Source organism: Rutidosis leptorrhynchoides, chromosome 2 (assembly GCF_046630445.1).
Source record: "Rutidosis leptorrhynchoides isolate AG116_Rl617_1_P2 chromosome 2, CSIRO_AGI_Rlap_v1, whole genome shotgun sequence".
NCBI lineage: Eukaryota > Viridiplantae > Streptophyta > Magnoliopsida > Asterales > Asteraceae > Rutidosis > Rutidosis leptorrhynchoides.
In genome coordinates, this window is record NC_092334.1 from 113,629,270 (window position 1) to 113,701,358 (window position 72,089).

The 72,089-nt window shown below is 33.8% G+C and overlaps 1 protein-coding gene and 1 pseudogene across 1 annotated transcript; both read left to right on the forward strand.

Moving 5' to 3' along the window:
• The first annotated feature begins 15,472 nt into the window (after positions 1–15,472).
• LOC139888186 (LRR receptor-like serine/threonine-protein kinase ER2) lies at positions 15,473–27,642 on the forward strand. The gene is made up of 3 exons (XM_071871215.1): positions 15,473–15,848; positions 25,628–27,229; positions 27,329–27,642. Exons 1-3 carry the CDS (start codon positions 15,473–15,475, stop codon positions 27,640–27,642), a joined length of 2,292 nt encoding a protein of 763 aa, XP_071727316.1.
• A 10,828-nt stretch (positions 27,643–38,470) lies between these two features.
• On the forward strand, positions 38,471–41,286 carry LOC139888187 (uncharacterized; annotated as a pseudogene).
• Positions 41,287–72,089: the final 30,803 nt, after the last annotated feature.

Here is a 72,089-nt window from a genome sequence, read left to right on the forward strand (position 1 = left end):
TGATTGTAGTTGGTGATTTCAGTACCAACAACCTTCAGGCTTCGTAATTCATCTTCCAACTTCCTAACCTCGTTCCTTGGACAATACTCGTTGATTAACATTGTTTTGAATTCTTTCCAAGGAGTATCATAAGCTACATCTCCTCCTACAGCCTTCACATAATTTTTCCACCACGTGAGTGCACTATCTTGTAAAGTGCACGATGCATACTTGGTCATGTCCTTTTCAACACAACCACTTATTTTAAACACAGTCTCCATCTTTTCTATCCACCGGGTTAAACCGATCGGTCCTTCTGTTCCACTGAATGATGAGGGCTTGCAAGCTTGAAAAGTTTTGTAAGTGCACCCCACACGAGGATTTGGGTTAACTGCAGCACCTCTTGCAGCCTCGACCCATAACATTCTGTCGTTCACTCGCTGATTGATGAGTTCCTGGATTTCTTGTTCCGTCATTCGGTTCAATCGCGCCATATTCTTCTATAAGAATGAAAAGAAAATAATTATTCACATGGAATATTATAGATGTAGTGTATATTTACAGTACATTATAGCTTATTAATAATATAAACCAGGTATTATTATAAAAGCCTTTTCTTCTTATTAGCGTTTTATAATTATATCTAGGGTAGTACCTACCCGTTAATGTCCATACTTAATAGCTTAGTACAGAATCAATTACTACCATCTAAATAATACTTAACCATGGAAAATTATTGCATTTCACACTTCACTATTTTACATATGCTTATCTTACATCGAACATTAAGCAAACCACACTAATAATATTATACAAAATATTATATGATCCCATGGTTTAATACGGAAGCGCATCGTTTGGTCTATTTTCTAAGACGTTTAGGTTCAATGAATCGCCTAACGCTTATCCTAGCTGTGTAACGACCCGGATTTTTCCGATCGTTTTACACTTATAAGATTAATATTTACATAAATTAAAACTTACCAACATGATAAGCAATCTAAATTGTTGAGATTTATGATTTTGAAAAGAGTTTTACATAACGTTTAACCGTCTAGTTTGACCGATGATATCACGAACTATACAATATATGTTAATTATATGTTTGTGTATGTATATGTATATATACATATTTAACATGATTTAAGGATGTTTAAATATCTCATTTTGTATTAATAACAATAAGTTATAAGTATATTTTGAAACTACTAACTTAAGCTTTCGAAACGATAACTATACGTAACGTTATTTGACATAAATACTTACGACCTATAATGTTTATACATATATCGTATATATAATGTATTTAATCACTTTTAAAGACTTAAATACATAAAACAATATAAGTATATTCACAAAAGATAGCTATATTTGAATCCTCATTCCATTTTTCACAAGATTTCTATACGTATATCTAGAGTATATGTACTCGTATCATACCTAGCTTCTATACGTATTTACTATTGGTATATACACATCAAATCACCACCAACCAGCCCTTGTTCATGCCTTATGTATAAGGTAACTACTTTTGTTATTTAGTATGACAATTTCACATGATTAAAAGATCTTTTCACAAAATTACAAATTTATACACCTTTTACACCACCATAAATACATGCATCCATTTTCAATTTTTGGAACATCATTTCTCTAGCTAAACACACACACTTACTAGCCTCATGTCTCTCTAAGAACTCCAGCAAAAATCCTCTCAAGAATCACCTTAAACACCACCATAAAAAGATCAACAAAAACACTACAAAAATACAACTTTCAATTCAAGTTTATGTCTTAAGTTGCTTCCAATCTTTCATCCAATTTCATCACTCTTTTGGTTCTAGGTTTTTACTCCTCTTTTACAGCAATCTTGTCCAAGTAACTTGAGGTAGTAACTTTGTTCATAACCTTATTCGATTCATATATATATAGCTATCTTATTGTATGGTATACAATTTTAACAACAAAAACATAGTTTGAATGATTTCAAACTTGTTTGCAAACTAAATAGATCCTTCTAACTTAACTTTTAAAATACTTCAAGACCTGTAATATAACTTAAATATATGCTAATTTAACAAGGTATAACTTGGTTTTTCAAAGAATACCTTAAAAAAACTGTTTTTATGACGTCGGAGTGCAACCGGGGGCTGTTTTGGGTTGGATAATTAAAAACCATCTTGAACTTTGAATTGGAGGTTTATATTCTGGAAAAATGATATTTCTTATGAATATGTTAACACATAAAAATTTCATGATTTAATTCATAGTATAAGTATTTTTAGAAAAATGGTCATTAAATGATGTTTTTGTAACAAAAATGATTAACTTCATAAGTTTCACCAAAATTTGACCTATGACCTATGATTTCGAATACAAACTAAGGTATTTATAGTTCATATTCTTAAAGAGGGACTCGATCCAAGGAAGTGGAAAGTTGAATCAACGAAAACGGAGTTGTAACGAAGAAATTATGACCAAAACAAAATCGGATATCCAAGACTAGTTTAGCCACGAAAATAATTGGAGAAAATTAAATAAATCACATCTTCCTAAAGTAACATGATATTTTATACATATGTACTCATAATTTAATTTTATATGGTTCAGGATCACCCGTAAACAATACGAGAAGATTAATCATAAGATCTCATGATTGTACGCAACACGTCATTTGACAACACCGGTACTTTATGTACGCAACACGTCATTTGACAACACCGGTACCATGGGTCAAGATTAATCTCGACCAATACATATATGATGGGGGTTTTATTAATTTCATTGGGGGTTTATTAAACAACTAAATATGAACCATTAAAATTGAATTACTAACATCGGACTGCTAACTACGGACTAAGGAATTATTAAAAGTATTAAAAGTATTATAAGTATATATATGTGACGATTGTTTAAAAAGAAAAGGTATTGATATATTATATATGGATAGGTTCGTGATATCAATCGGAGACCAAGTCGAAATTACATATCTTCAAGACAAAAGTGAGTATATAGTCCCACTTTTAAACTCTAAATATTTCGGGATGAGAATACATGTATTTTATGTTTTACGATATGGACACAAGTAACTGAAAAATATATTCTACGTTGAGTTGTACCACTGGCATACTTCCCTGTAGCTTGGTAACTGTTATTTACAGCGGTATTGTAAACGCGAATCCTGTTGATAGATCTATCGGGCCTGACAACCCCAACCGGACTGGACGACCAGTATTCAACGGTTGCACAGTACTTCGTTTCGTGACTACACCTTGGTACGGTGTAGTAAGATTTCATAATAAAGGGAATATGCGACGTGATTAAATGTTAAGTATGGTTACCAAGTGCTCAACCACTTAGAATATTTTTATTAAAATGTTTATATATGAAATCTTGTGTTCCATTGTTATAACGCTGCTAGCATCAAACCTATATATCTCACCAACTTTATGTTGACGTTTTAAAGCATGTTATTCTCAGGTATGAATTAAGTCTTCCGCTGTGCATTAGCTCATGTTAAGGATACTACTTGGGACCTTTTAAGTCATGATACAAAGACGTTGCATTCGAGTCATTGGAGTTCAATAGAGAATATAAATAAGTAAATGACAGATTAGGTCATTTGGATATTATGAAATGTTAGACGAAAATGTCAAATATTGATGTAATGATAGTTTGCCTTTTAAGAATAAATGCAACGTTTGTAAAATGTATCATATAGAGGTCAAGTACCTCGCAATGTTATCATATGTTATTGTATTCGTCCCTATGGATTGGGTCGGGTCGTCTCATGTGGTATCAGAGTGTTGGTCTTAGCGAACCAGGCCTTGCATTAGTGTGTCTAACTGGTAGTTGTTAGGATGCATTAGTGAGTCTGGACTTTGACCGTGTCTACATGTCAAAAGTTTTGCTTATCATATCTAGTCGAAAATCATCTGCTTATCATCCTTAAGAATTGCCTGCTTAGTATTCTTAAGTCTAGACACGTCTTACTGCATTTGGTGCATCGATAGTGTATAGACAAAATTCGTATCCTAGCGTATCTGTTGCTATAGACATTGCCTGACGAATTTCAAAGATTCTCCGTAATTCACGGGATTTTGAGTATTATAAATACATATGTAAATTATGTATTGAAGAATACCAAACCCAACTCCTATAATCTATTCCAAACCAAAAATTCATTTCCCCGACTGTACAAGATGAACTCCGCGTCCAGTTCGAATTCCTCCGACTCCGACAGCTACGCTGATATGGATTTCCATTCGGGCTCCGAAGGCAGCGTCACTGGAATGGATCAACCAATTTCTCATCATCTATTCTGGATGAATTGGGGATGGGTTCGTAGTATACTAAATTATTGGAGACAAGAAGAAGGTGATCCCTTTCACCCACCGAATTGCCCCATTGGCGACGAACCTGAAGCACTTACCGGCGAACCTGTTCGAGAAACCATTTTCTCTCTCATTTCTCGAGTATCTCGTCACGATTATATCCTATCCCATATTTCGGATCTTGTTCATTCGCTCACTCCAACCGTCAATCATCCTGGTGTACTAGCAGAAATTAACGAACTTCGCGCTCGTGTGACGGCTTTGGAGAACACGGTGCGAAGGTTACAAACACCAGCAGCAGCTCCAGCAGCATAACCAGTACCATTAACAACATCAACCTCGCAATCTTCAGTACCAGTAGCATCATCGACGTCAACGACATCATCAGCATCAACACCAACCGTATCATTACCACCACCAACAATCACATCCGCACCACGTACCTCAACATCATCATCTGAACTTCGAATATGATCTTTGTTCTACATATCATTCTACACCGATTACCTCTTCTTTACGTATCGTTCTTCGTTCGACATGACGATTATTTAATCTCTAATGTTTTGGAGATTATGTAATCTAGTAATAACGATAAATCAAATGAGTTGAATATTTTATTGACTCATTAAATTCATAGTTACCTCCGAAGAAAATATATATGCAAATATATTTTCATAAAGATTGTAATTAAAAATTTCATTCGTACAAACTGTTAATGATGAAAATATTTTAACGGGTGGGTAGTACCCAAGGAATATTTAGAATTCACATTAACAAGTTACACTGTACATTCTTCGAATCTGATTCAACGATCATTTATTATCCTACTTACAATTACCGATATACGTATCCGTTCACCCCAGATTAACCATTTCCATTTAAATTTCATATTTGGATTTTTACCTATCCGAATCCAACAAGTGGCATAATGAAGAAACATTGGCAAAATAAAAATTGTTAGAAACAGATGAATTAATTAATTGAAATTGTGATAGGATTACACGCTAACTGTTCCGGCTAACTGTTCCCAGCTAACTGATTAATATTTAATTTATCGCAATTTACATTCTTGCAATTTTAATTTCTGTACTTTACATACCGTCGGGACACATGTACAACAACACGTCGGATTAATTCTGAGACAACACGTTGTATAATGGGTCATGATATATATTTATTTATTTTACGCATTTTAAATAACGGGACACGTATACAAGGTTTCGACTTATCATATTGATCCATCTATATATATATTTCGGAACAACCATAGACACTCTATATGTGAAGGTGGGAGTTGGCTATACAGGGTCGGAGTTGATTCCAAAATATATATATACTTTGAGTTGTGATCGACACCGAGACCAGTACACGGGTCACGATACGTATTAAGTAATTCGAATATTATATATTTAGTTCATATATGAATTTATTGAACCATTGGACAATCGGACTATTGGACTGCTAACTTTGGACAATTAAAAATGAGTTAAAATGATGATTATTACATATGAAACTAAACAATCCTTCAAGTTTGCCACTTGATTCTATTTTAAACCTCATTTGTATCTTGACGATTACAATTCGCATTCACAACTTTTCATGATTCTTGAAAACATCTCGATCGAGAAGTTCAACCAGCCGCACCTCGTCTACGGAATAAAGATTTATGCATACAGTTATGCACCTAAAAATTTTTGAACTCGAAGTTATAGTTAAAACGTATCCGCATCGAATTCCTTATCATCCATTAGCAAAAACAATCACGCGATTCCTTTTCAATTAACTAATTTTGTCACAGCTCCACTTCGATATCTCAGTAAGACTACTCTTATTACAATCTCGATATATATATATACGTTGTTCTTTCGCCATCGTTACCGGAGAACCTTTTATATTCCATCATATTACCATCAGCGTTTAATCATCTAAAAATACAATTCTCCTTAAACCATCTTGGTTTGATAACCAATGACCCAGATCCGATAACTTTGAAAATACTGACGAAGCAGCATGTTGTAGAAGGTCTTAATGACCAAATGTTGATGATAAAAGAAGGAAGTGTTAGGAACGCTCGATAGAAAATTGGTACTGAAAACCGGATTGAACAAACCATGAAGGAGACTCTGAACAAGTTACAAGGACTAAACTTGTACATAAAGAATTATGACGATTCTGTAGCAAACACCTTGCTTCTGAATCTAAACCCTTACGGGTCAATCTTCATCATCATCCTTCGACATTAGAAATTCCAAGATATTATCATATCTTTCATTATAAATATCCTCAATATTTCTGAAGATATTTTCACCACTATCCTTATCTGAAATCATTTATCTCTCTGTAATATCTGCGTTACAATATAAAGGAAACTGTGTTAGTTTCTAAATCCTTCAAGTTTAAAATAGGAATGTTCTGAAGCAGTGTTGGGAACTGATGCATGAACTAGTATAATATAATGAAACTTGATCAACTTCATTATATTACAGTAAGTCATGTTAAGTTTCTAATGGAATATGATGATTCACAGTACCGTCATCATGTGCCATGTTACACGACTTTTACATTCTATCCAATTTCGAAACATATTAAGAACAAATCATCTTGATAGTTCTATTTTCCTGGATATTCTGGTAATTTGACAAATCAAAATCGTGCCATTACCATTCCTTTCTTAGAGCATTAGCTATGTTCATTCCGAATTTTATACCTACGAATTTCGAACTATTGATCGCTTGACTCAAGGACGGGAAGAAGAAACGAAGGGACAAAGTCCCAAAATAGAAATTGGGGTATAGATTACAGCAAATAGGAGAGAGTATTAACTATGGATGACAATGATTATGGAAAACAGAAGCAGGAGCATCGAAATATAAGGAAAGATATCAAACCCAATAACCACCCAGAAACTACAAACCGTGTGTATCAATACGTATGGCGACGTAAAGACACGGGAGAATTAGAAACATTATAATTCCAAGAAAATCATAAAAGTGAATAGATTCTTCTAGCGGTAGATGAAAGAGAAGAATGAAAGATATGAAAGTTAGAAGTATAACAAAAATCAGAACGGGATGAAGCATTTTAAAGGATACCTTAAGGTATGAATTAGAGGAGGAAGAGTAAGAGATGTGAGGTATGGAAGTAAGAAAGGGAAGGAGGTGGATTTATAGTGAAATATCCGACAAAGAAATCGAAACAGATTATCGCATTAAATCAAAGGAGATCCTGTTTTCTAAATCATCGAAGAACCAAATCTTATTACATAAGATTTTCTTTAAATCCCTTAAATTCTGGAAATCAATCCTAATCTCGACATCGGTTAAAACAATTCTATATTCACTCATTTCATTCTTTTGTGATAGCTTCACTCGTGCGCTTCACATGACCGAATCGTTTTATCCATATCTTCCAATAATGATAAAACTCTATTAATACCTCATATTCATCATGAAAACATTCCTATTGTTATTTATGACAACCTCTACCAAATTTCCGGACGAAATTTCTTTAACGGGTGGGTACTGTAACGACCCGGATTTTTCCGATCGTTTTACACTTATAAGATTAATATTTACATAAATTAAAACTTACCAACATGATAAGCAATCTAAATTGTTGAGATTTATGATTTTGAAAAGAGTTTTACATAACGTTTAACCGTCTAGTTTGACCGATGATATCACGAACTATACAATATATGTTAATTATACGTTTGTGTATATATATGTATATATACATATTTAACATGATTTAAGGATGTTTAAATATCTCATTTTGTATTAATAACAATAAGTTATAAGTATATTTTGAAACTACTAACTTAAGCTTTCGAAACGATAACTATACGTAACGTTATTTGACATAAATACTTACGACCTATAATGTTTATACATATATCGTATATATAATGTATTTAATCACTTTTAAAGACTTAAATACATAAAACAATATAAGTATATTCACAAAAGATAGCTATATTTGAATCCTCATTCCATTTTTCACAAGATTTCTATACGTATATCTAGAGTATATGTACTCGTATCATACCTAGCTTCTATACGTATTTACTATTGGTATATACACATCAAATCACCACCAACCAGCCCTTGTTCATGCCTTATGTATAAGGTAACTACTTTTGTTATTTAGTATGACAATTTCACATGATTAAAAGATCTTTTCACAAAATTACAAATTTATACACCTTTTACACCACCATAAATACATGCATCCATTTTCAATTTTTGGAACATCATTTCTCTAGCTAAACACACACACTTACTAGCCTCATGTCTCTCTAAGAACTCCAGCAAAAATCCTCTCAAGAATCACCTTAAACACCACCATAAAAAGATCAACAAAAATACTACAAAAATACAACTTTCAATTCAAGTTTATGTCTTAAGTTGCTTCCAATCTTTCATCCAATTTCATCACTCTTTTGGTTCTAGGTTTTTACTCCTCTTTTACAGCAATCTTGTCCAAGTAACTTGAGGTAGTAACTTTGTTCATAACCTTATTCGATTCATATATATATAGCTATCTTATTGTATGGTATACAATTTTAACAACAAAAACATAGTTTGAATGATTTCAAACTTGTTTGCAAACTAAATAGATCCTTCTAACTTAACTTTTAAAATACTTCAAGACCTGTAATATAACTTAAATATATGCTAATTTAACAAGGTATAACTTGGTTTTTCAAAGAATACCTTAAAAAAACTGTTTTTATGACGTCGGAGTGCAACCGGGGGCTGTTTTGGGTTGGATAATTAAAAACCATCTTGAACTTTGAATTGGAGGTTTATATTCTGGAAAAATGATATTTCTTATGAATATGTTAACACATAAAAATTTCATGATTTAATTCATAGTATAAGTATTTTTAGAAAAATGGTCATTAAATGATGTTTTTGTAACAAAAATGATTAACTTCATAAGTTTCACCAAAATTTGACCTATGACCTATGATTTCGAATACAAACTAAGGTATTTATAGTTCATATTCTTAAAGAGGGACTCGATCCAAGGAAGTGGAAAGTTGAATCAACGAAAACGGAGTTGTAACGAAGAAATTATGACCAAAACAAAATCGGATATCCAAGACTAGTTTAGCCACGAAAATAATTGGAGAAAATTAAATAAATCACATCTTCCTAAAGTAACATGATATTTTATACATATGTACTCATAATTTAATTTTATATGGTTCAGGATCACCCGTAAACAATACGAGAAGATTAATCATAAGATCTCATGATTGTACGCAACACGTCATTTGACAACACCGGTACTTTATGTACGCAACACGTCATTTGACAACACCGGTACCATGGGTCAAGATTAATCTAGACCAATACATATACGATGGGGGTTTTATTAATTTCATTGGGGGTTTATTAAACAACTAAATATGAACCATTAAAATTGAATTACTAACATCGGACTGCTAACTACGGACTAAGGAATTATTAAAAGTATTAAAAGTATTATAAGTATATATATGTGACGATTGTTTAAAAAGAAAAGGTATTGATATATTATATATGGATAGGTTCGTGATATCAATCGGAGACCAAGTCGAAATTACATATCTTCAAGACAAAAGTGAGTATATAGTCCCACTTTTAAACTCTAAATATTTCGGGATGAGAATACATGTATTTTATGTTTTACGATATGGACACAAGTAACTGAAAAATATATTCTACGTTGAGTTGTACCACTGGCATACTTCCCTGTAGCTTGGTAACTATTATTTACAGCGGTATTGTAAACGCGAATCCTGTTGATAGATCTATCGGGCCTGACAACCCCAACCGGACTGGACGACCAGTATTCAACGGTTGCACAGTACTTCGTTTCGTGACTACACCTTGGTACGGTGTAGTAAGATTTCATAATAAAGGGAATATGCGACGTGATTAAATGTTAAGTATGGTTACCAAGTGCTCAACCACTTAGAATATTTTTATTAAAATGTTTATATATGAAATCTTGTGTTCCATTGTTATAACGCTGCTAGCATCAAACCTATATATCTCACCAACTTTATGTTGATGTTTTAAAGCATGTTATTCTCAGGTATGAATTAAGTCTTCCGCTGTGCATTAGCTCATGTTAAGGATACTACTTGGGACCTTTTAAGTCATGATACAAAGACGTTGCATTCGAGTCATTGGAGTTCAATAGAGAATATAAATAAGTAAATGACAGATTAGGTCATTTGGATATTATGAAATGTTAGACGAAAATGTCAAATATTGATGTAATGATAGTTTGCCTTTTAAGAATAAATGCAACGTTTGTAAAATGTATCATATAGAGGTCAAGTACCTCGCAATGTTATCATATGTTATTGTATTCGTCCCTATGGATTGGGTCGGGTCGTCTCAAGCTGTCTGCCTATATTTTGGCTGTGGGACTGAAGAACTGGATGCCGGGATAGAACGAATAGGAATAGCGGGAATAGGGGTGGTAGTGTCTAGTGGAGTTGGTGCCACATCATCCTTACTAAACTCGGGATTTGAATTTTCTAATTCATTAGCCTTTCGTTTCTTTCCTAGTTCGAACTTGTCTTTTGTAATTTCCTGTATTTCTTCCTCGGATTCACTTTCCTCCTCGGGTTCACTTTCCTCCTCGGGTTCACTTTCCGGGTTCTCTATAGTCGGTTCATCCGGAATTTGTGAGTCTTCCCCAAAGATATTATCTTCGTCATCGGATAGGTTAATGACTGGAACACCATCTGAAGATTCTGGTTCGGAGTCGCTGAATGTGATAACAAGTTTTGAGCCCGAAATCTATCACACAACAACTAACCCATTAGTACTACATAATATCTACATATAAATTTTAACCAACAATGATAAGCAATGGTTTTTAAATCAGACCCGGTCAAAGTCCAGACTTACTAATGTATCCTAACGACTTATCAGTTAGACACACTAATGCAAACCTGGTTCGCTAAGACCACCGCTCTGATACCACATGTCATAACCCGTCCTTAACCGTAAGAACGTGTTAGATAACGTATGATTTCATTGCGAGGTATTGACCTCTATATGCGACATTTTTAAAAGAAAAACTGCATATATCATACATTACAAACCATGATTCTTATTTTTGATACAAGCTTTGGACGAAATAAAGATGATTATCGTTTAGCGATAATCTTCGACTTACAAACTTTACAAATGATGATAACAACACGATTTCTAGCATATTTTACAACACAAGTTCTTGGATATGCAGTCTTATTTTTGACACAAATATGCGTACGCAAGATCCTGCTCAAATTCAACATAATGCAGCGGAAGCTTTTAGAAATCACCTGAGAATAGACATGTTTTAAAAGGTCAACATAAAGTTGGTGAGATATAGGTTTAGTGCCGGCAGCAATATATATATAGACCACAAGATTTCGTATATAAACAGTTTAATAAAAATATTCTAAGTGGTTGAGCACTTGGTAACCATACTTAACAATTAATCACGTCGCATATTCCCTTTAATATGAAATCTTACTACACTGTACCAAGTGTAGTCACGAAACGAAGTACTGTGCAACCGTTGAATACTGGTCGTCCAGTCCGGTTGGGGTTGTCAGGCCCGATAGATCTATCAACAGGATTCGCGTTTACAATACCGCTGTAAATATTAGTTACCAAGCTACAGGGAAGTATGCCAGTGGTACAACTCAACGTAGAATATATTTTTCAGTTACTTGTGTCCATATTGTAAAACATAAAATACATGTATTCTCATCCCGAAATATTTAGAGTTTAAAAGTGGGACTATATACTCACTTTCGTCTTGAAGATATATATATATATATAATTTGACTTGGTCTCCGGTTGATATCACGAACCTATCCATATATAATATATCAATACCTTTTCTTTTTAAACAAACGTCACATATATATACTTGTTATACTTTTAATACTTTGAATAATTCCTTAGTCCGTAGTTAGCAGTTCGTTGTTAGTAATTCAATTTTAATGGTTCATTTTTAGATGTTTAATATACCCGCAATGAAATAAATAAAACCCCCAACGAAATAAATAAAACCCCATCGTATATGTATTGGTCGAGATTAATCTTGACCCACGGTACCGGTGTTGTCAAATGACGTGTTGCGTACATAAAGTACCGGTGTTGTCAAATGACGTGTTGCGTACAATCATGGGATCTTATGATTAATCTTCTCGTGTTGTTTACGGGTGATCCTGAACCATATAAAATTGAATTATATAAAATATCATGTTATCTTAGAAAGATGTGATTTTATTTAATTTTTCCCAATTAATCCCGAAGTTAAACAAGTCTTGGATAACCAATTTTGTTTCGGTCATAGTTTCTTCGTTACAAATCCGTTTTCGTTGATTCAACTTGCCATCTCCTTGGATCGAGTCCCTCTTTAAGACTATGAACTGAAAATACCTTGGTTTGTATTCAAAATCACACGGCATAGGTGAAACTTTAGTGAAACTTATGAAGTTAAACATTTTCCTTTATGTAAACAACCTTAAATGATTATTTTTCTAAAAATACTTATACTTTGAATTAAATCATGGAATTTTTATGTGTTATCATATCCATAGTAAAAATCATTTTTCCAGAACATAAACCTCCAATTCAAAGTTTAAGATAGTTTTTAATTATCCAACCCAAAACAGTCCCCGGTGGCACTCCGACGTCGTAAAAACAGTTTTTAAGATAATCTTTGAAAAACCAAGTTATACCTTGTTAAATTAGCATATATTTAAGTTATATTACAGGTCTTGGAGTATTTTAAAAGTTAAGTTAGAAGGATCTATTTAGTTTGCAAACAAGTTTGAAAACATTCAAACTATGTTCTTGTTGTTAAAATTTTATACCACAAAATAAGATAGCTATATATATATGAATCGAATAAGGTTATGAACATAGATTCTACCTCAAATTCCTTGGACAAGGTTTCTGTAAAAGAGGAGTAAGAACCTAGAACCAAAAGGGTGATGGAAGTGGATGAAAGATTGGAAGTAAGTTGGTGTTCTTGGAAGGTTTTCTTGAAGTATTTTTGTAAGGGTTTTCTTATGATGATTAAGTGATGTTTTGAAGCTAAAAACTTATGAGGACCTTGAAGAACACTTGAAGGTTGAAGATAAGAGAGTTTAGAAGATCATTTAACTTGAAAGAAAATTGTTATGAAAGTGTGCATATGTGTATATAGGCGTATATATGTATATGTATATATAGACTTTATTTTTTTGATTTTTAGCTCAAAAGTCCTCATATATGATCCCACATGTATTGACTAATCAAAGGCTGCTAAGATCATATAATTGAAGTCTAATAATTGGTATTTTTCAATAGTAAAACTTCTAGAAACTGCGTATTTATACGGGTACATATACCCTAAGTATACGTATATAAATCTTGTGAAAACGGAACGAGGATTCAAATATAGCTATCTTTTGTGAATATACTTATATGGTTTTATGTATTTAAGTCCTTAAAAATGATTAAATACATTACTTATACGATATATGTATAAACATTATATGTCATAAGTATTTAAGTCAAATAACGTTACGTATGGTTATCGTTTTGAAAACTTAAGTTAGTAGTTTCAAAATATACTTATAACTTATTGTTATTAATACAAAATGAGGTATTAAAACATCCTTAAATCATGTTAAACATGTATATATACATATATATATACAAATGTATAATTATCATATATTGTATAGTTCGTGATATCATCGGTCAAACTAGACGGTCAAACGTTGTGTAAATCTCTTTTCGAAAAACATAAGTCTCGACAATTTGGATTGCTTATCATGTTGGTAAGGTTTAATTTATGTAAATATTAATCTTATAAGTATAGAATGATCGAAAAAGTGCGGGTCGTTACAGTTTTGATTACTTCTAACAAGAGAAAGAAATATAAATTTCTTTCTTGTTTTTCTTTCCTTCTCGCACGAACACCAAAACCAATCCAAGTTTCATTTGGTTCTTTTTGATAGTTAAAGAAAACATATACGGAGTATTATGTGTTTATTTATTATAATAATTTGATTATTATAATAAGTTACTTGAGTTTGGACTAGCATCCACTGACGGTCGTTTGAAGTGTAGTGTAGACTATCCAAAGAGACGGTCACACTTTTGATCGTGAGTTTCTCTCCATCAACCCAGTTCTACAAGAAAGGTATAACGTTTACTCGTTTTATGAATTTATATATTTTGACAATTACTAATGGTGTAATTGGATCTTATTGGAACCGTCAATCGTGTGCATGTTTTGTGATATAGATTATATTTACTTTTAACTGTCCGTTGCATTAATTTGATTTGAAAAGTACACACGGTTATCCATTAGTAATAATAATTCAGGTTATACAGATATGCACAAGTTTAGTATTTTCTTTTCGGGCCCGACATGGCACTAATGGCATTTGGTACTTTCAATTTTTTTATTCATGAAGTCAAACGTAAATTTTGACATGTTTTATCAATTTAGCATAAAGATGTACATTTATTTGTGGCAACTGGTATCCCTGACCCGTTAGACACCCTGACCATATTACCACTACAATTTGGGTATGATCTACCATCTTGCATTGATGATGAATGATCTTTACTTGTAGTCTGCAGATATGAGAAGAGATGTACAAGAAATTTTCAAGATGATCGACTACTCATGACAAACAAATGTTCTCTTCCACGCTAAGATAGCAGATTCTATAGGTTTGCAAGAAGTTTTTATAATATGTAATACATTGATAATCATCTACTGCTATTTTTGTTGATAAAAAATTAACTTTTAAATACAAAAGGTAGAGAAATGTGCATATTAAATCCAATTATTAGACATCTTTATGAAATGAGATATGTATTATACATATATTTCTTTTATTCCAAATATGATGTAACAAGATAACTGGAGACCACTTATGTGGATGTGAATAACAACCCAAACGAGGGGTTAGAATTTGTGATGAAAGCAACTTCTTATTCAGTTGACCAATGTCATTGACTTCCAAAAGTACAATCGTTTGTGTATGCATGCATATATATATATACTCCCATTACTAATGATATATTATCATCATATCATTCTCAACTTTTTCATAGATAAACAAATTAATAGTGTATCCGATTTCCACCATGCATATTTTCACTGTTCTTACGATGCTCGTTTTCATTTTATCGAAAACGACTGCTAATGATTATTATAACAAATCATTAGAAGAAGCAGCTTTGGTAGCTACTCATTGGTGGGAAGATAAACTTGTTATTACAGATCATTGTACTTGGGAGGGAATCATTTGCAACAAAGCAGGAAGTGTTAAAGAGATACTATATGTTTACTATATGGGCAGTAATAAAGGTGTGAGAGACTTGGGAAGCCTACACTTTGCTTCATTAATGAACCTTCAAGTCCTTGAAATTGTAGACATTGGATTTGAAGGAAGTATTCCAGACCAGATTGGTTTGCTATCAAAGCTGGTTGAACTTTCACTTCGTGGGAATTGGCTCACAGGTAAAATACCTGCAGGTTTACTCGCCAATCTTACCCAATTAACACACCTTGATCTTAGTTTGAACAACTTTATGGGTTCAATCCCACCATCACTCACGAATCTTACCCAATTAAGATACCTTTATCTAAGTCGGAACAACTTTACTGGTCCAATGAAAGGACCCGTTCATAAACATTATAAACGATTCACATTAGTTGATTACATCGCGAGGTATTTTGACCTCTATATGATACATTTTACAAATATTGCATTCGTTTTTAAAAGACAAACTTTCTTTACAACGAAAGTTGACGGCATGCACACCGTTTCATAATACATCCAACTATAATTGACATAATAATAATCTTGATGAACTCAATGACTCGAATGCAACGTCTTTCAAAATATGCCATGAATGACTCCAAGTAATATCCTTAAAATGAGCTAATACACAGCGAAAGATTTCTTTAATACCTGAGAATAAACATGCTTTAAAGTGTCAACCAAAAGGTTGGTGAGTTCATAGGTTTATCATAACAATCATTTCAATATATTAATAGACCACAAGATTCCCGTTTATAAATATATGTACACTCGCAAGTGTATAAGAGTATTCTATAAATTGTAGGCACCCGGTAACAAGCCTTAACGTTCATGTTTTACCCTCTGAAGTACACCAGATCAGGTGTGTTTAAAATAACCTCGAAGTACTAAAGCATCCTATAGTCAGGATGGGGTTTGTCAGGCCCAATAGATCTATCTTTAGGATTCGCGCCCACCGTACATAGACAAGTAGTTTAATGTTACCAAGCTAAGGGTATATTTCTGGTTTAAACCCACATAGAATTAGTTTTAGTACTTGTGCCTATTTCGTAAAACATTTATAAAAACAGCGCATGTATTCTCAGTCCCAAAAATATATATAAAAGGGAGCAAATGAAATTCACCATACTGTATTTCGTAGTAAAAATACATATAACGTCATTTAACAAGTGCAAGGTTGGCCTCGGATTCACGAACCTATATTAATTATATATATTTATATGTTGGTCAATATTTGTCTAACAATTTTTGGTCAAGTCATAGTGTACCACAATCCTAATGCTCGAGACTAATATGCAAAAGTCAACAAAAGTCAACTTGACCCAAAATGACTTCTAAAATTTATACGTGTTTATTATATAACTTAACTATAATCGTTTTATATATTTAAATATATTTATTAGATTTTATAATAATAAAAGTCATTTATTAATAAAAATTTATATTAACGTTTATATATGATAAAATATACTTTTATATATCTTAAGTAGTAAAATTTATGAAGTTCACTTAATATCTTAAAACTATAGTGGTAAGTATTATTAATGTAATTATATTACGCGTGGTGAAAAATATCTTTGTATCCCCTATTTATTTGATAAAATAATATTGATCATAATAATAATAAGTAAAAGTTGTATTATTTTGTAATAATAATTATTATTATTCTATAACAATATTTATATTTACTAAAAATGTTATTATGATAAAATGATAATACTGACATAATAGTAATAATGATATTTTATAATAACAATGATATTTCTATTAAAATAATAACGACGATAGTAATAATAATCATTTTAACAATAATACTAAAATTCAGTTGACTATAACTTCAAATCCGTTCATCGAAACCATTCGATATCTAAATGAAAAGTTCTTAATTTTTTCGCTAGCTTTCTAATGACATGCATATCATATACCCTATCTCAGTAGCATATGTATCTAATTCAGGATTCAACAAACCTATCTAAGGACAATATCGAATGTACAAGCATGCATAATCCTATATACTCGAGCACTAGTCAGGGATACACTATTGATATATAAAAGTTAAGTTATGAGTGCTCACGTATCAATATTGAGATTCAATATTGCAGGAAAGTACGTAGACGCAACGGAGATGATAAACACTAGATTGACCTCACGAGCATACCCATGAACCATACCCATCACCTCCATAGCTATAACCCATAATTTCCTTAGCTTCGACTCATTCAAAAAACTATTTTGAAATCACTCGGACATCACTCCGTCGTAATATTTTATGTATACTAATAATATCTTGAAATAATACAGAGCAATATATATATATATATATATATATATATATATATATATATATATATATATATATATATATATATATATATATATATATGTAAATCGATTGAGAGAGTTTAGAGAAATATATTTTTAAGTTTCTATGAAATAATGAAACCTATTGAATTCTATTTATAATAGATTTTTGAATTATTAAAGTGAATTATTAAAGTATGAATTATTAAAGTGAATTATTAAAGTATGAATTATTAAAGTGAATTATTAAAGTATGAATTATTAAAGTATGAATTATTAAAGTGAATTATTAAAGTATGAATTATTAAAGTGAATTATTAAAGTATGAATTATTAAAATGAATTATTAAAGTATGAATTATTAAAGTGAATTATTAAAGTTAAAGTAAAGTAAAAGTAAAGTAAATGTAAAGTTAAAGTATAGTAAAAGTATAAAAACTATGTATGTATAATACGCGTATAAATATATATAATATTAATTTAAATCATTATATATATTTAATGAAATAAAATATAAATATCGTTATATTTATTATACTGGTTAAGTAATGAGTTGTCAAAAGTGATTCTAAATATTTATAAAAGTTATATACGTTTTAATAATAAAGTTCTTTTTAAACTGAAAAAGTTTTTGTACGTTTGAAAATAGATTAATAGAATATTATGGAAACCAATTCTCCACTAGCTTTTGTCTAACTTTCGTAAATGACACTTTTTATTTTTATTTATAAATAGCTTTACAAATTATTCCGAATATCGTTAAGAGGAATAGATATTTCAAATCATAGTGGACCTCTCAACAGAGACTTGTAATCATAATTCAATGTTTCTGATAATTCAATCATTTAATATATATTTTTTTTAATTTCGTCGATAATCATATTGAAAAAAATACGTTCATATAAAGCATTATACTTTTAAATACTTTGTTGACATTTTCAATTTATAACATATACACATATACATACATATTCATATATGTTCATTTAATGGTTAGTGAATCATTGGAATTTGGTCGAGGTTTAAATGAATGTATAAACATAGTTTAAAATCCTTAAGATTTAACTTAACAAACATTGCTTATCGTGTCAGAATAATATAAAGATAAAGTTTAAATTTAGTCAGAAATTTCCGGGTCGTCACAGTACCTACCCGATAAAGAAATTTCGGCCCCGAAATTTGATAGAGGTCGTTATGGATAACAATGAGAATGTTATTATGACGATTATGAAGTTTTATCATGTCTAAGAAGTATGGATAAAATAATTCGATTACTCAAAGCACATGAGGGAAGTTATCGTAAATGAAGGAAATAAGATTATAGTGATTCGTCATATCTTTTGACGTCATCACAATTGATCTCCGAATATAAAGAAAATCTTTGTAATCTATGTTGGATTTGATGCTTCGGTGATTAAGGAGATTATGATTCTCTTTGAATTAATACGATAATCCATCTTGATTTCTCCGTCGGGTATTTCACTATAAATCCACCTCCTTCGTTTCCTTACAACTCACACCTTCTATTCTTTCTCCCTCAACTCATATTTTAAAGTATTTGTCAATATGCTTCATCCAGTACTGATTCTCGATATACTCCTCACTTTCATATCTGTCGTTCTTCTTTTTCATCTGCCTCCGGAAGAATCTATTTACTTCTACTATACTCTTCGGTTTTATAGTATTTTTAGTTCTTCCGTGTCTTTATATTGCTATATGCATCGATATATACGGTTTATAATTTTTGGGTGGTTGTTGAGTTTTATATCTTCCCTTATATTTCAAAACCCCTGCTTTTGTCTTCTATAATCATTGACATCCACAGTTAATGCTCCCTTCTATTTGCTGCGATTTATACTCCAATTTCTATTTTAGAGTTTTGTCCTTTTGTTTCTTCTTCTTGTGATTAAGCAACGTTTGTAATGGTCCAGTATTCGCAGATATGAATTTCAGAATGAACATAGTTAATGTTCTAAGAAGGAAATGGTAATGGCACGATCTTGATTTGTTAATTTACCAGAATACCCTGAAAAGACCGAATCATCAAGAAAATATATTCTTGATATTTTTAGAGATTAAATAGAATACAAGAGTCGTGTAACATGGAACATGATGACAGCATGGTCTGTGAATCGTCATGTCCCATTAGAAACTCAGCATGACTTACTGTAATATAATCGCGTTGATCAAGTGTCATTATATTATGCTAACTCATGCTTCAGTTCCCAACACTACTTCAAAACATTCATAATTTAAACTCGAAAGTTTATAGAATATAGAAACTAATAGTTTCTTATATGATGTAACACTGATAGCGCAAAGAGATAAATGACTTCAGATAAGATTAGTTGTGAAAATATCTTCAGAAATATCGCGGATATTTATAATGAAAGATATGATAATATCTTAGAATTTCTAATATTGATGGATGATGATGAAGATTTGTCTGTAAAGGTTTAGAATAAAGAGTAAGGTATTCGTTAATGACTTTAGCAGGCACTGAATCATTTGGATTCTTTGAAGGCAGATTTAGTCTTTGTGATTTGTCCACAGCCTCCTTCATAGTCTGTTCAATCCGTTTTCCAGTTCCAAACCTTCTCTTTTTCTTAGCTTTACCACCTTACTATTCTTTGTCATCAAACTTTTTACTGTTAAGATCGTTTACAGTTTTTGATGCTTCGTCAGCATTTCAAGAACTACTTTGCAGTTCAAAATATTTTTCAGAACTTCACATTCAAAGTATGTAAGTCCAGGAGATAGACGTTTTACGTACACATATAACTGTTGGTGTAGACATGCTGCGAGATTTCAAAATACTGGTTACTATTTTTCGATGATTCGTATGACAATTCTCGTTACAAGATGCGAATGAGTAAATGATGTGATTTCAATAAATATAATGATTTTTCGAAAAGTCAAAGATAATTGAAGTTGTTGGTAAGTTTATTGCTAAGGTGGCGAGATATGAAAGGTCCCCAGTAACGATGACGAAAGGGCAACGTATCTATCGAGGTTATAGTAAGACTAGTTCAACTGAAAAGTCGAAGTTGACTTGCTGGAGCTGTGAAAAAACTGTCTACTTTGAAAAGGAATTGAAAAGTCATTTTAACTAATAAATGCCAAAGGGTCTGACACGGATACGCGTCGAACTATGACTTTGGCTTCGAGAGCTTTTTAGGTACATAAATGTGGGTAATATGTGGTTGGATCATCATCTCGATTGTTCATTGTTTGAAGTGTCTTCGAAAACTTCGGAGAGTCTGAACACAGTTTGTAATCGTTAATATACATATGATGTTCTAGCACTGTTTTGAAGTCAAAGTATAGCTTTGAAAGATGTAGGAATCTAAGAGTGATGTCTTCTGTTAAATCATGACTTGGATTTTGATTTGTCAAAATCAGAATGCGTAATCAAATTTGGGTGAGAATGGTTGTTTTGATTTCTATACAAGAATGTATATTGTTGTGAGATTTTGGGAGTATAGTTGATGATTTGCTTAATCAGATTCGAAAAATGTAATATATTAATTGTGAATTTATATATCTCTCGGGTATTACCTACCCGTTAAAATTTTTTTTCACAATTAATATTTTGTACAACAGAATTTTATTACAGTCTTTATGAAAATATATATGTGCATATTTTCTTCAGATGTAACATAGATTTAATGAGTTAATATTAAATTAAACTCATTTGATTTACGGTTGAAACTAGAACTGAATAATCCCTAAAGACTTTAGAAATTACATAACTTTTACGGAGTATTTATTCAATAAAATTGAAATTATGAATTAATACTTCGTTATTTGTTGGTGTTTGTAACCCTTGCACCAGATTCTCTAAAGTCACTACTCGAGCGCGAAGCTCATTGACTTCTTCTATTACACCGGGGTGATTGTCGGTTCGGACGAGCGGATAAATAAAATCTAGAATTTGATGTAGTATATAATTGTGACGAGATACTCTGAAAATGAGAGAGAAAATGGTGTTTCGGACCGGTTCGCCGGTAAGTGCTTCAGGTTCATCGCCAAGAGGGCAATGTGGTGGATGGAAGGGATCACCTTCTTCTTGTCTCCAATTATTGAGGAGGCTATGAACCTATCCCCAATTCATCCAGAATAGATGATGGCTAATTGGTTGATCCATTCCGGTCACACTGCTTTCGGAGCTTGAGTGGGATTCCATATCGGAATTCGAGGGACTTGAACAAATGACGAATTCCATTTAGTTCGATTGAATAAAGAATTTTTCGATATGAAATGATTTTTCGGCTATCGGGTGGTATTCTAATTACATAGAATATCTATATATATAGCGCAAAAGATTTCGTAGATTACGGAGGAAATTACGGGATATGTCAGGTAAAGTTTACAGTAACAGATACGCTAAGATATGAATTTTGTCTATACACTATTCATGCAATCAATGCAGTAAGACGTGTCTAGACTAAGAATGATAAGCAGGCAATTTCCGACAAAAATGATAAGCAAAACTTTTGACATGCAGACACGGTCGAAGTCCAGGCTCATTAATGCATCCTAATGAGTATCAGTTAGACACACTAATACAGACCTGGTTCGCTAAGACCACCGCTCTGATACCAACTGAAAGGACCCGTTCATATACATTATAAACGATTCACATTAGTTGATTACATCGCGAGGTATTTTGACCTCTATATTATACATTTTACAAATATTGCATTCGTTTTTAAAAGACAAACTTTCTTTACAACGAAAGTTGACGGCATGCACACCGTTTCATAATACATCCAACTATAATTGACATAATAATAATCTTGATGAACTCAATGACTCGAATGCAACGTCTTTCAAAATATGCCATGAATGACTCCAAGTAATATCCTTAAAATGAGCTAATGCACATCGGAAGATTTCTTTAATACCTGAGAATAAACATGCTTTAAAGTGTCAACCAAAAGGTTGGTGAGTTCATAGGTTTATCATAACAATCATTTCAATATATTAATAGACCACAAGATTTCCGTTTATAAATATATGTACACTCGCAAGTGTATAAGAGTATTCTATAAATTGTAGGCACCCGGTAACAAGCCTTAACGTTCATGTTTTACCCTCTGAAGTACACCAGATCAGGTGTGTTTAAAATAACCTCGAAGTACTAAAGCATCCCATAGTCAGGATGGGGTTTGTCAGGCCCAATAGATCTATCTTTAGGATTCGCGCCCACCGTACATAGACAAGTAGTTTAATGTTACCAAGCTAAGGGTATATTTCTGGTTTAAACCCACATAGAATTAGTTTTAGTACTTGTGCCTATTTCGTAAAACATTTATAAAAACAGCGCATGTATTCTCAGTCCCAAAAATATATATAAAAGGGAGCAAATGAAACTCACCATACTGTATTTCGTAGTAAAAATACATATAACGTCATTTAACAAGTGCAAGGTTGGCCTCGGATTCACGAACCTATATTAATTATATATATTTATATGTTGGTCAATATTTGTCTAACAATTTTTGGTCAAGTCATAGTGTACCACAATCCTAATGCTCGAGACTAATATGCAAAAGTCAATAAAAGTCAACTTGACCCAAAATGACTTCTAAAATTTATACGTGTTTATTATATAACTTAACTATAGTCGTTTTATATATTTAAATATATTTATTAGATTTTATAATAATAAAAGTCATTTATTAATAAAAATTTATATTAACGTTTATATATGATAAAATATACTTTTATATATCTTAAGTAGTAAAATTTATAAAGTTCACTTAATATCTTAAAACTATAGTGGTAAGTATTATTAATGTAATTATATTACGCGTGGTGAAAAATATCTTTGTATCCCCTATTTATTTGATAAAATAATATTGATCATAATAATAATAAGTAAAAGTTGTATTATTTTGTAATAATAATTATTATTATTCTATAACAATATTTATATTTACTAAAAATGTTATTATGATAAAATGATGATACTAACATAATAGTAATAATGATATTTTATAATAACAATGATATTTCTATTAAAATAATAACGACGATAGTAATAATAATCATTTTAACAATAATACTAAAATTCAGTTGACTATAACTTCAAATCCGTTCATCGAAACCATTCGATATCTAAATGAAAAGTTCTTAATTTTTTTCGCTAGCTTTCTAATGACATGCATATCATATACCCTATCTCAGTAGCATATGTATCTAATTCAGGATTCAACAAACCTATCTAAGGACAATATCGAATGTACAAGCATGCATAATCCTATATACTCGAGCACTAGTCAGGGATACACTATTGATATATAAAAGTTAAGTTATGAGTGCTCACGTATCAATATTGAGATTCAATATTGCAGGAAAGTACGTAGACGCAACGGAGATGATAAACACTAGATTGACCTCACGAGCATACCCATGAACCATACCCATCACCTCCATAGCTATAACCCATAATTTCCTTAGCTTCGACTCATTCAAAAAACTATTTTGAAATCACTCGGACATCACTCCGTCGTAATATTTTATGTATACTAATAATATCTTGAAATAATACAGAGCATATATATATATATATATATATATATATATATATATATATATATATATATATATATAAATCGATTGAGAGAGTTTAGAGAAATATATTTTTAAGTTTCTATGAAATAATGAAACCTATTGAATTCTATTTATAATAGATTTTTGAATTATTAAAGTGAATTATTAAAGTATGAATTATTAAAGTGAATTATTAAAGTATGAATTATTAAAGTGAATTATTAAAGTATGAATTATTAAAGTGAATTATTAAAGTATGAATTATTAAAGTGAATTATTAAAGTTAAAGTAAAGTAAAAGTAAAGTAAATGTAAAGTTAAAGTATAGTAAAAGTATAAAAACTATGTATGTATAATACGCGTATAAATATATATAATATTAATATAAATCATTATATATATTTAATGAAATAAAATATAAATATCGTTATATTTATTATACTGATTAAGTAATGAGTTGTCAAAAGTGATTCTAAATATTTATAAAAGTTATATACGTTTTAATAATAAAGGTCTTTTTAAACTGAAAACGTTTTTGTACGTTTGAAAATAGATTAATAGAATATTATGGAAACCAATTCTCCACCAGCTTTTGTCTAACTTTCGTAAATGACACTTTTTATTTTTATTTATAAATAGCTTTACAAATTATTCCGAATATCGTTAAGAGGAATAGATTTTTCAAATCATAGTGGACCTCTCAACAGAGACTTGTAATCATAATTCAATGTTTCTGATAATTCAATCATTTAATATATATATTTTTTAATTTCGTCGATAATCATATTGAAAAAAATACGTTCATATAAAGCATTATACTTTTAAATACTTTGTTGACATTTTCAATTTATAACATATACACATATACATACATATTCATATATGTTCATTTAATGGTTCGTGAATCATTGGAATTTGGTCGAGGTTTAAATGAATGTATAAACATAGTTTAAAATCCTTGAGATTTAACTTAACAAACATTGCTTATCGTGTCAGAATAATATAAAGATAAAGTTTAAATTTAGTCAGAAATTTCCGGGTCGTCACATCCAATCCCACCATCCCTCACCAATCTTACCCAATTAACAAACCTTGATCTTAGTTGGAACAACTTTACAGGTCCAATCCCACCATCACTTACCGATCTTACCCAATTAACAGACCTTCATCTTAGTTGGAACAACTTTACAGGTCCAATCCCACCATCCCTCACCAATCTTACCCGATTAACAGACCTTGATCTTAGTCGGAATAAGTTTACAGGTCCAATCCCACCATCACTCACCAATCTTACACAATTACAATACATTGATCTTAGTCGGAACACCTTTACTGGTCCAATCCCACCATCCTTTGGCTCCATGACCAATCTTACGTTCCTCAACTTGAGCACAAATCAACTGAGTGCATCCATCCCAAAAGAAATAAGTTACTTGCAATATCTTCATTGGTTGGACCTGAGTGATAACAATCTTGATGGTCTCATACCATCAAGCATTGGTAATCTAACCCAACTTTACACTTTAATCCTAGGCTTAAATCACATCAGTGGCTCCATTCCTCTAGAGTTAGCTAATTTATACTACTTACAATATTTCGACCTTAATCATAATAGTCTTGTGGGTCCCATTCCTCCTGTATTTGGGGAGTTGTCAAGACTTGAATATCTTGATTTTTCATCAAACAAGTTGTCTAAAAATTTATTGACATTTCAATATCCTTGTTATCTATCTCATCTAGACCTCTCTATGAATCTTATAACCGGGACTCTTACAAGACAACTAAGTGAGTGCTTTTCTCTAAACTTCTTGGACATTAGCAGTAATAGTATATCTGGAGAAATACCTTTGTTACACATTGAAGTTTTGAGCTACCTCAATTTGTCTCATAATCATCTCACGGGAGTTGTTCCTTCTTATTTAAGATGCCTGACTGACCAATATATAGATGTCGACTTAACATACAATGAATTCAGCGGACAATCTACCTGCAAAAAAAGTCATAACAATCATTTGGTTATTTTTCTTCCTATCATGGCTGGATTGTGTTTCATAGTGGCCTGTTATGCGTGCTACCGTCATCACAGAAAGGCTAAAATAAACACAATCCAACCAGAAACAGAAAAACATGGAGATGTAAGCTCGATACTGAATTACGATGGAACAATTGCATACGAAGACTTCATCACAGCTACAGAGGATTTTGACCTCAAATACTGCATTGGAACCGGTGGCTATGGTAGTGTTTATGAAGCAAAACTACCGAGCGGTAAGACTTTTGCTTTGAAAAAACTTCATCGGTTTAAAGCTAAGCAACCAGCACTTGACCAGAGTTTCAAGAACGAAATCGAATTGTTAACCAACCTAAGGCACAAAAACATTGTTAAACTCTACGGTTTTTGTTTGCATAACAAATGCAACTTCCTTGTATACGAGTACATGGAAAAGGGGAGCCTATTTTATGCATTGAATCGTAGTGAACTAGCCGTTGAGTTAGATTGGATGAAGAGGGTGAACATTATCAAAGACGTGGCCCATGCTTTGGCGTACATGCATCATGACTGTAACCCCCCGATTGTTCATAGAGATATATCAAGCAACAACATTCTTTTAAACTCAAAAATGGAAGGATTTGTTGCTGATTTTGGAGCCGCCAGATTACTTGACCCTGATTCGTCCAACCAAACCGTGGTTGCAGGAACCTTAGGATACATTGCTCCAGGTATTACATTTAACAGAATTAAATGAATTATAGTTTTAATTACATCTATTAGTTGTTGAAACTTTGGTAACAATTAATATTTTTGGTTTGGTGATACAGAACTTGCGTATACCATGATTGTGACCGAAAGATGTGACGTGTATAGTTTTGGAGTGGTGACACTTGAGACGATTTGTGGAAAGCATCCCGGAGATCTTCTGTCAACACTAAATAGCTGTGATGGTGATGATTTATTATTGCAAGATTTACTCGATTCGCGACTGCCTCTTCCAAGTGACCGCTTGATTCAAATGGAGATTGCTCGTGTTTATCAGGTAGCACAGGCGTGCATTCAAACAGATCCCAAATACCAGCCCACAATGAAAGGCATTTCTCAGGAATTATCACGTGGGATCATTTGTTCGGGCTATTGATCAACATCGCCAAAACATGTGTATGCAGCTTGTTCTTCACATTTTGTTTCAGAAGTGGATGAACTGCATACTCAAAAGAATGATCAACAATTAATAATAGATGTTACTATCGACATCATTATATTTCCCTAAGAGACAAGATAGAATTAACATATAATCAATAATTATGAAAGGCTTACCTTGTTGTTTATGAAAAAGAAGTTTCTAAAAATGATTTACTGGTATATACCTAGAAGCTAAAGCTAAGTTGTACTTGTCAGCCTCCTAGTCAGCTTCAATAACTTGTGCATCAAAGCTCTTAAAAAATATTGAAACTACCTTTATGTCATCTATAGATGCATAATCCACTATTGTTTTCTACCTAATATCAATATAGCCATGTAATTTAGCTTTAGCGGACAATTAGATACCTTTATCCAAAACTGGAAAATAACCTCAGGGGTCAGAGTTAAAAGACGGGACAGGGTCGAGACGGGCTAGTCACCAAAACGCCGCAGCGGGAGTCGCAACGGACGTCGTTTACAACACTGGATATAATGCCTCTAGAAACGATAAAAACTGGTAAGCTGAAATACAAGTCTTAAATCAACTTAGCTGCAATAACGTCAGCTGCTCTACCAGTTCCAGTCTATTCTGTACCATGTCGTCATTGAAACTGTTGGAAGCTTCGACGAGCCCAACACACCCACTATTGAGGACCTAGGTTATACTCACTCACTACACCAACACTTTGACTTTGGTTAGCCTTTAATTTTATAAATCCTTAGTGCACAATGTACTTAGGCGACAGTGTCGACCATATATCTTTAGGCGGTATAACCGACCATGTATTACTTAGGCGGCAGAGCCGACCATATAATAAGAACAACAAAAGTGCACTAAGAACTTAAACACAAACTAAGGCTTGATCGGAAAACTTAACAAAAACACTTATATTAAATTACAATTACAATATTACTTACAAGCTTTCTCTTCTCTACTTTCGCTAACTCACACTCTTCTACTCTTCTTCTCTTCTTCACAACTCACTTCTTATTTCACTCTCACAACTTTCACACCTTACACAAATGAAACACCCACCTATATTTATACTATTCCATGGAAGTTTCTAGAAATTAGATATTTCCATGGATATATATAAATATCTAGATATTTTTATACATATAAATATCTAGATATTTCTTACACACATAAATATCTAGATTTTTCCTTACATTTTAATATCTAGATATTTTTCATATACATATTAATATCTAGATATTTTACCCATATACATTAACTAATTCCATATTATTCTAAATTTGCATTGTATTTTAACACTCCCCCTCAATGCAAATTTTCTTCCAACGATGTCTTGCAGACTATTCCAAGTGCTTCTCTGAATTTTGTAAACTTCGGTTTACTTAGGCTCTTGGTGAATATATCTGCAACCTGTTCATCTGTCTTTGTTGGCATCATCTTGATCTCCCCTTCAAGGACCTTCTCGCGAACATAGTGATAGTGCACTTCTATATGTTTTGCTCTCGCATGAAAGACTGGATTTTCTGCTAGACGAATAGCTGATAGGTTATCGCAGAAAAGCTTTACTTGATAATCTGTTGATTGATGAAGATCTTCCATTAGTTGCTTCAACCAAGTTATTTCTTGTGTTGCTGATGCTGCCGATCGATATTCTGCTTCGGCGCTTGATAAGGATACAGTTGGTTGTCTCTTGCTGCACCATGATATTACTCCCGATCCAAGACTAAACATGTATCCAGTTGTTGACCGTCGTGTATCATAGTCTCCAGCGTAATCGGCGTCACAATATCCAGTCACGTGACATTCTTTTGTTTTCTTGTATAAAATACCAAAGTTAATAGTGCCTTTAACATACCTTAAGATGCGTCGTGCAACATCAAGGTGAGGCTTCTTCGGATTGCTCATGTATCGACTAATCACTCCAACTGCATAAGATATATCTGGCCGGCTTAGTGTGAGATAAATAAGACTTCCAACCATCTTTCGATACATGGTAACATCTTGAAGACTTTTTCCTTCATCTGCTCGTAGTTTTGTATTTGGATCCATCGGAGTTGAGATAGGTTTGCAATTAAGCATTCCGTACTTTTGTAAAAGATCTCGCGCATATTTCTGTTGTCCCAGAAATAATCCTTCTCTTTTCTGCTCTATTTCGAGTCCAAGAAAATATTTGAGTTCTCCAAGCTCCTTCATATGAAATCTGATAGACAGATTCTCTCTTGTTCTTTGGATCTCCTCATAGTGATCTCCCGTGATGATTAAGTCATCCACGTATACTAGCACTATGGCTAGTTTTCCTTGACCGTGTTTCACAAATAAACTAGAATCTGAAGGAGCAACTGTAAAACCACTTTGTACCAAGAACTCACCAATTTTCCCGTACCAAGCTCTTGGAGCCTGCTTCAAGCCATATAGTGCCTTCTTTAATTTACAGACATGCTCAGGATGGATCTTGTTCTCAAAGCCTCTTGGTTGCTCCATATAAATTTCTTTGTCAAGTTCTCCATGTAAGAAAGCATTCTCTGCCACAGCTTCCAAGATTTTCTAGCGGCTAAAGCTAGTAGAGCTCGAATTGTTGTGATCTTCGCCACTGGACTAAACGTTTCTTCATAATCCAGCCCATATTGTTGAGAAAAACCTCTAGCAAAAAGTCGAGCTTTATACCTTTCAATGGAGCCATCTGATCGAGTCTTCACTTTGTAAACCCACTTACAAGATATTGGTTTCACATATTTTGGCTTTGGAACTAAACTCCATGTCTGGTTTTCTTTTAGTGCATTAATTTCTTCTTCCATCGCTTTCTGCCATTCTTGACTTTGTGCTGCTTCTTCATAAGTGGAAGGCTCAATATGTATTAATTCATCCACATGAGCAGCATTGGCATACCTCGGATTAGGTTGCCTCGGCCTTGTTGATCTCCGTAATTCTTGCACATGCTCCTCGGCATCCATTTGGCTTGGACGAACCTCTTCGAATGTAGATTGATGTACCCCAGTTTTCCATGGACTCGTTTCCTTATAGTACGATCCATCTCCTTCTTTAATTGGATCCGATATGTGCTCTTTATGTTCTTCTTTCTCTTTTGGAACTTCTTCTAATCCATGAGATTCTGGAAGCTCTATCTTTTGAGGTGACCACCATGAAGAAGCTTCATCAAATACCACATTTCTTGAAGTATAACACTTTCCAGTATTTGAATCACAACATCTCCATCCTTTTCTTGATTCATCATAACCGACAAAAATGCATCGAATTGCCTTCTTATCAAATTTGCTTCGGAGATGATCTGGCACGAAGACGTAGCATACACATCCAAAAACCTTGAGATGATTGACGGTTGGCTTGATCTTCCATAATCTTTCATATGGTGAAATATATCCCAACTTTGTTTGCGGGAGTCTGTTAATCACGTATGAAGCCGTCCTCATACATTCGGCCCAAAATCTTCCTGGTACATTCTTACCATGAAGCATACTTCGACAAGTTTCAGCAAGATGACGATTCTTACGTTCTGCCACTCCATTTCGTTGTGGAGTATTAGGGCAAGTTAATTGCCTTCTGATCTTATGCTTCTCAAGATACATATTGAACTCTGTTGATAAATATTCTCCTCCATTATCTGTGCGTAAGCATCGAATCTTAGTATTGAGCTCACTTTCTACCTTGTTCTTGAACTCTTTAAACTTCAGAAAAGTCTCCGACTTATCCTTCATGAAGTAAACCCACACATATCTTGAGAAGTCATCAATGAATGTCACCATATATTTCATACCTCCAAGTGATGTTTGTTTCACTGGGCCGAAGACATCTGAGTGTATTAGCTCTAGTGGTGTCTTGGACTGATGCGCTGACTCCTTGAATGGCAATTGGTGAGCTTTGCCAAATTGACACCCAGCACATATTGTATCTATTCGGATATCAATTTGAGGAAGCCCATTTACTATGCGTTTCACCATCATCTCCTTTAACTTATTGTATCCTACATGCCCAAGACGTTCATGCCACAGATCAGCCGTCTCATTCTTTAGAGTCTTATCCACATATGCTGTTTCAGTAGATAGTACATAGACCGACTCTATTCTTTTTCCTTGCATAATTGGATTGCCAACCACCTTCACTCTCTTGAATACAGACACATCTTCTGGTCCAAAGAGCACATAATTCCCTTCTGCTGTCAATTGTGGTACTGATAGTAAATTCTTCTTTAGGCCAGGGACAAGATACACCTTCTCGAGTTGGAGCTTATGAGAGCCGCCTTCATTTGGAATTATTGTCTTTCCAATGCGAGAAATAGACAACCTTGAATTGTTGGCTGTCAACACGACTCTCTTTCCTTTGTAATTCTCCATTTCTTGCAGCTTCGTCCCATTGTTGGTCATATGATTTGAGCACCCAGAATCTATGATCCAATCATCTTTGTAGTTTATTTTTGACTTTAAGGTTGCTGCAAGAGCTTGATCATCCATGTCAGCTTCAAACGGAGAGTCCTGCTTCTGCATCCCATGTTTCCTCATTAATGGTTGCTTCGAATGTGACCTCTTTCTTCTCATCTCTTGCGGCGGCCACATTTCCTTCAAAAGTTCGCCTTCTGGGGAATCTACAATCTCGAGCAAAATGACCCTTCTTGCCACAATTGAAGCATTCACCATTCTTTCTCTTATCATTTTCCCTGTATTGTTGGCGATGATCTCTTCTTCCTTGTTGAGCTCCCCCTGAAGCGTTGCCTTTTGATTTTGGGTGACCCTTCCACCCATATGTCTTACTTTCTTTCATCGCCTCTTGTTTTCGAGATGTTGCTTTCTTCTTATTTGTGAAGAGTGCATCTTCTCCGTCTTTTATGGTTACTTCATTCATTTGCTTGGCTAATGCATCTTGATTAGCCAATAGATTCTTCAGCTCTATTAATGATGGTTGAGTAGGCCATCCTCTCACAGCGGCTATAAATCCATTATACTCGGATCTTAAGCCATGGATGATAATTCTCTTCATCCTTGCATCACTCACTTTCTCTTCAAGAGCAAGCTGAGATATCTCACGGCAAATAGATTTCACTTTGGTGAAATACTGGAAAATAGACAAACTTCCTTGTGAGATACCTGCGAGCTCATTTTCCAAGAGCTGGAGGCGTGCTTCATTCTTCTTTGAAAATAATTTTTCAAAAGTTTCCCAAGCTGCCTTTGGTGTTTTCTCGTCACGGATGTGCTCCAATAGATCCTCCTCGATTGTAGTCTTCAATATAAATAAAGCCTTCCCGGCCTTGATGTTCCATTTTCTTAAGGCTTCAGCATTTTCTTTCGGTGGAGGCATTGTGTCACTGCCAGCAACTATTTCCCATAAATCCTGTCCTTGTAGGTAGGATTCTATACAAGTTCGCCAATAACCATAGTTGTGGTTATTGAGACTCTTGATTCCACTGCTCGTATTTGCAAGATCTGCCATCATGACGTCCAACGTCCAATAAGCTTGGTCCCTGACCGATGAGCTTTCACAGTTCCTAACTGTGCTCCGACAGAATCTCCCTTAGAGCCTTGGTGAAAACAAGTCGATGTAAACGTCCAACGTTTACCGATGAGTACCTCCACTAGCAATGGTCCCGAACGACCCGCTCTGATACCAATTGTTGGAAGCTTCGACGAGCCCAACACACCCACTATTGAGGACCTAGGTTATACTCACTCACTACACCAACACTTTGACGTTGGTTAGCCTTTAATTTTATAAATCCTTAGTGCACAATGTACTTAGGCGACAGTGTCGACCATATATCTTTAGGCGGTATAACCGACCATGTATTACTTAGGCGGCAGAGCCGACCATATAATAAGAACAACAAAAGTGCACTAAGAACTTAAACACAAACTAAGGCTTGATCGGGAAACTTAACAAAAACACTTATATTAAATTACAATTACAATATTACTTACAAGCTTTCTCTTCTCTACTTTCGCTAACTCACACTCTTCTACTCTTCTTCTCTTCTTCACAACTCACTTCTTATTTCACTCTCACAACTTTCACACCTTACACAAATGAAACACCCACCTATATTTATACTATTCCATGGAAGTTTCTAGAAACTAGATATTTCCATGGATATATATAAATATCTAGATATTTTTATACATATAAATATCTAGATATTTCTTACACACATAAATATCTAGATTTTTCCTTACATTTTAATATCTAGATATTTTTCATATACATATTAATATCTAGATATTTTACCCATATACATTAACTAATTCCATATTATTCTAAATTTGCATTGTATTTTAACAGAAACCGGGACCAATGATTTATTCGTCACCTCACATTTAAAATTATACACAATAACCATGCAACAACAACAAAAAAAAAAAAAAAAAAAAAGGTAGCTAACAATACACTTTTTAATCCCCTTTTTAACATTCTTGTACATACTTCCCAGTTTGCATGTATTTAGACAAAAGAAAGGAACAAAAATCAAGTTAACCTTATAATCCATAATTCCCAACCAAGGTATCAAATTAAACTATATATAGCAAAATCATAATAACCTTTACCCATAATCAATTGAATGTGCAAAACACCCAATTTAATAATTTGTAATCTAATTCTAATCTAATGCTCTGTAAAAAGAAGAAAATATTTCCAACTTCATCATACCCTTGAACCTTACCAAATTATGTCTATGACTATTTTCCAAATCACAAAACTTACATGTGACATGTGTAATCAGTCTATGCAATAAAAAAATTTGTCCCAATCAAAGAAAGCAACTATACTTTGAATGAAATTATGAGATTTGAAGTACATGCACGAACAAAGTGGCAATTGTTATATCTAAATTTACATAAAGGAAAGCAGTGTATAAAGATATCAACATTAAAGTGAATGTTTTAAGGGTACTTGCAATAAGAAAGTAAAACAATACGAAAAAAACAAAAGGAAGCTATATAAGTAACAAAACAGTGAAGATAGTTCTCAAGATACATTTCAATTTATTGCACATCTTTGATATGTATTTAACAATGAGAGCAGTATAAATAGTTTCAACAGCAGTTGCACCTTTAAGTATAGAGACAGTTTTACCTTTAAGTAAAGACAGTGAAGATATGTAACTTTGTTAGCAAAAGGACCCAAATCCATTACTCATGTGGCACGATCGAGTAATATCCAACTTTGTCAAGGATTGTAAATCCTTGTAAAAAGTGTGACTCGAACCTGCACCCATTTTGGCAAAGACTTACACAACGGCCCTAGCTTCTTAACTAACGGGTAGAGCTATTAGTCCAGTGGTGATATGTAACTTCATTGATATGGCTTTAAAGCATTTAATGTTTATTTCTATGCAAACACTAATAATCAGATTTTAAATTTGTAATGCAATCAATGTATGAAAAGCAAAAGGCAAAGGTACCTCTTCAGTTGAAATTATTCCCAAGATATGATACAAACCCAAAATCAGATTTGCAACGCATGCACAAAATAATATCATATATACAAAATTAAGTTATTATATATGACAATTGTTTCAAATTTCCTGCCTGAACATAGGACTTACTGCGCAAACGGTTACAAGCTAACACTAATAATCCTCCTTGAGGAACCCATCAACCGACATATTCGGGTCCGCAGCAAAAGCATTGATTAGGGGGATTGGGATGGCTGTGATGGCTTCTTCCACCTCCATTAGCACCGCAGCCGTACCCTCCTTTAGCTTCTTTTGTACGATGTCAGGGTACGGCGGTGTCAGACCGCAAGCTTGGATCACCTCCAACACTGCCTTGTTGATTTCGTGGTCCTTCACCGCATCAACGTAGGCGTTAAACTTGTCTGAAACAGGCCCGGAATCCATCACCTTCTGCGCAATGGTGGGAAGGGCGGTGCGAAGCTTTGTTAAGTCCGCCTCTGCCAGCTCGCGACAAGTCACCGCGTCATCCTTCTCCCTATTCACCCTTTCCAGCTCCACCCGCAGACGCTCAGTCTCCCCCTTAGCTTGGTCAACCACACGAACCAGCTCGCGGTTTTTCTTCCTTTCCCCAATCAGGGCGATTTTTGTTTCCGCCGCAGTCACCTCCGCCGCTTTGCGCGCCTCCTCTGCGGCATCCCTGTCTTTTTTGACCTGGTCAACACCCACTTGCAGCAGCCCCAGATCTGTTTCTTTCCACACGGCCACTTAATACAAGTTAGTGGAACGGCGGGCTTGATCCGCAAACATGCCGAAAAAGACAAGGCCGTTTTGGATGAAGGCGTTGAGCGCCTGATTAAAGGGCAGTGCGGCTAGTTGATTACGGAACTCAGCCGGGAAGATTTGTTGGAGGAAGGCGGATTGCTCTGCGGCGTTTTCCGCCGATGACTGGGTGAGCTGCGCCAGGTTCGCCAATAGGAAGCTACCGTGTGGTGGGGTTGATGTCGACTCGGAGTCCAGGTGTATCGTCTTGTCCTTTGACTCGGCGGTAGCTTCCAGGTCCGGATTGACCTGCGGTGGAGGCTGATGCGTCTCCTCAATATGCTCTGCAAATCAGTAACTAGTTAGCACATGAGGTTAATCGTAAGATGTTACGAAAGAAAAGAGATGCTTACCGGTGATAGGAGGAGGGAGATCTGCGGATGCCGGATCGACGGGGACAAAGTTGTCATTGCGCATGTCCTCCCTTAGTTTAGGAGTTCGCTTCTTCTTCTGCTTGGTTTGGGTGGCTTCGGCAGCCTTGCGTTTATTGCCCGAGGTGGCAGGTGCTTCCACCTCGTTCTCGCCTGTCTTCTCCTGCTCAAGCGGCTCGTTAACATTTTGCTTGCGGAAGGAGATGGTTGCAATCTCCTCTGCGGTTTCTTCATCTTCATCTCTGCAAGCATATGTGCAATATTAAAACATGTATGTATACGCTAGTAGTTAAATATTCATATGCATTTATACTATTCCTACCCTTGCCATTCGGCGCGATTATGGCTGGACGCATGTTCTCCCATGGCCAGTGCGCGGATATCCTTCCCAACCGCAGCATAATGTTCCCGTAAGACCGGTGCACAAGCTGTGCGTTAGCGCACTCCGCTAACAGCTTCGTTTCCTCTTCATCAAGGACGGGGGTTTTGTTCACGTCCTTGGCCATGCTTTCGCACCAGATAAGCGTTTGCGGAAAGTTCGCTCCAACAACAGATTGGTCAATGAAAAAGAAAGTTTCTTTCCAGTGGCCCGCATTAGATTTTGGAGTTTTGGTGAAGTTTTGACGGGCGAAGAAGGTGAACCAGGATTTGTGATGGTTGGCTAAGCGGTATAAATGGCAGAACACCTTAACCAACGGCACCTTGTTGAGTGCAACGCACCACATCTCAAACAGTACAATCTTCCCTATCGCGTAAGGGTGTAATTGCCCTAACCCTATGCCAAAATGATCTAAAACCCCCAAAAAGAAGTCTGACGGGGGCACCCTAAAATTACCATGCTTAAACGCATGCTCATATATAGCTACCTTGTTCTTCGGTGGTGAATGAGCACGTTGATTAGACTGGGGAGGCACCGGGTTATGCTGTGCCAGCGGTGGGTATTGCTTAACTAAAGACTCAATATGCTTCTGCTCTATAAAAGAAACTACGCTATCTACATAAGTCTCGTTAGCCTTAGTCATTTTCTATAAAGTAATCGGAGAATAACTAATCTTTAGCAGTTGGCCGGAATATTTGAGTTTTGATCGGATTTGAAAATGGCAGTGTATCAGGGAAGCTTGGTGCAGAAAAGTGGAAATGTGTGTGAATTGGGTCTATTTATAGTGAAAATGGGGAGAAATGGGGTGGAATGGTGTGATCGTGGATATACACGTGTAACGCAATCAACGGGTGTCATTTTATAAACGCGCGTGAATGTCAGTTGGGCATGGTTAACTATGAGCGCGTGACTGACACGCGCCTACCAACTGCCACTTTACGTCTTGTCAGCCGAATGGGTTTCTGCGACAGTGACAGGCATTTAATGCCCTCGAAACGCACGCGGAAAATTAAATGCTAGCCGTTTTCTTGTTTTTTCTCTTTCGCTTAATAGTTTGACATCATATGTCTTGCGACATATAACATCAAACTGGGGGGACATAATGATACCGCAACCCGCATGTGCAGTAAGTGCGTATGCGGGCACTCGCTAGCATGCATATGTTTGCACTGGTATGCGTCGTGCGGTATGCGGGTTCGTGTAGAATGCCTTTGTACTGCAGTTACTTGGTCATCAAGTCAATATCTTTTCCATAATTATATCCGAGATTCGGGGGAGTTGGTTATGGACGAGATTATCAATATCTTCGATGATTCTAGAATTAGGGTTTGCCTATATATACAAACCCTTGTTGTCATTATAAACATACAACCACGTTACGTAACCATCATCTACGACACGTCTTACGTAACCAGCATCGTCTAGCATCTTCTCAAGGTCAACAGGTTAGTTTCTCGTTAACTAGCACCTACGACCTTACTTGGGGCCTTCCGATCGACGATCGTTATCGAAGGTGGACTTAATCACTTGGCCACCCCGCCGACATCATCATGTCGGATAGGGTTATTCACGGTAACCGGAACGGAGAGCCTCGTTCTAAGATCCTTAAACCTCACTTTACGCGTAACCCTATGGATAAAATATGCATGATCATTGACTTCCAAAAGTACCCAAATGAGGGGTTAGAATTTGTGGTGAAAGCAACTTCTTATTCAGTTGACCAATGTCATTGACTTCCAAAAGTACAATCGTTTGTGTATGCATATATATATATACTCCCGTTACTAATGATATATTATCATCATATCATTCTCAATTTTTTGATAGATAAACAAATTAATAATGTATCCGATTTCCACCATGCATATTTTCACTGTTCTTACCATGCTCGTTTTCATGTTATCTAAAATGAGTGCTAGTGATTATTATAACAAAACATTAGAAGGAGAAGCATTGATGGCTACTCATTTGTGGGAAGATGAAGTTGGTACAGATCATTGTACTTGGTATGGAATCAGTTGCAACGAAGCCGGAAGTGTTAGTGAGATACATGTTTATGATATGAGCAGTAATAAAGGTGTAAGAGACTTGGGAAGCCTACACTTTGCTTCATTACCGAACCTTCAAGTCCTTGTTATTGAAGACGCTAGACTTGAAGGAAGTATCCATGACCAGATTGGTTTGCTATCAAAGCTGGTCAAGCTTTCACTTCAGGAGAATCGGCTCACAGGTAAAATACCTGCAGGTTTACTCGCCAATCTTACCCAATTAACATACCTTGATCTTAGTTGGAACGACTTTATGGGTTCAATGCCACAATTACCCACTAATCGTACCCAATTAACACACCTTGATCTTAGTTGGAACGACTTTATCAGTCCAATTCCACTATCACTTACCGATCTTACCCAATTACAATACCTTGATCTTAGTCGGAATAAATTTATAGGTCTAATCCCACCATCCCTCACCAATCTTACCCAATTAACAAACCTTGATCTTAGTCAGAACAACTTTATAGGTCCTATCCCACCATCATTTACCGATCTTACCCAATTAACAGACCTTGGTCTTAGTCGGAACAACTTTACAGGTCCAATCCCACCACCACTCACCAATCTTACACAATTACAATACCTTGATCTTAGTCAGAATAAGTTTATGGGTCCAATCCCACCATCCTTTGGCTCCATGACCAATCTTATGTTCCTTGACTTGAGCAGAAATCAACTGAGTGCATCCATCCCAAAAGAACTAAGTCACTTGCAAAATCTTGAATGGTTGGACCTGGGTGATAACAATCTTGATGGTCTCATACCCTCAAGCATTGGTAATCTAACCCAACTTTCCATTTTAAACCTTGGCATAAATCACATCAATGGCTCCATTCCTGTAGAGTTAGCTAATTTAATCTTCTTACAATATTTCGACCTTCATCGTAATAGTCTTGTGGGTCCCGTTCCACCTGCATTCAGGGAGTTGTTTTGTCTTGAATATCTTGATTTTTCGTCAAACAAGTTGTCCGGTCCTGTATTGACGTTTAAACATCCTTGTTATCTGGATCATTTAGATCTCTCTATGAATCTCATAACCGGAAATCTAACAAGACAGCTAGATGAATGCCATTTAATAAGCTTCATGGACATTAGCAGTAATGGTATATCGGGAGACATACCTTTGTTACACATTAAACATTTGACCCACATAAATCTGTCTCACAATCATCTCACCGGAGTAGTTCCTTCTTATCTAACATCTCCGACTGGCCAATATATAGAGGTTGACTTATCGTTCAATGACTTAAGTGGACTATCATACAATAACTTCAGCCGGCAATTTACCCGCAAAGAAAGTCACAATATTCATTTGGTTATTATTCTTCCTATTACTATTATCGTTGGATTCTGTTTTTTAGTGGTCTGTTATGCATGGTACCATCATCACAGAAAGGCTAAAACAAACACAATCCAACCAGAAACAGAAAAACATGGAAATGTGTGCTCGATATTGAATTACGATGGAACTGTTGCGTACAAAGACTTCATCACAGCTACAGAGGAGTTTGACCTCAAATACTGTATTGGAACCGGTGGCTACGGTAGTGTTTACGAAGCAAAACTACCGAGCGGTAAGACTTTTGCTTTAAAAAAACTCCATCGGTTTGAAGCTATGCAACCAGCACTCGACCAGAGTTTCAAGAACGAGATTAAATTGTTAACCAACCTTAGGCACAAAAATATTGTTAGACTCTACGGTTTTTGTTTGCATAACAAATGCAACTTCCTTGTATAAGAATACATGGAAAAGGGGAGCCTTTTTTATGCCTTGAATCGTAGTGAACTAGCCGTTGAGTTAGATTGGATGAAGAGGGTGAACATTATCAAAGACGTGGCCCACGCTTTGGCGTACATGCATCATGACTGTAACCCACCGATTGTTCATAGAGACATATCGAGCAACAACGTTCTTTTAAACTCAAAAATGGAAGGATTTGTTGCTGATTTTGGAGCGGCCAGATTGCTTGACCCTGATTCGTCCAACCAAACCGTGATTGCAGGAACATTAGGATACATTGCTCCAGGTATTACATTACACCTAACATTTTCATTTTTGATTTTACATACATGTATTAGTTGTTGAAACTTTGGTAACAATTATAATAGTTTGGTTTGGTGATACAGAACTTGCATATACCATGATTGTGACCGAAGAATGTGACGTTTATAGTTTTGGAGTCGTGACACTTGAGACGATTTGTGGAAAGCATCCTGGAGATCTTCTGTCAACACTAAACAGTTGTGTTGGTGATGATTTATTATTGCAAGATTTACTCGATTCACGACTGTCTCTTCCAACTGACCGCTTGATTCAAATGGAGATTGATCGTGTTTATCAGGTTGCACGGGCGTGCATTCAAACAGATCCCAAATACCGGCCCACAATGAAAGGCGTTTCTCAGGAATTATCACGTGAGATCGTTCGTTCGGGATATTGATCTCCAGCTTCAAGATATGTATCTGCAGCTTGTTCTTCACATTTTGTTTCAGAAGTGGATGAACTACATACTCAAAAGAATGATCAACTATTAATAATAGATGTTACATCAACACTTAGTAATCGATCTTACTATTGACATCATTATATTTCCCTAAAAGACAAGATAGAATTAACATATAATCAATAATGCCTCTAGAAAATATAAAAACAGGTAAGCTGAATTACAAGTCTTAAATCAACTTAACTGCAGTAACGTCAGCTGCTCTACCAGTTCCAGTCTATTCTGTACCATGTCGTCATTGAAACCACCAGGACCAATGATTTATTCGTCACCTCACATTTAAAATTATACACAATAACCATGCAAAAAAAAAAAAAGTAGCTAACAATACACTTACAATTTCAAAGTGTCACACTCACAAGTGGTGATTATTGTAAGACTACGTTTTCAAAGACAAACACATTGGAAATTCTAACACCCCTTTTTAACATTCTTGTACATACTTCCCAGTTTGCATGTATTTAGACAAAAGAAAGGAACAAAAATCAAGTTAACCTTATAATCCATAATTCCCAACCAAGGTATCAAATCAAATTAAACTATATATAGCAAAATCATAATAACCTTTACCCATAATCAATTGAATGTGCAAAACACCCAAATTAATAATTTCTAATCTAATTCATACCCTTGAACCTTACCTAATTGGCTAATTATGTCTAATGACTACTTTCCAAATCACAAAACATACATATGACATGTGTGTAAGCAGTCTATGCAATAAAAAAAATTGTCCCAATCAAAGAAAGCAATTATACTTTGAATGAAATTATGAGATTTGAAGTACATGCACGAACAAAGTTGCAATTGTTATATCTAAATTTACATAAAGGAAAGCAGTGTATAAAGATATCGACATCAAAGTGAATGTTTTAAGGGTACTTGCAATAAGAAAGTAAAACAATACGAAAAAAACAAAAGGAAGCTATATAAGTAAAAAACAGTGAAGATAGTTTTTGAGGTGCATTTCAATTTATTGGACATCTTTTATATGTATTAAACAATGAAAGCAGTATAGATAGTTTCAACAGCAGTTGCACCTTTAAGTATAGAGATAGTTTTACCTTTAAGTAAAGACAGTGAAGATATGTAACTTTGTTAACAAAAGGACCCAAATCCATTACTCATGTAACTTTGTCAAGGGTTGTAAATCCTTGTAAAAAGTGTGACTCGAACCTGAACCTGCACCCATTTTGGTAAAGACTTACACAACGGCCCTAGCTTCTTAACTAACGGGTAGAGCTATTAGTCCAGTGCTGATATGTAACTTCATTGATATGGCTTTAAAGCATTTAATGTTATCTAAGACGTAACTACAGAAGATGTTTGTAATACAATCAATGTATGAAAAGCAAAAGGCAAAGGTACCTCTTAAGTTGAAATTATTCCCAAGATATGATACAAACCCAAAATCAAATTAGCAAAGAATAATTAGTATTCAACCAAATCAAGAAACATATTATTAAAAACATTAATATATCAACCTCCAAATTATGAACAATACCTTTTTACTCTCAGTTTGCAAACGACATTCAGAATGAAAGACTAAATCTGCCAACATTTACTCAAAAAGCGCGGGACCATCCAACATTCAAAATCGCAGACGATACTCAAAATAGCACCATAGATCATCGATCGATTGTTACTTCGTACTGGCGTTCGGTACCTGCGCTTTGTTATCGGACGATTGTATTAATTAGACTGAACATGACAATTAAATTGTGCGACATTCGTTAATTAGGGTATTGTTTTGATTTAAAGGGTAAAACTGGTAATATAACTCTTGTTGGTAAAGAGAAGAGAAAGAGATTATAAATAAATTTAAATTTAAATTTAAATTATAAATTAAAACGTGGGAAATTAAATTAAGAAAAAAAACCATTTATAAAAACATGTTTTTTTTAATTACATGAATTAATTTAATTAATCCTCCTTTAATTACAACTAACTTATCCGTGATTTCGCGGGACTTTTGTATGGGTGTTATCGAAATCGAGAAGTTTCAAGTAAAATAGCTTTATATATAATATGTTTGTTTAATTACAAAGCAAAACAAAATAGAATGTAAATCTATTAATGTCGTTTAGTTTGTCGTACAATTAGATTTATCAATTAAATGAATATTCGGTTAACTACATACCTTCTTAAATGGCTGAGATCCTCTATAACATACACATCTATCTTATCAAACTTGTCAACGGATGTTTTGACATACATGCCAGCTATTAGTGGTATCTCCTCTTCCGGATTAACCTCACCACCAGCTTTATAATACGGTCCAAATGCATCAACCTATAACTAAAAACGCTCAAATATCTTTTGACCATTATCACTGATATGCATATAATTAACTTCAGGTCGGTCCAAACTCAAAATTCAAGCCCATTTCTCTTTAATACAAACTCCAACTCAAGTCATCTCAAAATAATTCCTGTATACTTCGTAATTACCCAAAATTATATCCATTAAACTATAATGGCCCATAAACCTTATTATAAATCCATAACCAACATCATCAAAATTCATTAGCATATCATGCCCATTTCTAACTATACTACCATCATCAAAACACCCAATAATCAATCAAGAATAACTTAGATTAACAAATTGCCAAGTTTTCGACTAACAAAGGACAAATTTAACTTGTCAAGCTAATGGGAACCTCACTCTATCACCAACTGGTTTTTTGAGTAATGTGGTAAGGTGGAATTCAGGAGCTTATATGTCGTAGAAAAAAACTCATTATCTTATAAAGAGTATCCACTGGTAGTTCAAAATCTACTCGTAGTACAAAAAGTCAAACTATTATTTTCACAAATTTACTAACACAATAAAACGTATTTGTACAAAAAAGTTTGATGTTTCCAATTTATATGTATAAAATCTAAATCTATATGTTCTTTAACTATATATTTACAAAAGTTTTATATGAAATTTTATTCAAGCAACTATTTTAATACAGATATTATATTATTTATGTAAAAAAGGAAAATTTACAAAGATGATGATGTTCGTTTAGCAGTTTCCTTCAATCAGATAAATTTATTTTTCCTAATATCATCATCAAACCTAACATTAGTTTTAGAAACTGAGAGACGTCATCCAATAGATATATACCTCAAATTCTAACATAACTATAAGATTAAGAATATGAATGGCAAAAAACTTTAGAGGTAGCAAATTAAGAGTCACTCGGATGGATAAAAGGTCTTGTAGTTGAATTAGAACACTTTTTATCCTAAACAATGTCAAAAATATAAATTAGCGCAAAATTTCCAATATAAGTACATTATTCCAATAATATTAATTTTGTATTTTTAATTTTAGTTTAAATATTAGTAATACACTTCGAGATATTTTCACTCATCCATTTCCCTTTAAAGTGCTTCGTAATATTTTTACTTTTACATGTTAAAGATAAGACGATCAAAATTGACCCATTCATAAGTAAATGGGTCAAATTTGCCTAGATCCTCATAATGTGTAAAATTGCTCATTTTATAGCACAAGACATCTAAACGTACAATGCTACTTATAGGATATCGTTTTAATTCATTAATAATTATAAGTTTTGAAACATAAACACATCTTTCACACTGACACATTCACCTCACTTATACCACTTGTAGTGGTTGGGGGCGTGGGTTGCTTTTTGATGACTAGGACGTGTGGGTTATGTTTGTGGAGTAGTGGTGGTGTGGGTTTATGGTGTGGGTTAAGAGTATTGTGATGATGTGTTAAAATATAATTGGGTTAAATATTAAAAGGGGATAAAAATAACATTTTTAAAATAATAAAAAATAAAAAAAATTGGCAACGGACGTTGCTTGGTACGTTGCAGGGCCACGGCCAGACAGCTTTTTCGCTCGATCAACGCACCGATACATGGGGAAGGAGGCGTTGCCCCTAGCCACGTAGGCGGGCACGCCGTTGCCTAGCTACCGATACAACAAGTCTTATGCTTAAAGTAAAGAAATAGTACAGTTACTATAAATAAAGCTTATCTTTTAACATCGAATTTTGAAAGTAAAATGTATGATGATTAGATGTTTGCTTCGAAACCCACTTCTAAGTTCTAAGGCTCTGAAACCCTTTGTACCCACACATGATCCCTCTTTCCTTTGTTTCCTTTCCCATTAAATATCAGTTTTTGATAATAAAAGAAGTCAATAAGTTAAGCCAGTTTATGATAACATACACAAAACATACCTTTGTTCTTAAGTAAGCCAACGCCAGAACCACCAGCAGCAACTCCAGTACATTGCAGAGGCATTGGAGTGAGATAAATGAATTAATTTCTTTTCTTTTTTTAACAGCCAAAATTATACTAGAAACTACCCCTAGCAAGCAGCTAGGAGGATAATAAAACGAGATCTTACAACGGCTTTAACAGCCAATCGTTCCAATTTACATCAAACTTTCCTCTACTACTAATCCAAGAATACGAAACACTACGAATGGAATCAAATAACAGAGGCTTCTTCAAATCTTCGCCGGGGAAAATGAGGCTATACCGGTACCGCCAAACCTGCCACAATAAAGCCGCCAAAATTGCATACATCTTTGTCTTTGAATCTTCTCTAGTACGCCAATCGTCAAACCACGACATAAGCTCGGTCCAGTCTACAAACGAAGGTATCGGCAAACTAATCCAAACTCTAGTCATCCTCCATAACTCATCCGCTACATGACATCCAAACATAACATGATGCAAGGATTCGATACCATGATTACAAGACGCACAACCAATCACGTCCATTTCCAAGCCTCTATGTGAAAGATTTTGGCGTGTTGGTAGCCTGTCTAAAGCTAACCGCCACAAAAAATTATTAATTTTATGTGGAACACACTTCACCCACCTAGTATGCAAGTCGCATGTTGGTAAGACGTGATCATCGATGTATCGCCTAGTATTACATACTGTGAAATCCACATCATCAACCAAGTCCCATTGCCACGCATCAGTTTCATTCGAAATAGAAACTTCATCCAGCTCAAAGACCATTTCGTTTAGCAATACAGTGTTCCTCGAGCCAATATTACGAACCCATGCCCAATTCCAACCATTTGAGCTGCAACGATCCGAGAGCAAGCAATTTTCATCCGAATCTAAATGAAAAAGCCTCCCATATTTTATTCGTAATGGACCATCGCCCCTCCAATTGTCTTTCCAAAAACGGATAGATTGTCCGTTACCCACCTTTACCCGTAAAACGTTATTAGGAATGATACCTCTGGTTTTGGCTTTACAAAACGAGTCGACAACATTGAACCAAGCTCATTTGCTACTTATAGGTTTCCCATCTAGACCCGCACACGGTCCATGTAGCGCGGTTATAACCGAATCCCACATTGCATTTGGTGTATTAATAAATCTCCAAATCCATTTAAATAATAGAGCATAGTAAAACGACCGTAAGCTACCAACGTCTAACCCACCTTTGTCATACGATGCCAAGATTTGGTTCCAACTAACCCAATTTATTTTTTTTATTATTTTTAGTACATCCCCAAAATAAGTTTGCACTTAATCTCTCCAAGTTATTCAAAACCGTTTCGGGGCATTTGAATAAAGAAAGATAATAAACTCCCAAGCTTCCTAACACAGCTTTAATTAAAGTTAAGCGACCACCAAACGACAAAAGGTTCGCTTTCCACCCTGATAACCTTTTTCGAAACTTAGAATCTAAATCATTCCAATTCGAAATATTATTCATGTTAACACCTACTGGAAGGCCCAAATAAGTAAATGGAAATGTACCTTTTGAACAACCAAGTTCATGAACATACTCTTCGATCTATGCATCTAAAACTCCAAGATCAAATAAGTGTTATTTACCGACATTGATCTTTAAACCCGAAACACGATGGAAATCATTAAGTACTGCAATAATGTTGAGAAGACTGTCTTTATTCCACTCGGACAAATAATAGCATCGTCTGCATAAAAAAGATGTGATACATTGATGTCCGAATTACCAACCCTAATACCATGAATCGCACCCGCTTCTACTCTTTCTTTTAACAACAAGTGAAGTCCTTCCATTATAATTAAGAAAAGGAAAGGACTAATGGGATCGCCTTGTCGAAGACCGCTATATAAACGAAACTCTGTTGTTGGACTACCGTTAACCAAAACTGAAGTCCTCGAATTAAATAAACACATACGGATCCAGTTTCTCCATTGGACACCGAACCCCAACACCATGAACATGTGATCCAAAAACTCTCAATTAACTGTGCCGTATGCTTTTTCAAAATCAACCTTGAAGATCATAAGCTTTTTCTTCCTTTTCTTTGTGACGACCTGGAAATTTTCGACCAAATTTAAACTTAATCTTTGTATGATTTCGACATGATAAGCAAAGTCTATAATGTTGAGTCTCAAAAATTTTGAACTGTTTCATATGTTCAATTGACCCTCGACCAGTTTCGACGATTCAAGAACCACTATTTGTAAATAGATACATATATATATATATATATATATATATATATATATATATATATATATATATATCGATTTTTATAAATTAAAATATTATAAGAGTTAATTAATTGTGTAAATAAAATAATATATGATATTATTATTAAAATAAATCTATATATATATATATATATATATATATATATATATATATATATATATATATATATATAGGTATGTTGAATATATATTTATATGGTTTCGAATTTATTTAGTAAACGATAATAGCAATCGTTTGTCAGTCGATCGATATTAAGCAAGTTAAACTCAAACTTATATAATTTTAAAATAAACGGTGATCCGAAAATGAGTTATATGAATCATGGGCTTATTAAAAATGTATTTATGAGCTAATTGTTAAATTTGAACACTTTTCATATTTTACCGGGAATCGACGCGGATAGTGATGTAATTTTTATTTAATAGTTAATAACCAAATTTTATACCATAATGACCAAAATAAATAAAAATAATTATTGTAAAAATTTAAGAATTTTTAGAAGACTTTTATCCGCCACTAATTTATCAACGGAGTACGAAATCCAGTCCATGAAAAACTGTCGGTAACTATAAAACAAGGTATGGCTGCTAAGAGATTTAATTAACACGTTTTGTTCATTATTAATTATTAAAGTATTATATTATTTATTATATCATTATATATCCCTACTATCTGTGTATGATAATCCAAAACTCATCACCACTTGCACCTTTATATTATTATCTTTCTTTCTCTTCTGGCAATTGATCTTCACCAAACGAAGAAACTCACTTGTGTTTTACTAGCCACAAATATCAAATTCAACCCAAAAATAATCAAAGTTATACTTGCTAAACGATCCTCAAACAACACCACCACCCGTCACTTTGTAATCACCACCTCACCACTCACAACACTCATGACTATTACTTGTATGTTTCTGTTTCTACGTGCGTTCAGGGGCGAATTTAGAGGGGGGCAGGGGGAGCCCGCCCCCAGTCGATTTCGAAATTTTAGTGTAAAAATTTGGATTTTTTTCATTTTGCCCCAAACCCAAAAGCCATTTGACCCAAAACCTACATATTTTGCCTCAAAACCTTCAAATTTTGCCCACAATTCTCTAAATTTTGCCCCAAAACCTTCAAATTTTGCCCACAAACCTTCAAATTTTATCCAAAAACCTCAAAAATTTTCCTAAAAACCTCCAATTTTTGTCCCAAAAACTCCGTATTTTGCCCAAAAAAGTTGCTACGGTTTTAAAAAAAAATTCGCCCCCGGTGAAGAAAAATCATGCTTCCGCCACTGCGTGCGTTTAACCACAAACACCACCACCGGGTATCACTTTTAACCCGCCAACCATCCACCTCCATAACCCACTTCTTAGGTGTTTCCATTTCCATTGACACCCTCACCCTCATCACTCTCAACGACCTCAAACCGTCATCAATCAACCACCTTCGTTACCTTGCTAATGCTATTGTATAAACCATATACACCACCATATCTCTCTAGTTATATATCTTTCTTCTATTTTTTTTCTCACTTTCCACGATCTAAATCACTAAATATGGTTACATGTGGTCATTCATATACATACGATCAAGCTATAACAACCTATAACCGCCACCCCTTCTTTTCTCTTGATTCACTCGAACCACCTTGAACTACACCTCACCGCCACCCTCAACACCTTGATCATCATTTAAACACCCACCACAAACCATCATTTAGGCCACTGTTACAGCTGCCGTTTCATGTTCTGTTTCGATCACCTCACGGCACCTTTACTATGCCACAATTGCCACCATAAACTACCGTATGCTGCAACTATTTCTGTCTCTACTACTACTACTGCAACGATCATTTCTTTTATTCTGTTTATGGTTTTCGTTTCCAGCCACTACTATTACTACGTGTAAAAAAAAATTACACCATCTTAATTGCCCAACAAAATTATAAAGTCTTATTTAAATACCCCGTTCAACAATATAGGTGCAACTTATCGTCTATTTTTTCTTTACAATAAGAGCATGGATACTTTGGTGAAAACGGGTCACTTTGGATTTATCTTTGTCAGTTTATATCAATTTCAAGAAAGATGGTGATTAGTGAAACATGATCATGAATTGGAAAAGATAAATGATGATGAGGTGATGAATGAAAACATGCAATTGGTGGCAGACAAAATTGCTATTGTGTTTTATTTCTTTATAAAAAAAAAAAAAAATAAATTGGAACATGCCTGGATGGCCTACTGCTCGATAATATCATTTCCTTGTTCCTAATTTTGGGCCGAGATCTTTTATATGTGTTGGGCCGTTGAATTATTTAATTGGGCTCCTTTTTAATTTAATGGACTAGTTCTCCTAGGATTTTAATGGACTGGTTAAATAGTTTAGGATAGGAGTTATAATTAGAAATGAATGGGTGGAGTAATGGTTAGGAGTGTTGGTGTTAAACGAGAGGTCTCGAGTTTGAGCCAAGGCTAGGGCATTTTTTTTTGGAAAAAGAAGCAGAAGAAGACAGACAGTTATATTGGGTTAAATATATATGGGCTAGTATTAATTTCAGAAAAACAGGCTAGCTCAGCTGGTCTAAGGGTGTTTTCGGGTTAGCGGGATGTCGCCAGTTCAAACCTGGACTTGGGCATTTTTTTTAAGGGCTACTCCTTTGAGGTAGTTATTACTAATACTCTTATTATTATTATTATTATTATTATTATTATTATTATTATTATTATTATTATTATTATTATTATTATTATTATTATTATTATTATTATTATTATTATTATTATTATTATTATTATGTTATTATTATTATTATTATGATTATTAATGTAAGTATTATTATTATTATTATTATTATTATTATTATTATTATTATTATTATTATCAAAATTATTATTTTCATTATCACTATTAAGATTACTATTATTAATATACTAAATAAATATTATATATATATATATATATATATATATATATATATATATATATATATATATATATATATATATATATATATATATATATATATATATATATAAGAAAAATATATTTATATAACTATATTGATATTTGTATAATAAATACTAATTATTTTAAGTTGCTAAAATAACAATTAATAATAATAATAATATATAAATTGTTCAGTTACGAGTATATGTGTTAATATATATTTAAATGATATAGGTTCGTGAATCCGAGGTCAACCCTGCATTGTTCAGTTCCGTCGTATGCATATTTTTACTACAAAATATCGTATTGTGAGTTCATTTGATTCCCTTTTACTCTTTACATTTTTGGGACTGAGAATACATGCGATGTTTTTACAACTGCTTTATTAAATGCTTTTGAAATATATGTTGAACTGAGAATACATGAAATGCTTTTATAAATGTTTGACGCGATATGACACAAGCAAAACATTCCTCGAATGAATTATTATACATACAGAAGTTCTGTGGATTATTATTGAATTAGTTGGACGTTATAATTACCACTAATTGTTGTGAATATTTCCCCTGATTATTATTGCTTGATAACCTAATAATTAGAAACGGGTATGGCCCTAATTCACGCGAATCCTAAAGGTAGCTACCGGGTTTAACACCCCCACCCAGAATGTTCACTAGACGGAAGAGCTAGTGGGCGTGGTGTTTAGTACTTTGAAGTTTATATATTATACAGACGAGATGTTCTGTTTTGGGGATATTATTGATGCGCATTATATGTTAAGGTCGGTTACCATATTGAGCAATGAAATCAAATTGAATGTTATGTATCGAGAGAATGATTTTTATACACAGGTTATGTGTATTATTTTTGTGCACGAGATATGTGTACGGTTATTTAAAAATCGCGAGGCAACCTACGGGGGAGAAAAGGATACGAACCTACTCTGCTAAGCATTATGAAAAATGATTTTGTACACGAGATATGTAGTGACCCGAACTTTTCCATGTTTATATATATTAATTGAGATTGATATTTACATGATTAAATGTTTCCAACATGTTAAGCAATCAAACTTGTTAAGACTTGATTAATTGAAATATGTTTCATATAGACAATTGACCACCAAAGTTGACCGGTGATTCACGAACGTTAAAACTTGTAAAAACTATATGATGACATATATATGGATATATATATAGTTAACATGATACTATGATAAGTAAACATATCATTAAGTATATTAACAATGAACTACATATGTAAAAACAAGACTACTAACTTAATGATTTTTAAACGAGACATATATGTAACGATTATCGTTATAAAGACATTTAATGTATATATATATCATATTAAGAGATATTCATACATGATAATATCATGATAATATAATAAATTAAAATCTCATTTGATATTATAAACATTGGGTTAACAACATTTAACAAGATCGTTAACCTAAAGGTTTCAAAACAACACTTACATGTAACGACTAACGATGACTTAACGACTCAGTTAAAATGTATATACATGTAGTGTTTTAATATGTATTTATACACTTTTTAAAGACTTCAATACACTTATCAAAATACTTCTACTTAACAAAAATGCTTACAATTACATCCTCGTTCAGTTTCATCAACAATTCTACTCGTATGCACCCGTATTCGTACTCGTACAATACACAGCTTTTAGATGTATGTACTATTGGTATATACACTCCAATGATCAGCTCTTAGCAGCCCATGTGAGTCACCTAACACATGTGGGAACCATCATTTGGCAACTAGCATGAAATATCTCATAAAATTACAAAAATATGAGTAATCATTCATGACTTATTTACATGAAAACAAAATTACATATCCGTTATATCTAATCCATACACCAACGACCAAAAACACCTACAAACACTTTCATTCTTCAATTTTCTTCATCTAATTGATCTCTCTCAAGTTCTATCTTCAAGTTCTAAGTGTTCTTCATAAATTCCAAAAGTTCTAGTTTCATAAAATCAAGAATACTTTCAAGTTTGCTAGCTCACTTCCAATCTTGTAAGGTGATCATCCAACCTCAAGAAATCTTTGTTTCTTACAGTAGGTTATCATTCTAATACAAGGTAATAATCATATTCAAACTTTGGTTCAATTTCTATAACTATAACAATCTTATTTCAAGTGATGATCTTACTTGAACTTGTTTTCGTGTCATGATTCTGCTTCAAGAACTTCGAGCCATCCAAGGATCCGTTGAAGCTAGATCCATTTTCTCTTTTCCAGTAGGTTTATCCAAGGAACTTAAGGTAGTAATGATGTTCATAACATCATTCGATTCATACATATAAAGCTATCTTATTCGAAGGTTTAAACTTGTAATCACTAGAACATAGTTTAGTTAATTCTAAACTTGTTCGCAAACAAAAGTTAATCCTTCTAACTTGACTTTTAAAATCAACTAAACACATGTTCTATATCTATATGATATGCTAACTTAATGATTTAAAACCTGGAAACACGAAAAACACCGTAAAACCGGATTTACACCGTCGTAGTAACACCGCGGGCTGTTTTGGGTTAGTTAATTAAAAACTATGATAAACTTTGATTTAAAAGTTGTTATTCTGAGAAAATGATTTTTATTATGAACATGAAACTATATCCAAAAATTATGGTTAAACTCAAAGTGGAAGTATGTTTTCTAAAATGGTCATCTAGACGTCGTTCTTTCGACTGAAATGACTACCTTTACAAAAACGACTTGTAACTTATTTTTTCGACTATAAACCTATACTTTTTCTGTTTAGATTCATAAAATAGAGTTCAATATGAAACCATAGCAATTTGATTCACTCAAAACGGATTTAAAATGAAGAAGTTATGGGTAAAACAAGATTGGATAATTTTTCTCATTTTAGCTACGTGAAAATTGGTAACAAATCTATTCCAACCATAACTTAATCAACTTGTATTGTATATTATGTAATCTTGAGATACCATAGACATGTATACAATGTTTTGACCTATCATGTCGACACATCTATATATATTTCGGAACAACCATAGACACTCTATATGTGAATGTTGGAGTTAGCTATACAGGGTTGAGGTTGATTCCAAAATATATATAGTTTGAGTTGTGATCAATACTGAGATACGTATACACTGGGTCGTGGATTGATTCAAGATAATATTTATCGATTTATTTATGTACATCTAACTGTGGACAACTAGTTGTAGGTTACTAACGAGGACAGCTGACTTAATAAACTTAAAACATCAAAATATATTAAAAGTGTTGTAAATATATTTTGAACATACTTTGATATATATGTATATATTGTTATAGGTTTGTGAATCAACCAGTGGCCAAGTCTTACTTCCCGACGAAGTAAAAATCTGTGAAAGTGAGTTATAGTCCCACTTTTAAAATCTAATATTTTTAGGATGAGAATACATGCAGGTTTTATAAATGATTTACAAAATAGACACAAGTACGTGAAACTACATTCTATGGTTGAATTATCGAAATCGAATATGCCCTTTTTATTAAGTCTGGTAATCTAAGAATTAGGGAACAGACACCCTAATTGACGCGAATCCTAAAGATAGATCTATTGGGCTTAACAAACCCCATCCAAAGTACCGGATGCTTTAGTACTTCGAAATTTATATCATATCCGAAGGGTGTCCCGGAATGATGGGGATATTCTTATATATGCATCTTGTTAATGTCGGTTACCAGGTGTTCACCATATGAATGATTTTTATCTCTATGTATGGGATGTGTATTGAAATATGAAATCTTGTGGTCTATTGTTACGATTTGATATATATAGGTTAAACCTATAACTCACCAACATTTTTGTTGACGTTTTAAGCATGTTTATTCTCAGGTGATTATTAAGAGCTTCCGCTGTCGCATACTTAAATAAGGACGAGACTTGGAGTCCATGCTTGTATGCTATTGTGTAAAAACTGCATTCAAGAAACTTATTTTGTTGTAATATATTTGTATTGTAAACCATTATGTAATGGTCGTGTGTAAACAGGATATTTTAGATTATCATTATTTGATAATCTACGTAAAGCTTTTTAAACCTTTATTGATGAAATAAAGGTTATGGTTTGTTTTAAAATGAATGCAGTCTTTGAAAAACGTCTCATATAGAGGTCAAAACCTCGCAACGAAATCAATTAATATGGAACGTTTTTAATCAATAAGAACGGGACATTTCAGTTGGTATCCGAGCGTTGGTCTTAGAGAACCAGAATTTTGCATTAGTGTGTCTTATCGAGTTTGTTAGGATGCATTAGTGAGTCTGGACTTCGACCGTGTTTACTTGAAAAATGATTGCTTAACAAATTTTGTTGGAAACTATATATTTTTAACATGTGAATATTATGTGATATATTAATCTCTTAACGCGTTTGATATTATGTGATAGATGTCTACCTCTAGAACAAGTCCCATTGACTCACCTAATAATAATGAAGAGTCAAATGTAAATTGGAATGATTCGTGGACTGATTCACAAGTTCCCGAAGAGGAACCGGAAGAAGAGTCGGAACCGGAAGAAGAATCGGAACCGGAAGAAGAATCGGAACCGGATGAAGAAATAGAACCGATGGGGGAAATAATAAATACGGTTAAGTAAAAGAAAATCCTCAACCAACCGACCAAGGTTAATTATGGTCAATGGTGTTTCCGCCAAGGAAGCAAAATATTGGGAGGATTACCAATTCTCCGATGAATCGGATTCCGACGAGAATTCCGATGATGTTATAGAAATTACCCCAACTAAATTTAAAAAGGCAAAAGAAAATAATAAGGGAAAGGGCATAAAAATAGAGAAATCTAATTCCAACCCCGATGAACTTTATATGTATCGTCAACCCCCGAAGTCCTTAAGTTGTAACAATGACCCGGGAACCTCTAAACCACCAGGTTTTTCTAAACCAATGTGGAAAACGACGGCTCGTATTAGGGGAACATCATATATCCCTAGAAACTTGGCAAAACGAACCAAAACCAAAGAAGAAGAAACAAGCGAGTCGGAATAAGATAGTTGTATTCGTGTGGTGTAATATATGTAATATAGTGTGCTTATGCTTTATGATATATGTAAAAATTGCTTGTATTAATAAGTATTTTTTTTTATGAATCTAACTCTTGTCTATTTTACAGTATAAAAACACAAAATGGATAGACAACCCAATATTTTAAGAGACCTACCCGGAGACATGATTGATGAAATCTTGTCTAGAGTCGGTCAGAATTCTTCGGCACAACTATTTAAGGCGAGATCAGTTTGTAAGACATTCGAAGAACGTTCCAAGAATGCCTTGGTTTATAAAAGGCTTTCGTTCGAAAGATGGGGGATATCACATTGGGAAATCCATAAGTTACGATGTGTTTACTTTGACGCATATATTGCGGGGAACCCAAATGCTATTTTACGCAATGGGTTAAGAAATTATTTTGACTCAATATATCCGAATATTGGACTTCGTGATTTAGAAAAAGCGGTTAACATGCAACATAAAGAAGCATGTTATGCTTACGGATTAGTAATGTTCGCTTCTCACCAAAGTGAGAACAAGAACATCGGGCTACAACTATTAAACAAAACGTTCCCACAAGTGACGGAGTCGGTAATTAGGGTAAGAAATGAGGTTTTTAGATTGTTACGGGACTGTTGGACATTACGTAACCCTCGTCCCTTTGACGACGTTACAACACGCTGTCTTATCAACGGCCATAACGGTTATGTTCCACAAGACCAAGGATGGGAAGTAATCCTAGTAAAACCAGAATGCATGACTTGTTTCTGGACGTATGAATTACGTGTCTTTATAGCCTTTGCTGAACGACTTGTGTACTAGCTAGAATTATCTTCACAACCATCTTGTATCAAATTTATTGTGTGCTATATTTCATGCTATATGTAAAATAAGCGGTATTGTAAGTTTGTAAAATATTGTGTAAAAGTTTGAACGCGAAATATTATTATAATCAGTTTTTCATATAGAATTGTAGTAGTTGAATTGTATATTAGCTACTAAGTATGAACTTAACGGGTAGGTAGTACCCGAATTTAAACTTATAAAATGCTAATATGAAGAAAAAGCTTTTATAAATGAGTTCATATTATGCTACGAAATACTATTAACTACTCTTAATATTCTGTATGATTAACTTGTTTCATTTAACTATTTTGAAGGAAATGGCACCGACTACTCGACACACCGTGAATATGAATGAAGAGGAATTCCGTACTTTTCTAGCTTCAAACATAGCCGCAGTACAGGCTGCGCTACATACCAACAATAACCTTGGATCTAGCAGTACAGGAAATCGTGTAGGATGCACCTACAAAGAATTCACTGCCTGCAAACCTTTGGAATTTGATGGAACCGAAGGACCGATCGGATTGAAACGGTGGACCGAGAAGGTCGAATCAGTGTTTGCCATAAGTAAGTGTACTGAAGAGGACAAAGTGAAGTACGCTACGCATACCTTCACAGGTTCTGCGTTAACATGGTGGAATACCTATCTAGAGCAAGTGGGACAAGACGATGCGTACGCACTACCGTGGTCAGCATTCAAGCACTTGATGAATGAGAAGTACCGTCCCAGAACCGAGGTCAATAAGCTCAAGACAGAACTTAGAGGGTTACGAACCCAAGGATTTGATATTACCACGTACGAAAGACGATTCACAGAATTGTGCCTATTGTGTCCGGGAGCATTCGAAGATGAGGAAGAGAAGATCGACGCGTTTGTGAAAGGATTACCGGAAAGAATCCAAGAAGATATAAGTTCACACGAGCCCGCCTCCATACAACAGGCATGTAGAATGGCTCACAAACTAGTGAACCAGATTGAAGAAAGAATTAAAGAACAGACTGCTGAAGAGACCAATGTGAAGCAAGTCAAAAGAAAGTGGGAGGAAAACGGTGATAAGAATCACCAATACAACAACAGCAATTACAACAATAATCGCAACAATTATCCCAGCAATCGCAACATCAATCGCAACTACAACAAACGGCCCAACAACAACAACAACAACAACAACAACAACAACAACAACAGCAACTACAACAATCATCCTAACAACAATAATAACCGCAACAACAACAACAATCAGAAGCAGCTATGCCAAAGGTGTGAAAAGTATCACTCGGGGTTCTGCACCAAATTTTGCAACAAGTGTAAAAGAAATGGTCATAGCGCGTCGAAGTGTGAGGTCTACGGACCAGGGGTTAATAGAACGAAAGGGACAAATGGTGTCGGAACGAGTAATGGCAGAGCAAGTAGTGTCGGAGCAAGTTATGCCAATGTAGTTTGTTATAAATGTGGAAAACTGGGCCACATTATTAGAAATTTCCCGAACCAGGAGAACACGAATGGACAAGGCCGTGGAAGAGTTTTCAATATTAATGCGGCAGAGGCACAGGAAGACCCGGAGCTTGTTACGGGTACGTTTCTTATTGACAATAAATCTGCTTACGTTTTATTTAATTCGGGTGCGGATAGAAGCTATATGAGTAGAGATTTTTGTGCTAAATTAAGTTGTCCATTGACGCCTTTGGATAGTAAATTTTTACTCGAATTAGCAAATGGTAAATTAATTTCAGCAGATAATATATGTCGGAATCGAGAAATTAAACTGGTTAGCGAAACATTTAAGATTGATTTGATACCAGTAGAGTTAGGGAGTTTTGATGTGATAATCGGTATGGACTGGTTGAAAGAAGTGAAAGCAGAGATCGTTTGTTACAAAAATGCAATTCGCATTATACGAGAAAAAGGAAAACCCTTAATGGTGTACGGAGAAAAGGGCAACACGAAGCTACATCTTATTAGTAATTTGAAGGCACAAAAACTAATAAGAAAAGGTTGCTATGCTGTTCTAGCACACGTCGAGAAAGTACAAACTGAAGAAAAGAGCATCAATGATGTTCCCATTGCAAAAGAATTTCCCGATGTATTTCCGAAAGAATTACCGGGATTACCCCCACATCGATCCGTTGAATTTAAAATAGATCTTGTACCAGGAGCTGCACCAATAGCTCGTGCTCCTTACAGACTCGCACCCAGCGAGATGAAAGAACTGCAAAGCCAATTACAAGAACTTTTAGAGCATGGTTTCATTCGACCAAGCACATCACCGTGGGGAGCTCCTTTTTTGTTTGTCAAGAAGAAAGATGGTACATTCAGGTTGTGTATCGACTACCGAGAGTTGAACAAACTTACCATCAAGAACCGCTACCCACTACCGAGAATCGACGACTTATTTGATCAACTACAAGGCTCGTCTGTTTATTCAAAGATTGACTTACGTTCCGGGTATCATCAAATGCGGGTGAAAGAAGATGATATTCCAAAGACTGCTTTCAGAACACGTTACGGTCATTATGAGTTTATGGTCATGCCATTTAGTTTAACTAATGCACCAGCTGTGTTCATGGACCTTATGAACCGAGTGTGTGGACCATACCTTGACAAGTTTGTCATTGTTTTCATTGATGACATACTTATTTACTCAAAGAATGACCAAGAACACGGTGAACATTTGAGAAAGGTGTTAGAAGTATTGAGGAAGGAAGAATTGTACGCTAAGTTTTCAAAGTGTGCATTTTGGTTGGAAGAAGTTCAATTCCTCGGTCACATAGTGAACAAAGAAGGTATTAAGGTGGATCCGGCAAAGATAGAAACTGTTGAAAAGTGGGAAACCCCGAAAACTCCGAAACACATACGCCAGTTTTTAGGACTAGCTGGTTACTACAGAAGGTTCATCCAAGACTTTTTCAGAATAGCAAAACCCTTGACTGCATTAACGCATAAAGGGAAGAAATTTGAATGGAATGATGAACAAGAGAAAGCGTTTCAGTTATTGAAGAAAAAGCTAACTACGGCACCTATATTGTCATTGCCTGAAGGGAATGATGATTTTGTGATTTATTGTGACGCATCAAAGCAAGGTCTCGGTTGTGTATTAATGCAACGAACGAAGGTGATTGCTTATGCGTCTAGACAATTGAAGATTCACGAACAAAATTATACGACGCATGATTTGGAATTAGGCGCGGTTGTTTTTGCATTAAAGACTTGGAGGCACTACTTATATGGGGTCAAAAGTATTATATATACCGACCACAAAAGTCTTCAACACATATTTAATCAGAAACAACTGAATATGAGGCAGCGTAGGTGGATTGAATTATTGAATGATTACGACTTTGAGATTCGTTACCACCCGGGGAAGGCAAATGTGGTAGCCGATGCCTTGAGCAGGAAGGACAGAGAACCCATTCGAGTAAAATCAATGAATATAATGATTCATAATAACCTTACTACTCAAATAAAGGAGGCGCAACAAGGAGTTTTAAAAGAGGGAAATTTAAAGGATGAAATACCCAAAGGATCGGAGAAGCATCTTAATATTCGGGAAGACGGAACCCGGCATAGGGCTGAAAGGATTTGGGTACCAAAATTTGGAGATATGAGAGAAATGGTACTTAGAGAAGCTCATAAAACCAGATACTCAATACATCCTGGAACGGGGAAGATGTACAAGGATCTCAAGAAACATTTTTGGTGGCCGGGTATGAAAGCCGATGTTGCTAAATACGTAGGAGAATGTTTGACGTGTTCTAAGGTCAAAGCTGAGCATCAGAAACCATCAGGTCTACTTCAACAACCCGAAATCCCGGAATGGAAATGGGAAAACATTACCATGGATTTCATCACTAAATTGCCAAGGACAGCAAGTGGTTTTGATACTATTTGGGTAATAGTTGATCGTCTCACCAAATCAGCACACTTCCTGCCAATAAGAGAAGATGACAAGATGGAGAAGTTAGCACGACTGTATTTGAAGGAAGTCGTCTCCAGACATGGAATACCAATCTCTATTATCTCTGATAGGGATGGTAGATTTATTTCAAGATTCTGGCAGACATTACAGCAAGCATTAGGAACTCGTCTAGACATGAGTATTGCCTATCATCCACAAACTGATGGGCAGAGCGAAAGGACAATACAAACGCTTGAAGACATGCTACGAGCATGTGTTATTGATTTCGGAAACAGTTGGGATCAACATCTACCGTTAGCAGAATTTTCCTACAACAACAGCTACCATTCAAGCATTGAGATGACGTCGTTTGAAGCACTTTATGGTAGAAAGTGCAGGTCTCCGATTTGTTAGAGTGAAGTGGGGGATAGACAGATTACGGGTCCAGAGATTATACAAGAAACTACCGAGAAGATCATCCAAATTCAACAACGGTTGAAAACCGCCTAAAGTCGACAAAAGAGCTACGCTGACATTAAAAGAAAAGATATAGAATTTGAAATTGGAGAGATGGTCATGCTTAAAGTTGCACCTTGGAAAGGCGTTGTTCGATTTGGTAAACGAGGGAAATTAAATCCAAGGTATATTGGACCATTCAAGATTATTGATCGTGTCGGACCAGTAGCTTACCGACTTGAGTTACCTCAACAACTCGCGGCTATACATAACACTTTTCATGTCTCGAATTTGAAGAAATGTTTTGCTAAAGAAGATCTCACTATTCCATTAGATGAAATCCAAATCAACGAAAAACTTCAATTCATCGAAGAACCCGTCGAAATAATGGATCGTGAGGTTAAAAGACTTAAGCAAAACAAGATACCAATTGTTAAGGTTCGATGGAATGCTCGTAGAGGACCCAAGTTCACCTGGGAGCGTGAAGATCAGATGAAGAAGAAATACCCGCATCTATTTCCAGAAGATTCGTCAACACCTTCAACAGCTTAAAATTTCGGGACAAAATTTATTTAACTGGTAGGTACTGTAGTGACCCGAACTTTTCCATGTTTATATATATTAATTGAGATTGATATTTACATGATTAAATTTTTCCAATATGTTAAGCAATCAAACTTGTTAAGACTTGATTAATTGAAATATGTTTCATATAGACAATTGACCACCAAAGTTGACCGGTGATTCACGAACGTTAAAACTTGTAAAAACTATATGATGACATATATATGGATATATATATAGTTAACATGATACTATGATAAGTAAACATATCATTAAGTATATTAACAATGAACTACATATGTAAAAACAAGACTACTAACTTAATGATTTTTAAACGAGACATATATGTAACGATTATCGTTATAAAGACATTTAATGTATATATATCATATTAAGATATATTCATACATGATAATATCATGATAATATAATAAATTAAAATCTCATTTGATATTATAAACATTGGGTTAACAACATTTAACAAGATCGTTAACCTAAAGGTTTCAAAACAACACTTACATGTAACGACTAACGATGACTTAACGACTCAGTTAAAATGTATATACATGTAGTGTTTTAATATGTATTTATACACTTTTTAAAGACTTCAATACACTTATCAAAATACTTCTACTTAACAAAAATGCTTACAATTACATCCTCGTTCAGTTTCATCAACAATTCTACTCGTATGCACCCGTATTCGTACTCGTACAATACACAGCTTTTAGATGTATGTACTATTGGTATATACACTCCAATGATCAGCTCTTAGCAGCCCATGTGAGTCACCTAACACATGTGGGAACCATCATTTGGCAACTAGCATGAAATATCTCATAAAATTACAAAAATATGAGTAATCATTCATGACTTATTTACATGAAAACAAAATTACATATCCGTTATATCTAATCCATACACCAACGACCAAAAACACCTACAAACACTTTCATTCTTCAATTTTCTTCATCTAATTGATCTCTCTCAAGTTCTATCTTCAAGTTCTAAGTGTTCTTCATAAATTCCAAAAGTTCTAGTTTCATAAAATCAAGAATACTTTCAAGTTTGCTAGCTCACTTCCAATCTTGTAAGGTGATCATCCAACCTCAAGAAATCTTTGTTTCTTACAGTAGGTTATCATTCTAATACAAGGTAATAATCATATTCAAACTTTGGTTCAATTTCTATAACTATAACAATCTTATTTCAAGTGATGATCTTACTTGAATTTGTTTTCGTGTCATGATTCTGCTTCAAGAACTTCGAGCCATCCAAGGATCCGTTGAAGCTAGATCCATTTTTATCTTTTCCAGTAGGTTTATCCAAGGAACTTAAGGTAGTAATGATGTTCATAACATCATTCGATTCATACATATAAAGCTATCTTATTCGAAGGTTTAAACTTGTAATCACTAGAACATAGTTTAGTTAATTCTAAACTTGTTCGCAAACAAAAGTTAATCCTTCTAACTTGACTTTTAAAATCAACTAAACACATGTTCTATATCTATATGATATGCTAACTTAATGATTTAAAACCTGGAAACACGAAAAACACCGTAAAACCGGATTTACGCCGTCGTAGTAACACCGCGGGCTGTTTTGGGTTAGTTAATTAAAAACTATGATAAACTTTGATTTAAAAGTTGTTATTCTGAGAAAATGATTTTTATTATGAACATGAAACTATATCCAAAAATTATGGTTAAACTCAAAGTGGAAGTATGTTTTCTAAAATGGTCATCTAGACGTCGTTCTTTCGACTGAAATGACTACCTTTACAAAAACGACTTGTAACTTATTTTTACGACTATAAACCTATACTTTTTCTGTTTAGATTCATAAAATAGAGTTCAATATGAAACCATAGCAATTTGATTCACTCAAAACGGATTTAAAATGAAGAAGTTATGGGTAAAACAAGATTGGATAATTTTTCTCATTTTAGCTACGTGAAAATTGGTAACAAATCTATTCCAACCATAACTTAATCAACTTGTATTGTATATTATGTAATCTTGAGATACCATAGACACGTATACAATATTTCGACCTATCATGTCGACACATCTATATATATTTCGGAACAACCATAGACACTCTATATGTGAATGTTGGAGTTAGCTATACAGGGTTGAGGTTGATTCCAAAATATATATAGTTTGAGTTGTGATCAATACTGAGATACGTATACACTGGGTCATGGATTGATTCAAGATAATATTTATCGATTTATTTATGTACATCTAACTGTGGACAACTAGTTGTAGGTTACTAACGAGGACAGCTGACTTAATAAACTTAAAACATCAAAATATATTAAAAGTGTTGTAAATATATTTTGAACATACTTTGATATATATGTATATATTGTTATAGGTTTGTGAATCAACCAGTGGCCAAGTCTTACTTCCCGACGAAGTAAAAATCTGTGAAAGTGAGTTATAGTCCCACTTTTAAAATCTAATATTTTTGGGATGAGAATACATGCAGTTTTTATAAATGATTTACAAAATAGACACAAGTACGTGAAACTACATTCTATGGTTGAATTATCGAAATCGAATATGCCCTTTTTATTAAGTCTGGTAATCTAAGAATTAGGGAACAGACACCCTAATTGACGCGAATCCTAAAGATAGATCTATTGGGCTTAACAAACCCCATCCAAAGTACCGGATGCTTTAGTACTTCAAAATTTATATCATATCCGAAGGGTGTCCCGGAATGATGGGGATATTCTTATATATGCATCTTGTTAATGTCGGTTACCAGGTGTTCACCATATGAATGATTTTTATCTCTATGTATGGGAAGTGTATTGAAATATGAAATCTTGTGGTCTATTGTTACGATTTGATATATATAGGTTAAACCTATAACTCACCAACATTTTTGTTGACGTTTTAAGCATGTTTATTCTCAGGTGATTATTAAGAGCTTCCGCTGTCGCATACTTAAATAAGGACGAGATTTGGAGTCCATGCTTGTATGATATTGTGTAAAAACTGCATTCAAGAAACTTATTTTGTTCTAATATATTTGTATTGTAAACCATTATGTAATGGTCGTGTGTAAACAGGATATTTTAGATTATCATTATTTGATAATCTACGTAAAGCTTTTTAAACCTTTATTGATGAAATAAAGGTTATGGTTTGTTTTAAAATGAATGCAGTCTTTGAAAAACGTCTCATATAGAGGTCAAAACCTCGCAACGAAATCAATTAATATGGAACGTTTTTAATCAATAAGAACGGGACATTTCAAGATAGGTGTACTGTATTTAAATCTTGTGGTCTATCAAAATGATGAATTTTATTGCTTATGATAAACCTATGAACTCACCAACCTTTTGGTTGACAGAAAGCATGTTTATTCTCAGGTATGAAAGAAATCTTCCGCTGTGCATTTGCTCATTTTTAGAGATATTACTTGGAGTCATTCATGACATATAATCAAAAGACGTTGCATTCGAGTCGTTGAGTTCATCAAGATTAATATTAAGTCATTTATAGTTTAGATATATTGAAAGGATATGCATATCTATCAACTTTTGAAGTAAGGGAAGTTTGTCTTTTAAAAACGAATGCAATGTTTGTAAAATGTATCATATAGAGGTCAAATACCTCGCAATGAAATCAATTATTATGTAACGTTCATAATCGATATGAACGGGGCATTTCATTCTTGAACCAACTGAATAACTCGCTAACTATCATCGGGCCATCAAGAATCTGTCGTCCTTTAATAAAAGCTGATTGCCCTTTCGAAATTATTTTATCAATTACAAGAGCCAACCTATTAGCTAAAATCTTAGTGATGATCTTATATTACACCCCGATTAATGATATAGGTCTGTAATCTTTTACACAAGTTGGATTAGAAACTTTGGGAATCAAAGTAATGAAGGCCGATGAGGATCCTTTTGGTAATCTGCTTGTTTCGAACGCAACAACCCTATTCAATTTATAGTTGTTCTACATTGAGGATCTACAAAACCATAATGCCAATACCAAATATTTATAATGATGATTTCATTCGTAGAAGCTACATATAGTGCAGTAAATGGTAAATGTATTGATGATACTAACATATTAAGTAGGCTGATAACATTATATGGTAATGTTAGTAACAATGATAACATTTAAAGAAGTACATGTCGCATTGTTAACTCACTTTTGTTATACGCATTTCAATAGTAGGATATACAATAGCATGCAACTGACAATTATTGGCCTTTTACCCAACCCAACAGTAGGATATATAATAGCAGACTGACTATTCATAAAACATACAATTTTTGTGTACTTTAACTATGATCGTGCAATCATTTCTTTGCTTGGTGATTCTGTTAAGTGGTGTAGGTTTATGTAGAGCATCCATTTTTTGTTAAAGAGGAGATATATGATAATTGTGAATATACAACTAAATGCTGATAATGTAACATATATATACAGTGTCATCCTTTGTGAAAATATCCTTTTTTGGAAAATTGATTCATACTTAATGTTTAAACGCATGATTTGTGGATAATTGATATCCACATTAATTAGGGTTGATTGATTATGTTTTAAATTGTTGCAACAGGTTAAACCACTGGAATCTTTTTTAAAAGGGTTTTGCTAATGTATGTCACGGAGGCATACGTTAAGGTGCATTTAATGAACACGAATTTTCTTATATATAATTATGTGTATTTAATACTCATTAGTTCAATCTAATAATTTCGATTTCTATGCGTGCATTAATTACAAATTCTGATATTTATAGAAATTACAAGTTCATTAAATGCAGTTGAACGTATGCCCCAATGGCATACGTTAAAATTTGATTTCATCAAATCAGTTACATATTCAAATATGCATTTCATGTAAATTCAAAATCTGTAATTTAGTAAACAAAATATCCTAAATTTCAGCAACTTTGAATTTTGATTTCCCATTCAAGTTCCGAATTCGGGTTATTACAATAGGGTCGGGTTATCGGGTTAACTTGGATTATCAAGATAATCCAAGATCAATCAAGATTTCCAGAAATATTTAATCACAATATCCATCATTAGAGATGGTACGATTGCAAACTTGACTTTGTGTTAGTAATTTTATGCCACAATATGTTAATAAAATATGTTATATCAGGGAATTAAAATAAATTGAATGAAATTTTTATTGAAGTGGCAGTAGCATAAGTTAGCAGGTCACCAAACCCACCAGGTGAGTTAAGTCAAGAGTTAGTTCATATGCATACAATAACAATTATATATAGCCAACAATTTTTTTGGTAAAGTCAGATGCATATATAAACAAATTTCACCTTGTAACTAACCCATTTCACTAAATAATTTAAACAAATAGATGGTGTGCAACCAGAATTCTTACATGACCATGGGGCTCAATGTGCCATAAACGAGCTCTTTGATCAACAGAACCTGAAGCAAGTTGGTCCCAACGCAATTCCATGCTAGTAAATGTACTGTTTGATTCATTTTCCAGTTAATATAATAATAAAACATAATAAAATTGGGGTTTATAATAGGATGAATAATTGGGGTTTTATTGAAACGGTGAAATTAAACCTTCTTCTTGTGGCCTTGGTATTCTCTGTTGTTATGTATTTGATAATCGCAAACTTCCAGGTTTAAGGGTTCAATCTCACGATGGCGTTTAATTTGTCACATACCCGGTTGTACGATTTGCCCCACTTTTAACACTAACATTCATGATCATGATCGTAATCAATAACGATTATTAAAATTTATTTTTTATTACTTCAAAATTGGATCTATAATTTAGATATTGATTTGAGAGGACGAGAGATTTTGTGGAAAATTTCACACTGCAATTGCAAAATGTGTCTTCAATAGTTGAATCCCTAATTTTCAGTTATTGTCCCGTGTATTTTTTTGTTAGTGGTTAACGTAGTTAATTTAGGGGCATTATAGTCTTACTAATTCAAAATTTATGTTAAAGACATCATTAAGATGGTGTGTCTCATTTAAGGATCAAGATTAACCTTAATCTTATTAATGGATGGCTTAGATACAAAATTTTATTTTTCAATAGACTCTATTATGGCTTTCTTTATTATATATAAGAGAAAGATTAAATAAAACACGTGATACACAATGAAAATTCTCAATTTCACTTTTTATTAATATAATAATGAAGGATATAATAATATAATATTATTATTATATATAAAAAAAATACAAAATAAGGAAAAAATAAGCACGGGTCGTTTGTTTGAGTTGTAAACCCAAATTAGGGTTTCTAAAACCTTCCATCAACAAACCAAATAATGAACATACAATTCAACTCATATAGTCTACTCTTAACGCAAACCCTAACAAATTAATAAAACCGTTAATGAATACCATCGTCTAACAAGTGAAAACGTTTGCAATCGACGAATCAGGTCTCATCTGTCTAGAGCTCTATGGGTCTACTCAATTCAACATCAAAATAGTTAGATTACACTTCCGGTTAGAAAGCCTAAACTCAATTAATATTTTGCACGATTTTTACCCCTTGTGTAACGCACAGGCTCTAAAGCCTAGTGTATTATATATAAAAAGTATTACATTAATACAAGGTAAATGGACCTTAAGGACTGGCCCAATATACACGAAAAGATTTTCCACTATGGACTACAGGAGTCCAAGGCTATGAACGAAATGAATTGTTTAATCATACACGAAACAATCAAGTTGTAGAGTGAGCAGCCCGAACCGACAAGTTATGATAAATATAAGTCCGGATTGCTTAGCCTGACGTTCCAGTCGATCTTCTTTCCTTTCAACCTCTGTGAAATCCACTCAAATGATTTGACTTGAAGTGTGGAGTACAGGTTCCCAAAGAGTGAAATAGATTGCGGTAATAGAAACGTGAACGTGGTGTTCATGAAATGGATTAAACTGTGCTGCTACCTGACCAGACTGAAGGTGGGACGGCCGTGACTATCTGTCACGTCGTGCCAGATTTGCTCAGATGGAAACAAAATACAGGTGGCACGCCGTGACACTTTGTTACGTTGTGCCAGGTCGAACAACAAAAATCAAGTGTCATGTCGTGCTAGTGCCGTTTTTTGAAAGTGTTTGGTCAGTTTTTGTATTTACTTGTTGTGATGACCCGTCCAAATCCACTTGGACGAATACATCATTCATTGATTTCATAGTAAGGTTTTGACCTCTATATGATACGTTTTGTAAACATTGCATTCTTTTGAAAAGGCACACCATAAATGAATATATAAATCCAAGGTTTTCGATGTCTGATGATTTCTACGTATAGACAATCACCGTATATAATAGTTTTTAACAATACATCCGTTGACAATACAGTCAAATAAGATACATGATGATGATTTTGTGAATGCAAAGTTTTCTCGAATAAAGCATGTATGACTCCATGCACATAGCTTGTATAACGTATAAGCAAACAGCGAAAGACTTCTAGGAGCCTGAGAATAAACATGCTTAAAAGTGTCAACACAAAGGTTGGTGAGTTCATAGTTTTAATGTTGCGCATAATCTGTATATAAAGGTGGATCACAAGATTTCAGTTGTTTCATCCGAAACGTTTATCAAAAGATTCTACGTAACAGAGCACCCTGGTAACTAAACTTAACGTTATAATGATAATTACCCTATTCATTTTAATACACGCAAACCAACGTGTCATAAACTCAAATAACATACGTCCGTTAAAAGGCTAGCGCTCTAGCTCGGACGGGGATGTCAAGTCCTATGGATCCATATACTATTATTCGCGCCCACCAGTCCACATCCTATGTACTGGCATCTACTAGTTACCAAAGTTAAGGGATTTTCGGTTTAACTCAGTGTAGAATTAAGTATATACTTGTATCCATTGCGTTTAAAATAAATTGCATGTATTCTCAGCCCAAAAATATTTAAAGCATTTAAAAAGGGATCTATAAACTCACCTTAGCAGCACATAAATTCATTCACCGAAATGTGACTGATACTCGGAATGCAAAGTAATCGTAGATCTCAACCTAGAGAACATATGTTGGTCAATAAATTTTTAACAAGCTAGGTCGGGTCATAGTGTATCACAATCCTAATGCTCGAGACCGGCATGCAAAAGTTAACAAAAGTCATCTCAAAAGTCAACCTGACCCAATATGATCTTTAAATCTATACATGTACATGTTTATTATCATAGTATAAGTCTTGATAATTGAACGAATTTATAGTTTATCAAACTTAAAATATTATTTATTTCAGGAGCTATATTATATTTGAATTATCAAGGCAATCGAAAATATTTTATTATTTCACATAGCTTTTCAATACTTGTAAAAGCAGATTATAATGTTTATAAAGCTTTAAAACATGATAAGATAGTCAACTTTGACAATTGTTCAACAAAACGAGACGTGCTTTATATAGAAATTCATTTACTCGATTAGTAATATTTGAAAATCCAATTTATCAATCTCATAGACAAGTTGTTTAAATATTAATTTACAGTTTCAAACACAATTTCAATTAACGTTAACCATAATTCAGTTGACCATATCTTTTAATCCGTTCATCTAAATCACGCGATTTCTAAATGAAAAGTTAATAATTTTTCGCCAGCTTTCCAAAAACATGCATATCATATACTTTATATCAGTCGCATATGTATCAAATTCGTGATTCATCATAAACTATCTAACGACAAAATTAAAGCATACAAGCATGCATAAACATATATACTCGAGCACTAGACATGGATACCCTATTAATATATAAAAGATAAGATGTGAATGCTCACGTATCAATATTGTGATTTAATATTGTAGGAAAGTACGTAGACGCAACGGAGATGATAAACACTAGGTTTGACTCACGAGCATACCCCCGAATAATACCCATCACCTCCTTAGCTATAACCCATAATTTCCTTAGCTCTATCCCGCTCGTAAAACTCATTTTTTTAAATTACTCAAACAGCACTCCGTCGTAGTATTTTATGTATATATAATACTAATAATCACACTACTAATATTACTAATAATATTAGGATTAATAATAATATTAATAATTAATAATTAATAATAATAAATATAAATATAGAGAAAGAGATCGAGAGAGAATGAGAGTGTGTAATTGAGCCAGAACGATCGAGCTTTATATTGTTGCCTAGATTCTAACCCCATGCGATCGCATGGGTCTTCTTTGGTTTGGCCATGCGATCGCATGACTAGCTGGAGTGGCTCACATTCAATTAACCACGTGCTGCCGACAGTTTTATATTATTATTATATATATATTATATTTAATTTGTATAATTATTTATATATTATATTAAATTCTCGTTCATAGATAATTTGTAAATTTAGTTCCGATAATTCGTACGTTGACACTCGACTCATGTCCCGGTTCCGGTTCCTAAACGCATTTTCGTACGCTTAGAAAACTTGTACTTTTCGTTTCGCGACACGTACCTTTATCAATAATTAGACTTATATCCCAATAATTTATATTATAAGAAATGTAACCTATACCTTTGAGTATTATGGTCATTTGCTTCTATGAATCGATGTCTCAGTATATATACATATGATAATATTAATTTAAATCCAAAACGTTTTGTATCTAGTTAATATTATATTTAATCACTTTGTAAAATATATATATATATATATATATATATATATATATATATATATATATATATATATATATATATATTCTTAATATAAATTTGTACATATTATATATAATTGAAATATTTATTTAATAATATTTAGTTTTTCAAAATCGATTATATTTCAAGTTTATTTTAAAATCGTTTAAATAATAGAAATTATTATAACACGTCACTTTTACACTTTAAAGCTTAAATTGATAAAATTCCTTTATGCGCCAATGTTTATTTTAATTTCTCAGACGTTCTAATTAATATATTTAATTATCAGTCGAATCAATAAACAAGTGTTACTATCGTTTATTTAACTAATTTGAAATCATATATATATTCAATACAATACTCGTTGTGAATTATTTAAATATTTAATTCTAATAGTTAATATTATAACTTATTGTATATATTCCAATTTAGTTATTTAAACAAAAAAATTTTAATAATCAATTTCTATCGTATCGAAAAATGTTTCCGCACGTTTGAAACTAAATCAATTGAATATTATGAATTTTAGCTTTCCACTAACTTTTGTCTAACTCTCGTTAGTTGACACATTTGTTCTTACTTATAAATCACATTACTATTTATTCCGAATACCGTTAAAAAGAAACGATTTCTCAAATCAATGTTGACCTCGTAACAGAGACCCGTAATCATATCACAATGTATCTGATAATTCAATCATTTGATATTATCTTTTAATTTGGATAGTTTAATATATCTAATAGATATGAAAACCAATAAGTTTTATGTTCGATATCATACACGAAATACTTTGTTAATGTTTTTAATTAACATTTATATATATATATATATATATATATATATATATATATATATATATATATATATATATATATATATATATATATATATATATATATATACATCAAGTTATTGTTAGTCGATAGTAAAGCCCGACTCTGTATGTGGGCTTAGGGTCCATAATAGTATTTAGGGTTTTAGAGTATCCAATGTAATTTATAAATACATGA

Bases quoted from the DNA above. Each gene is read 5' to 3' on its own strand.
- LOC139888186 (XM_071871215.1), top strand. From the start codon at position 15,473: ATGCATATTTTCACTGTTCTTACGATGCTCGTTTTCATTTTATCGAAA. The intron at 15,849-25,627 runs GTAAAATACCTG...ACAACTTTACAG, and splicing joins TCGTGGGAATTGGCTCACAG to GTCCAATCCCACCATCACTT. The intron at 27,230-27,328 runs GTATTACATTTA...TTGGTGATACAG, and splicing joins CTTAGGATACATTGCTCCAG to AACTTGCGTATACCATGATT.